This window comes from Adiantum capillus-veneris, chromosome 4, assembly GCF_014529385.1.
Source record: "Adiantum capillus-veneris isolate H3 chromosome 4, ASM1452938v2, whole genome shotgun sequence".
In the NCBI taxonomy this organism is placed as follows: domain Eukaryota; kingdom Viridiplantae; phylum Streptophyta; class Polypodiopsida; order Polypodiales; family Pteridaceae; genus Adiantum; species Adiantum capillus-veneris.
The window spans coordinates 5,443,097-5,515,185 of record NC_140934.1 but is presented as its reverse complement, the minus strand read 5'-3'; the positions used below and the strand labels follow the sequence as shown (position 1 = coordinate 5,515,185).

Genomic DNA, 72,089 nt, shown 5'->3' with positions numbered 1-72,089 from the left:
CAAAATCTAGTTTTATTCTCTCCCTAGCTTTCGTGATCCTCTCTCACCACTATATTTATTTCCAAAACACCACTTTGAAGCAGTTTAAGGGCACTGCAATGGGCTCTAACTTTGCAGTAGTCTACTCCTACCTCTTTGTTTGCCATCTAGAGAAGATTTCCCCTCTTACCGCCAACCCTCTATTATACTACAAAAGATACATCGATGATGCATTCGGGGTTTGGAATGGTTCACAAGCTTCACTATACATAGTTCTTAAATCCTATGGAGAGCCAGTACAGGAACACATCACAATTGTACCATCCATCTTTAGCACATCCATTGCCATACTAGACATCGAATTCTTCAAGGGGTCCGGATTTAAAAATCATAATTTTTTGGACTCCAAACCTTGTAATGCATATAGCTACTTGTAGTGGATATCTTGGCACGCCACCACTCAAAAAGCAACCTTTATTAGAGCGGAACTTAGGAGATACATACTTAGGGAAAGCTCATTAGAGGGATACCTTGAAAAAATGGAAGCATCTTTTTTAGTAGGCTTAGAGAAAAGGGTTATCCTAGGATTTCCTCCTCAACATCTTCCACTCTATCTCTTTTCTAAAGAAGAAATCTCTCTTAGCCTCTAGCACCCCCATCACAAAGGTGTTTCCTGTTGTCATCGAAATCCCGTTCTCCCCTAAAAATAGAAAACTTAATTCCTCCACCCTTATAAGAAAATCTATTGCACATGCTTGCCAAAAAAATGTCCACCTTGCCACACTCCCTATACCTACCATTTGTTGGACCAATGGCCATAAATTGCATAGCTTGCTTACACGGCAGCACCTACCCTAATGATTCTTTAGTTTTGCTAATCCTTTCTTTGATTGTTTATAAATAATGTGGATGATGTTCCTTTCTCTCTTCACCTTCTCTCTAGATACCTTGAAGCATTTACGACAGCCCCTAATTTAACCTTTCCTAAACCCCATCATTAAACTACATGCTCCCCCCCCCCCCCCCCCCAACAACCTCCTCTCTCTCTTCCCCCTCTCTCTTTTAGTTAAATACCTTCCTTCTCCTCTTTTTGCCTCCCTCTCCTCTTTTAAAACTCTACCTACCCTCCTTTCATTAAAAATATATATACTGTTATGGTGCCTCCTCATAACCAACTTCCTATTTAAACCCCCCTTCCATTCCCTTTTTCTCAAACTCCCTCTTTGTTACTCCCACTGATGAGCTCCTCTTAGGAGAGAAATGCATTTGGGTTTAACCCTTTACCCTTTACCTCCCTATTGAACATCTCTCTCCTCTCCCAAAGCAATTGAGCATTTTTGTATTGCTTCTTTGAATTTAATTAATACACTTTTGTAACCTAATTTTTGGCCCCCGTCCTTCGTTTTACAGTGTTTCACACACCTTATTTATCATTGCTTATAAACACATAATAATTGAATAAGACGTATCTTGTTACTGTCATCCACACATAGTGATGAATTGTAAAGTTTTTTTGAAAACCAAAATTCAAATCGTAAAACATAAACGTAAACCTAAACATAAATTCTAAATTTTGAATTTATAATGCAAAACTTAAATCTTGCAAACGCAAACTAACCATAAACTATAATCAAAAAATAAGTTAAACTAATCATAAATCATATATCCCAAATTCACTTATACTTCTGGAGAGATGTTACCTGCATACAACCGTACATGAAAAACTCTCTATCTACATACTTTGTAGCACTATCTTAACCCCTTATCTACAAATGCTAAAATAGTCACCCCCTTTCTAAGTTGTTCTTATAGTTAATTTAATCCTCTATGTGTGTGTGGGTGTGTGTGTGTGTGTTTTGGGGGGGGGGGGGGGGGGGCCAGGGCGGAGGGGTGGGGGGGGGGGAGTAAAATCTCTTTATGAAAACTATAGATAGTGTCATTTGCCAGAGTTTCCTTTGTATATTGACAATAATTTCAAGAACTTTTCAAGTAAGTATGCCTACTACCTAGAGGGATTCCCCTTGGGGATTCAAACTTTTAAAAGCAAAAAACCTTTCTCCACAACCTGCCCATACATACAATAGATGTTAAAAAATAAGAGGAGGTTATTCATATCGTACACACATGTAAGCTCTATCCAAAATCCACCTTTTTCACACTCACATGATATCGTATGGACCTACATAGTGAATCCCCCAAAACATATTTTTTTTTAAATTAAAATTAATCTAACTATAAATTATAAATACAAACTAACCATAAACTATATACTGACCTAAATTATTCATAAACTATATAGTACTCATAAAGCAACATAAGCTTACCATAAACAAACTAACTTAAAACGGAGGATCATAACTAATCATAAATTAAAACTAATCCAACTATAAACAAATACAAATAAACCATAACCTATATACTAATCTAAATTATTCATAAACCATATAGTACTCATAAACTAACTTAAACTAATCATAAACTAACTTGAAATCATAAACTAATCATAAACCATAACTAAAACTAATCATAAAATAATTAAAATTTAATTTGAAACAATTAGCATTATAAACTTAGAAAACTTTGAGCATAATTGTACATATAAAAACCTTTATTAAGCACTTAAATCTACTATTCGCAACTTCAACTTAAAACTAGAAAAAAAAAATGTTTGTGTATGTGTATGTGTGTGTGTGTGTGTGTGTGTGTGTGTGGTGTACACGAGAGAAAAAGACAAAGAGAGACAGGGGGAAGCATTACCTACAAACAGATTTGGGACAGATGGGAAAGACTTTCTTGCCCTCAAAACCTCAAAATAAGCTCGTGACTTCTCTTTTAAAAAATTTACCCAAGAAGAGTGTCACCATAAGCGTCAATATCACAATCCCAATTTTTTGTGTATCTATTAATGCTAATAGAGACACTAATACCAATGCCATTCAAAGACCTTAAAAACATTGTGTAACATAAGCATTGAAAACCTTTAGAAAGCCTAGTAGTGCTTCCTCCTAGTTAATTAAGAGATGGGTCACCCTTGTCTAAGTTGGTGGCCCCATTTTCCAAGAATAGTTTAGCAATGCACAATTCAAGAAAGAGCACTAAACTGATAAGTAACATGTCCATATGAATATCTTTGCAAATCAAAAATATCGCCTTCAAGAAGCTACAAAAAAAAAAGCACAACTTAATTTTTTTATACTTTAAAATTTTTTCAAAATAGTAAGAGGATCATAGTGCATAGATTTACTAGCATACAGAAATATGGTAGAGAGTTGGCATATTTTCTTTTCAAAAATTATAAATAATGGAAGGGGTGCCAAACCCTACTACATAAGTCATGCAAATAAAGAATGAACAAACCTAAAATTGGTACAAGGTTTCATTTCAAACAAGTATTGATCAGTCTTCCATATCGTACGATAAATATTGTACCAATAATCATCACTTTACATATATTGATTGTTAGTTAAGAGAACCTAGAGTTGTATACATATGATGTGTGTGTGTGTGTGTGTGTGTGTGTGTGTGTGTGTGTGTGTGTGTGTGTGTGTGTGTGTGTGTGTGTGTGTGTGTGTGTAGAGCATATAATTCATTTACAAGTATGCATAGATAGACACGTACATCTATTTTTATTCAATACCTAACAAATTTTATGTACTGGTACAACATGATAGAATTTAGGCAGAAGTCCTCTCCAAGTAAGCATATGAAGGTGTGAGACCTTTATGATCTACTTTTTCTTTTGATATCATACAGAAAAGTGTCACATCCAACCATAGAAGACAAGGTGTTCTTAGTGAAAGCTTGCATTGCGTAGGAGGAAGAGGGTTAATGAGGCAATATTTCACATAAACCTTCTAAGTCACACTTCACGAGTTGACATTAACCGGCACCCTACATCGGTGGTACACACTCTTGTGATATGTGGAGAGCATCGTCTAGTATGCAACAATGTTGTAACATTGTGTCTTCTTGCCTCTCACATCAATGACACTATCTGCATGATTCCTCAGTAATGACTTTCAAAGAGTGAAGAAAGGGAGGATGTTCAAATGGAACGAGTAGTTCAACTTTGGAATGCACATTTCTCAAATATGTAGGCATCGGGACATTGGTACAAACTGGTTAGACAATGTTCAAGGATACTTTAGGTTGGTTTAAGGTATCGATGTGAAGGTCCATGACTTGTATATACCATAGAGAAAGAAATGCTCTATGGCATCTGCATGGATATTTTTACTTGTATTGTGTAGGAAGCAACTAGGTCAGTTAGACATGATAGCAACAGAGTATCAAACTCACAGCAAGATGGAGCAAGTCCTATAATATGTTGTAGTTGGTCATGTTCACGGGAATCACCCCTTGCAATGCATTGTACTAGCTGATGTCATGTCTAGAGTCGCAATACGTGATGTACTAGCAATCCATTGTCCCTAACAAATTGTTGCGGCCGAGATCCAAGAATTATAGAGACCTAAAATTCAATAGTTGTGGGTGTAGTTGAGCTTGAGAATCGAGAAAGGGAGGCTAGGATGAGATATGAAGAATCAAAGCAGTCGAATAGGGTGAAAAGAAGTTCTAAGAGAGGTCACAAGACGTGAGAAGAGAAGTTGAGAGGGTATCAAAAACAAGAGCCAGGATAGTATACACTCTAAAGAGAAGATGGCCTTCCCAACAGATGTGGTTATCAAAGAATGGAGACACATGGGTGCCGAGTCCCATGGCTATAGCAAAGGCCCAAGCTGACGCTACAGCTCAGCTGTTGGAGAACCCTAAGTTAACAGTCCACACACACACACACACACACACACACACACACACACACACACAGATCTCACCTTCCTCGTCGACTTGCTGGCAAAATAGAGGTGGTGACTTGCGATAAGAAATCAGTTTCGAGATTCTTTTAATATAGGACAATAGGTTTTTATAACAACACAACTTTTCAATTGTGTGTGAAAATTCACATCTCTAAGCATTTGGACTATAAAAGAAACAAAATGCATAAGACTTACCAAACCCAAAAAGTACGTCTTGATGCAGAGGGAGTGCATGTGGGATTTTCTATAAGGTGTGTGTATTCTATGTGTGTGCTTGCAGGTGGCGTGTGAGTGTGTGCCTCCCTAATCTGCGTGTGTTTCATTATTCTCTTGTTTGGTGGGTGCCTTGGATGCGAAGGGGTGGTGGGCCAGGGGGATTCACCATGGAAAACTTATCGCACCACGTAAGTGCAGGGGAGGGGGGTTTTTTTACATGTTACATAAGCGTATAAGTTAGGGGTAGTCCCCCAATAATTATCTCCCAAGCTTAAAAATAAGGGAAGGGGTATCATATTTATGGGTGGGGAACCTGATCTGGGTTAATTACTTGTAGCGATTGGTCACCGGTGTACATTAGAACTCGGATGAATTAGGAAAAGTTTTTTTTCAGGCCACACATCAAATTTTGCATCAAGCCGGTCATAGATAAGGACTGATTTGGAGCAAGTCAAGGTTTGATTTACACCAGCTTTGGATGGGTCATAATTCGACGAGTAGCCAGAGTGCATGCTGATCAGGCGCATAGTTTGAAAGTCCATTAGGAGAAATATGAACCTTGCATGGGCCTTGTAAGGAATCCTAATTTTTAGGGATTAAGGCTAATGGTGTGTAGGGTTAAGGGGACAAGGGCATTCAAGAAGCTTGTTTTGAGTAGGCTTTTCTAGCCTTTTTTTTAGACACATGTAGGATGTGGACCTAGGAGGTCACCTTCTCTCTCTAGCTTTTTGAAAGTGAAGAGAGTAAAGAGGTGTGGCCACATCATCAAAAACGTGGATCACTAAGAGCCAAAATTTGATATTTTTTACTTATTTTTGACTTAAAACTCCCCCCCAACATATATCCATATCAAAAAAGTATTTTTTGACATTTTTTTAAACTTACAAGCACTAAAAGTCCAATTTTAAAAAAAAAAAACTCCCCCCCAAAAAAAAACGTTTTTTCTCTCTTCCTCCTCCCTCCTTTCTCCCTCCCTGTCCTTTCTCTCCTCCTCCTCCCCTCTCTCCCTCTCCCCCACTGTCCCCTTCTCTCCTCCCATGTTCCTCCCTCTCCCTCCCTGCCCCCTTCTCCACTCTCTCTCTCTCTCCCCCACTACCCCCTTGTCTTCTCCCATGTTCCTCTCTCTCCCTCCCCCCTCTCTCTTTCCATCATTTGCTTCCTCATGCAACAGCTACCATGGTGCTCAAGGACATCACAAATCGTATGCATACATATTTGCTTGTTCGCACTTTTGCACCGAAGGCCGCACGTGAGGGTGAGCAGAGGTCATCCCAGGAACATCGTACCATCAGTGAGATGAATGTTGACGATTCTTCAATATCTTGCCAATACCATCACATATTTGAATAAAACACCCCTTTATACAAGGTAACAATATACTTCTTACTTTTGATTGTGTTCTTCTTATCATAAACTTTGAAGTCTAAGGTGTTGCCTCTACTTGTTTTGTAGTGCTTGGCACAAAGGTTGCTTTTATGCACAAATAGTGAAAGGCTGCAGGTTAGAGAGGCCAAGTGTCACCACTTTTCCTCTAAAACAATCTTCTTTGTTACATCTTGCAGGTAGGTGCTTCAAATCCATGCTTATTAGGGGTGGTAGTCTCATCATAATGTATATTTTTTATTGTTTATTCCCAGCTAGATAGAAATACTTGCAAATTTGTACAACATATACTTAACAAGTATCTTCATTATATAGCTTGAAAATGTTGAATTCATACATGTTTTTGTTACAAGGTGACCTCTTGCTATGCTAGTTGAGTGGCGTTGTTTGCAAGAATGGCTCAAGGAATTGGCATAACATGAAGCTTTTACGGTGGCACAAAGCTCTCCTCAGCGGCAATGTGGCTCCCACTACACTAAAAATCATTATGCTGACATGAAGAGATCCCTAGTAGGACAATGCAAAAACTTTTCATCAGTAGCAACACACTCTTTCCTAACATGAGGGCACTCCTACCAAAGATATTTTTATGTGATAGGTCACCCCAGGAGCATACCATGTCATGGAATGGATGTAAGAACTATGATCGCACTACTCCTTGGAAAGTGTTCACAGATGTATGTTTATCAAAGTTAATGAGAAGAAATTTGGACTTTTTTGTTTGTTGATGTGTAAGAGCACTCTAGGTCTACCATATTTTAGATTGTTTGATAAGTTAAATAAAATTTGTAGTCATTTAAAGTGTAAGTTTGTTTTTGTTTGGTAAGATTGTACATGAGAAGACATAATAAAGTATAAGAGATCTTGACGGAATAAGCCTCGATTAGATTCCTACCATGCACTTGTGACACCAAACCTCTCCTTGAACCTTTTGATTTCTATCATTGTGGAAAGTCCAAGGGTGGTCTATTTTTAAATTTTTAGCAATAACTTTTTTTTAAAGGAAATTTTGGGTATTTTAAAGTTTGTACACAATCTAGGAGTTCATTCTGATTGTTTTCCTTCAGTTTCAATTTTTGATCGAGGGCACTTCTTGGAATCCACTTTTGAAGGTGTTAGGGTGAGATTTTGAGAAAGTTTTGTATGTAGGAAATGCACTTTTAAGCTTTTTTTAATGCATGGCCATGAGATAGAACTGGGCAGTTTAATGTGTTCATAGCAACCCCTCCCCCCCAAATGGCAGATACCTAAACCTTGTATCATGCTTATCAACCATGTTTTACTTCCTTGTGTCCATCCCCTGTTCTTGGAAATATCTTGGTCCCTATTTGTGCCTGGATGCGCATTCTACGCGCCGTTGTGGTCCCTCTTGTTGAGGGTCCCTGAGGCTTCAACATGACAAATAGGGGCTTTGTTTTAATGTATGGCCATAAGATAGAGTTGTAGTGTTTGATGTCCGGAGTATTCACTATGTCAAATTTTCCTATATCATGTGCGTTCACCACAATGGATTGAAAGTAGCCCTTATAGGCCTTACCTACACATGTTTCTGTAACTTGACAAGAATATAAATTCCCTTCTGTTGAACACATGTGCTATGTTACATATACTTTAGTGAACTCCCAAGGTCAAAGGCCTCACAAATTTTGTGCACTCTGAACATTTAGCACTAAAAATCAACCAAACAAGGAGCCAATTTTTACTTCCTTGTGTTCACCTCGTGTTCTTGGGAATGTTTTGGTTAAGCCATTTCTTTGGTATTTAAAACCACATGTGACCCCTATTGTTATAGTATCCGACCAAAGGTTTCTTGATTAGCAGTTATATAGGTTCGAGTGATACATATCTTCTATGTTAACAATGCATGTATCTATAATTTATGTTTACACTTTCTCTATCCAAATGAGCTACATAGTAAAAATCAAATCCGCCGTTCAACAATTAATTTCACAAGGTAATAGGTATTGGTATGATCTTTAGCAATACTAAATAAATAGCTACCAATAGCGAATGAATAGGGATATTTAAGAAGGTTTGATACCAAAAACTTGTCAACACTACTCAAAAAGGTGGAAACTCAAAGGCTTTATAATATATATGATGAAACAAGAATCAATAATAAGTCACCCCTATATATCTACACCTCCATCTCAAGTTGTCATTTCTCTAAGTCAAGCTTGGCATAGGCATAGTATGGAAACAATAACATTTTGGAAAGCAAGAATTTAGCTTTCTCAACTTTTGAAATGTTGCTATTGATATATATTCAACATCCCCAAATGAGAACATCTTGACAAAGGTTATGATCCACTTAATAAGAATAACCATTAGTGATTAAACTGAAATCAAAATATTGCATGAATTTCTTCATGGTGGAATGATTAAGACTTGAAACTTCAAACATCTTACAGGCAAATCAGAATATCCAAAAAAATCAACAATATTTCTCAAATCTGTATGAAACTCCAGTAATCTAAATAAAATACTCTCACTCAGTGTGACACCATTTAACAAAAAGAAATATTTATATTGCATTTATAGAGAAATCCAGCCTCATAAAAATAATTACAAATGGAGACAATGTTGTTGCTGTTAGGCTTCTCTTACAAGTATTTGTCTTTCTCATCTAGAGATTCATATACACGAGTATTTGTGTGTCTATGACACTAGGGAAGATAGTAGTACTATAGGGATGGCTTTTCTAAGAGCTCCTAGAGAGTACCTATTGGTTCAAGATTCTACAAAAATCCTACTATTCTTATCAAAATCTTTTAATACGGTAGTGAAAGGTTCCTCACGGAACAAAAATAGGGTGATTTCCATCTCTGCACATGGTTGTTTGCTCATGTTCTCTCAAAACAAGTTAACTCTGTAAGTAAACAACAGATTATGTGAGTACAAAGTTATAAAGTACAAAATGATATCATTCTAATAATCTAATGACAACTATACAAAGAATAAATTATAAGAAAAATCTTTGATGATTCTCCATAGATAACACAACTTACTTACATTGTGAGACTCGATCACATGCTACAAAACTATAGATGGCGCACCAAAGCCATCAACAAAATAGCACCACCCAATGTTATGAGGTGTGAAGCCTAAACATTGAAAGCCATAAAGAGGTTAATTCCCTCCAGCATGATAAACTTAAAGATGGAGATGATCTTAAGCTCTGAATGTAAGCTACAAGGGTAGTTTTCTCACCATTCTATCTTTATGTTGGAGATGAATCCTTACAATGCTCATGCACTATTCACACCTCCTGTTCTTGTGGTATGCAAGTCATGTGAGTTGATGCTTTTTCCACCTTCAGGAGTAGAGGTTTCCATGTAGTGCGAGTGAATGAAAGTAGAAGGAGGATAATCTTGTTTCATGCTGTAATGGAGGTGAGAGAAGGGAGAGGAGCTAGCTTGGTGTGGAACTATGTGGTGGGCAAGGAGAAGAGATGGGGGAGAAGCTTTCTTGGTGCTACAATGGAGATGGGAGAAAGCTAGTAGAGAGATAATGTTGGACTATAGGGGGTGCATGTGGTTGTTGCAGCCATGGAGAGCTTGGAAAAGGGATTGTAGAGAGAGAAAATCACTTTTAGCTATAGAACAGGTTTGGAAAGACTGTGGAGGGTGAAAAATGATGTTTTGAATTTTTTTGAAAAAAATTAATTTTTTGGAATTTTTTAGTGCACGTTTTTTACTTTTGGAGGTCAAAAATACTTTTTTGACCATGAAATAGATTAGGGGACCTTTAAGGAGGGAAAACTTGAAATTTGAAATTTTTAGTGTATTTTTAAATCCATGCCAAAAAGTGGGGGAAAAAAGGTCAAAGTGGTCCCCCCCCTCCCCCTCCCTTTCCCCTAGCCACCTCCCTTACCTTCTCACTAGATAAGAGGCCATTAAGAGGTGTAAGGCTACCTTGTCCCCCTACTTTTTTGAGAGTATAGAGTGTGTCCACCGCCCTCTTCCTATTGGCTGGTCTCTAATTAACCTTCATCCCAAAGGGTCCCTAGAGGGTTCATATTTTTCCTAATGCAAACTAAAGACATATTGAGGGTACATCTAGTTATCAACAGAAATGGTTCCTTTTAGTACGTTGCCAATCACTATGCTACACACTCTTTGACTAGTTTTACTCAGTTAGATCATGTGATACCTAAATTTTATAGATAAGATAGGGGTATAATATTTTTCTTCATTGAACATTGTATAAGCGTAGAAAAGGGGGTCACATTCCCTAATATGAGTCGTATATAGGGGTTTTTTCAAAGTTGTCCGCTCGTAGGTGGCATCCCATTTTGTATATAGAGTGAATCCCCCGGGGTGGTGGGTCAATTTCGGACCTCGTCTTCGGATTTGTCCTATTTTATACAGGTTGTAGAGTGTCATATCCCTATTGATTGCTTCCAAGGATGCCTTGAGCCTCTCCTCCCCAAAGTTTTGATGCAAACAAGCTATGCAATGTGATGCCTCTTTTTGCTCATTTGAACGATAGAAATCCAAGCCGACTCTTTGGATGAGTTTTCACAAGTTAGGGTGGCCTATGTCTACTACAGCTCTCTTTTACAATCCTCCCATCATGTTCATCCATCTTTTGTAACTCGTCTTATTGATGCTTTTTCCCCTATGGTTTGTTATGTCCCATGCGTTATTATTGGAACTTTTCCCCCTATGGTTTGTTATGTCCCATGCGTTTTCTCACTGCCAATTCTGCTCTTTACTATGATGCCCTCAAGCCTTGTATTTTGCTTATGCAATACTGTCATAATAACTAATATCTAATTCTTCTAAATGATTTTCTCATGTTAAACTGATCATTTAATATGAGGAAGTCAACAAGGGACAAAAAGGAAGAATATTGGTAAGGCTGGCAAACCACTCTCAGTAGGGATCCAAAGGAGGGAAAATAGGGAAAAGAGCAATGTGCATGCATGGTGCTTCAAAGACCTTAAGGTTTAGCCCATTAAGACTTCCAAAAATCTTAAGTTCCAAAAATTAAATGAAATGCTCAATGGTCAAGCCTTAGGGAAATTTGGATGCTTGTGGGAAGACTCAAAAAGTCTTCCCACATCCCTATCAAGAAGGGGGCGAGCCATTTTTGTAGGAGATGAGAAAGAAAGACACACACATACTCAAGGCTTCCCTTTACACAAAGGGCATAGTGGATACATGTCACGTTCCTACCCTAGTTGCCCCCAAGGTGCATTCAAATCCTATTGGATGGCCATAGAGGTGGAACAATGAGAATTAGGCTAGAGTAAATTTAGTTTCATTCATTTATAAACACTTGATAAAAGAACCAATAGAAATTAAGCTCTCTAGAAGACTATTGGACAGTCTACCAAGGGATCCAATGAGCATTCAGCAGCCCAATGGCTTGTCTGATTCCTATTGGCCAGAAGACTAAGAGATCCAATGAGAGTTTAATTGAATTATTTAAATATCTAAAGCTCTCATAAAAGGGGAAAGGGGGACACATGTCACAAGGCTAACAATTATGCTTCTAAATTCCTATTGGCTAATCTTGGCATGAGCCAGTGAGGGGGCCACCAAGAGGAAATAGCAAGAGAGGTCGACCAAGAGAGAGAGGGGGTTGATTTCTGCAAGCCATTATCACACACACACTCACACAAACTCATGTGTGAAGTAAAGAAGACTATCTCCTTCTCAAGCTTTAATGGAAAGCTCATCATCTACTCCAAGCTTGTGACAAGGGAGGCCTACACCAACAAGTTGTGATGCAAATCCAACTAAGATCCAAGCTCCAATGCATGCTCATCTCCTCTACCATGCTAATTACTAAGCTATGTTAAGCTATTAAAAGTGATTATGTAAGGAGCAATACTTCTTTCTCGTAAGAATACTTCTTCTTCCTCTCAATCTACTGTCATACCCCGCTAGCTCTCACCATCTTGAAAGGTGTGTGAGGTCTTGGGTTTGAGACCGTGAGGAAATTAATGTTGTGTTTTCAAGTGTAAGCTCGGTACTTGAAGCTTACATCTTCATTGCATCAGCAAGTTATTGAAGGAACACAAAGTATTGCATTGTAAAATTTCTCACTTGATGGGGGAAACCTATAATACAAAGCCTTTTGGAGGGGGGACCGACTCCATGTAAATCCGGTCCTCAACTGTTGTCAATAGCTTAATTTCTCTCTCTTTTTGAAGTATTGTTCATGCCTATCTAACTAGGTGTTATGCTTTTGTTGCTCTCTCCATCCAAGCACTCTCGCTATGCTCATTAGGAATCTATTCTTAATAAAATGCTCACTATGTCTATGTTATTTTTCACTACACACAAGTTACTAGACCATTAAATGTTACATTGGTATCAAAGAAAAAGGTTTCTATTTTCTTGCTCAAGAAGAGAGGTCCTCAAGCTGGTTGGTATTATTAATTGCAATTGAGTAAGTAGAATAGGGATTTTTCAGCCTTGTAGTGCGCCTACTTTATGTAGATAACGGGGCATCACCGTCAAGAGCTATCATCTTAATAGTGGAGTCCTACGGGGCTTGCCTACCGTTTAACCACTATTGAGCTATTAGAAGCTTGACAGGAATCGGTGTTGTTTTGGTGGTGAAAGACCCTCTCTTCTATTCCTTGCAATTAATGATATTCGAGCCACAGGTATAGGAGCTTGAGTGCTTTTCTAAAGGGTTAAGAGAAGTAGCAACTAGGGCTTGAAGTACCAAAGTACACTTAAAAATTTTACACCTAAAATTTATTAGAATGGCTGACAATAATAAAGAGAGTGAAATTAATGTTGATAGTTTTGATTTTGCTAATGAACACGCTACTAATGATATCCCTATGCTTGTTAATTACCTTGTTACTAGGCTTCAACAAGCCATGGGCAATCCATCCCTCCGAAGTGAAGTGCAACGGCAGCTACATACTCATGGGATTCTCCAAACTCCCCACCAAGAAGAGAGAGTACCTAGGAATCCTCCTTGTGAGACTTTCAAAAGAGGCCTCTCTTCGATAAGTGAAGAAGAAGAGGATCCGTACGAAGGGCTCAAAAATCTACTACTTAACGACGCATCTCCTTCCCAAAGGAGAACTAAAGTTTCAACGGTAGAGCCCCCACAAAAAGAACGAGAAATAAGTGAGACTTTTGCCACCTCGACGGAAATGGCTCCACTAAGACGGCGGAAAAAATGCTCTCCAACACCCCCTATACGGAGAAGACTATCTTATACTTCTCTACACCATAATTCAAAGAGGGACGAGAGAAAACAAAAGAAGAAAAAGGCGAGAAAGTGGTCACCCTCTTCTCCATCTTCTTCATCCTCTTCCTCTTCTAAAGAAACTAATGGTGCAGACAAAGAGGAACAAGGGAAGAAAAAGGCAAGAAAGAAGTCACCCTCTTCTCCATCCTCCTCATACTCTTCCTCTTCTGAAGAAAATGATGGTGTATCTTTTGAACCACCTAAAAGAAGAGGCCATAGGAAATCCTATGCTGCGTGGAAGAGATCGTCCAAGCTCAAAAAGTTCAAAGAGAGGAAAGAACATCTCTTTCCTTACCTACAATGGCACCTTTGGTGCTACAGACAAAGTCTTGGCCTTCATCCAACAATTCAATGCGGCGTTTGGAGATGAGGGCTTCATAGAGTCCTCTAAGCTACGCCATGTAGCTATGCATTTTCAAAAGTCAGTCAGGCAATGGTGGTCTAGCTTACGAGCAAATGGTAAAGCTCCACGAACATGGAAAGCTTTAAGAGCTTTCATCATAAAGCAGTTTTTGGCTACCGATGCCAAAGACAAAGTACTCACCGAATGGCAAAGCTTGAAGCTCTCTCCCTACGAATCTATTCACAAATATGTAGACAAGTTTTGGGACTTAATCTCAAAGCCACTGTCTTCAAAAAGATGGATTTTAGAGAGCAAAAACAAAAAAATTGCGTGGGTTTAACTGAGGATATGGCGGAGTATGTTAACTCCCAAAGGCCATGCACCATATCTGCAGTCATACACCATACCATGGTGGCTTCACGAATTAATTTCCAACAAGGGGCTAAGAGAAATTCTAAGCCCACGAAAAACAAGGACCGTAACGAGCCTAAGGGGAAGGACAATATCCAAAAGTCTCCTAAAGGCAACGCCAACAACAACAAAGCTAAGGAGAAGGGAGTTTATAAAGGCAAAAATAAACTCTCTCCTGAAGAGCTAGAGCGTTATCGTAAAGATAACCGATGTTTCAAGTGTGGAGAGCAAGGGCATGCTTATCGTGCTTGTCCCCACAAGAATATATGAAATGAGTCTCCTAGAGCTACCTTGGTCGAAATCCAAGAAGAGGATGCTCACCACAAAGGATCTCCTCTATTCCATGCTTGGGGAAAGGTAAGAGAACATGATGCTTTCATTCTCTTTGCCCCTAGTTCTACTCACAATTACATATCCACAGAGTTGGCCACCAAGCTAGGCATCCAAGCCTTTGAGATGGGAGATGTCCTACCTGCTGATGGTGCTTTCAAGTGGCAAGAAGCCTCAATTGCTCCCTTAATTGGAAAATTGAGGCTCCATGTACAAAGCTATGTGGACAAGGAGGACTTTTTTATCTCTCTTCTCAAGCACGAGGATGTAATCCTAGGGGCACCATGGTTTGATCGCATGGTTACCAATGTTAAATTCCTTGAAAGGCAATCTACTTTAGGTTCAGGGAAAAAGATATGTACATGAATGCTAAAGAGTTGGGTAACACCATACCCATTGTACATAAGCAACCTTTCAATAAGTCAATAGAAATCTCCATTTCCGTGTACATGCTTTTTGTTAAAGATTCTCAAAATGAACCTAATGCTTTAACAAAAGAAAATATAAACAATCACAAGGAATTAGAGTTATCCAATTTTCTCAAGGGATTTCAAGATGTTTTTATTGACGACATCCCTTGTGAACTACCTCCTAAACGAGGCAATGATAACCATGCAATTGAACTTCTTCCAGGAAGTTCACCACCTAATAAACCTCCTTATAGAGTTTCTCAAGCTCAACAAGAGGAGATTATGCGGCAAGTGCATGAGTTAGTTGAGAAGGGTATGATTACGCCTACCTCATCTCCATTTGTTCACCAATGTTATTAGTGCAAAATAAAGACGGCATATACCGTATGTGTGTCGACTATAGAGCACTAAATAGCATCACTCTCAAAAATAGGTTTCCCGTTCCACGGGTAGAAGACCTATTTGATAAGCTACAAGGGTCGACATACTTCAGTAGGATTGGCCTAAAAAGTGGCTACCATCAAATAAGAATAGTTGATCAAGACATTGTAAAGACCGCATTTCGCACTACATTTGATCTTTACGAGTACATTGTCATGCCTTTTGGCTTGACCAATGCACCAGCAACATTTAACTGCTTGATGGAGAAGCTATTCAAGCCTCATCGAACCTTTACTGGAGTGTTCTTTGATGATATAATCATCTACTCTAACTCACTATACATACACAAGCAACACCTCCAGGTAATATTTCAAGTTTTACGAGAAAATAAACTTTATATTAATCGAAAGAAAAGTGAGGTTTCCTTACGAGAGATTCAATATTTAGGTCACATTATCTTAAGATGGCATCCAAATGGATCCATCAAAGCTAGAGGTAATAAAAGGATGGCCTAATCCAAGAAATCTACATGAACTAAGAAGCTTTATAGGTATGTGTGCATACTATAGACGCTTCATAGAAACGTTCTCACAAATCGCGGGACCATTACATGACCTAGCAAAGAAAAACATTAGATACACATGGTCCACCAAGTAGAACAATGCTTTCAAAAAGCTTAAAGAAAAGCTTATCTCTCAATATGTGCTTACACTACCGAATCTCTCAAAGCCATTTGAGGTCCAATGCGACGCCTGTGATGATTGCCTTGGAGCTGTTTTGCTCCAAGAAGGGTACGCCATAGCCTACGAAAGTCGAAGGCTGGACCTTGTTGAGCAAGCTCTAGGCATATAGGAGAAGTAACTCTTAGCAGTTCTACATGCTCTAGACTCGTGGAATCACTATTTATTGGAGACTCTTTTCATCCTGTCGGACGGATCACCAAAGCCTTAAGTACTTCATGATGCAGAACAAGCTCTCCGACAAATAAATGAGGTGGGCAAATTTTCTTTCGCAATTTCATTTTCATATTGCTCACATTGCTGACAAGCATACTCAAGTAGCCGATGCACTCTCAAGACGACCGAGAGTGAATGCGGTTTTCATAGCAACTCACAATGATCTATCTTCTATGATAGATTAGTACGCTATTGATCCCGATTTTAAAGATGTGATTTCAACCCTTGCACTAGGGAAGAAAGAAGAACCGTTCACCCTACAAAATGGTTATCATCTCTATGGCAATAGACTATGCGTTTCTAATTCATTATGTAAGAAAGTAATGTATGAATCTCATGCTCCTCCTTATGCGGGGCATAGAGGGATTCAGTCTACCCTAAAAGGGATAGAAACATATTTCTATTGGCTTGCCATTAAAGCAAACATACAAGAGTATGTTTCAAAATGTGTGGTATGCCAAAAGACGAAGTTTGCTAGTGGGAAGCAACCTCAATTACTTCAACCTTTGTCAATCCCTAATTCACCATTGGAGAGCGTATCCATGGATTTTATCTTTGAGTTGCCCAAGTCTATCCATGGTAATACAGGAATATGGACGATAGTAGACAGATTTAGCAAACAAGCACATTTCATACCTGTCAAAAAGACTATCAAAGCCCATCAAATGGCAACCCTCTTTATATCACAAATCTTCAAGTAGTATAGCTTGCCAATGTCCATAGTGTCAAATAAAGATCCTAGAATGACCAGTAATTTCTAGAAGGGTCTCTTTGAGAATTTAGGGACAAAGCTAAACTTCTCTTCGGCCTCTCACCCGCAAACGGATGGCCAAAGTGAAATAGCTAACCTAACAATTCTTGATCTACTAAAAGCCTATGTAACGGAAGTAGATCAAAGGTCCCAATGAGAGAAGTACTTACCGTTAGTGGAGTATGCTTACAATAACACTATACATACCTCCACTAGAAAAGCACCTTTTGAGGTAATTGAGGGAAGATCCAAAAGTCCCCTACTACTTAAGGTACACGGGAAGATCTTCGCTACAGATGAGTATAGCCGAGATCTACAAGAATCTTTCCAAAAGATTAAGAATGCTATCTCTATCTCACAGTAAAGGCAAAAGACTACTGCTAATAAGCACAAAAGAGATCAAGCCTTTAAACAAAATGATTGGGTCTTGCTTAAATTTCCCAAGACTCGATTAAGGCACACAACGGGCAAGAATCCTACGGGACACCAAAAGTACTATGCTAAGTTAGAAAAAAGGTACTATGATCCCTTCCAGATTCTTAAACCAATCAATGAGATTGCCTATCCACTCAAGTTACCCAGTCATTGACTCATACACAATGCTTTCCATGTGAGCCTACTAAAGCCTTAAAAAGGAGAGCCACCTCAAGAACCAACTATTGAAGACCCACCGGAGATTGAGGACCAAGAAGAGGGGCTGCAGCCCGAGTCCATTTTGCGACATGAAGACAAGGTATTGAGAGACGGTAAGATTATCCGACAGTAACTTATTAAGTTTAAGAACTATCATTTTGAACATGCTAGATGGATGCAAGGCATACAATTAAAGAATAACCTACACCTTGTCAATGCTTACAATGCTTCCTTAGAGTAAGCAAATGAAAATATGTTTGAATGAACAAAGTTTTTGTCTTATAAGACTCTTTTTCTTTATAGTGCGCACATTTTAAGAAGTATGCATGCTTAGGATCATGTTTGCGGAGACGACATCTCCCGAACACCAAGTAGAACTTGTCGCTCTACTATGGAAGATTGATAGGACTGACGCACAGACATGCTTGCAGAAGCTTAGGCTCTCAAGCGCCAAATGGATTAGTTCTCCATTCTGGAACAATGTCGTAGGGTAAAATAGGGATCTTCTACCCGCTAGAAAAAGGACTAATGACTAGGCTTTATCGTCTCTACTTCATAGTCGAGAACAACTATAATTTCAAGTGAGAGCTAATGTCATAATAACTTATATCTAATTCTCCTATATGATTTTCTTATGTTAAACTGATCATTTAATATGGGAAAGTACCAAGGGAGAAAAGGCTAGAATATTGATAAGGCCGACAGGCCGGTCTGAATAGAGATGCAAAGGAGGGAAAACAGGGATTTAAAGAGGGACCATCTGCAAAAGAGCAATGTGCATGAATGGTGCTTCAAAGACCTTAGGATTTAGCCCATTAAGACTTCCAAAAAGCTTAGGTTCCAAAATTAAATGAAATGCTCAATGGTCAAGCCTTAGGGAAATTTGGATGCTTGTAGAAAGACTCAAAAGTCTTCTCACATCCCTATCAAGAAGGGGGCGAACCATTTTTATAGGGAATGAGAGAAACACACACACGTACACACACTGAAGGCTTCTCTTTACACAAAGGGCCTAGTGGACACAAGTCATGTTCCTAACCCAGTTACCCCCAATGTGCATTCAATCTTATTGGATGACCATAGAGGTGGACCAATGAGAATTAGTAGGCTAAAGTAAATTTAGTTTAATTCATTTAAAAACACTTGATAAAAGAACGAATAGAAATTAAGCTCTCTACAAGACTATTGGACAGTCTACCAAAGGATCCAATGAAAATTCAACAGCCCAATGGCTTGGCTCATTCCTATTAGTCACAAGACTAAGAGGTCCAATGAGAGTTTAACTGAATTATTTAAATACCTAAAGCTCTCACAAAAGTCGAAAGAGGGACACATGTCACAAGGCTAGTAATTATGCTTCTAATTTCCTACTGGCTAAGCTTGGCATGAGCCAATGAGGGACCCAGCAAGAGGAAATAGCAAGAGGGGTCGACCAAGAGAGAGAGGGGGCTGATTTTTGCAAGGCATTGTCACACACAAACTCATGTGCGAAGTAAAGAAGACTATCTCCTTCTCAAACTTTAATGGAAAGCTCATCATCTACTCCAAGCTTGTGAGAAGGGAGTCATACACCAACAACTCTTGGCTTTGTGATGCAAATCCAACCAAGAGCCAAGTTCCAATGCATGCTCATCTCCTCTACCATGCTAATTACTAAGCTATGCTAAGCTATTAAGAGTGATTATGTGAGGAGAAATACTTATCATAAGAATACTTCTTCCTCTCGATCTAATGTCATACCCCGCTAGCACTAACCATTTTCGAAGGTGTGAAGGGTCTTGGGTCTGAGACCGTGAGCGAATTGATGTTGTGCTTTCAATTGCTGGGTGCTTGAAGCTTCCATCTTCATTGCACCAACAAGTTATTGAAGGAACACAAAGTGTTGTATTACAAAGTGTTGTATTGTAAAGTGTCTTTCTTGATGGGGAAAACCTATAATACAAAGCCTTTTGGAGGGGGACTTGCTCCATGTAAATCCGATCCTCAACTGTTGTCAATAGCTTGTATTGTTCATGCCTATCCAACTAGGTGTTAAGCTTTTGTTGCTCTCTCCATCCAAGCACTCTTGCTATGCTCATTAAGAATCTATTCTTAATGAAAAGCTCACTATGTCTTATGTTATTTTCCGCTACACACAAGTTACTAAATCATTAAATGTTACAAATACAAAAAAGCTTTTTTGCAAAACAAACACCCCCCCTTCCAAAGTTGTATTCTAGTATTCATCTTATTCAATAGCACGCTCCACAGACATCGAACTATGGAAACAATTTTTTCCTCAATATGGGAGTTAGAAAGAAAAAGTGCTTTTCAAGACTTTTTGACTAAATGTTTGTCAAAATCTCGTCTGAATAGCGTGCGATGCCATGTAAAAACAACAAATTGCAGCAAATCTATTTTCTTGAACATGCGTATATTTTTGAGAGCTATAAAAACCATACAATAGGGTCATATATGACAGGTATTCAGACAAAATTCACATCTATTCTTGCCATAGGTTATCCTTTGAAAGCAGTGTTAATACTTGTACATGTTTACAATCAAGTCAAAGTGAAAGCAAAACTGGCGAATGGGAAGAGGCACCATTACTACTAGTCGCAGCTCCATTCCTCAGACCGGGGTGGTGACTTATTAAGGTCTTCAGTCATTCTTGAGCGCTTGGCCACAGGCAGACCTTCAGCTGTCTGATTGTTCTGAGCAACTGAGTCCCTGCACAAACAACATTAAGGAAATTAATATTGTCATCCTTTCACACAATGAACATACTGTAGACATGTCCTAATGTATGCGCATATACAAAACGGATATCATTTTGAGTGTGTCAAATGTCTAGAGAAGACCGCAAATAATAATTGATCACAACATAACAGAAAAACACTAAGAATGTGCATCACTAAAGCATGTGTTGCATAGCAATGCGACAAACTGATGGTTCTAATTAAAACATGTTCTGATCTACAACAAGGATCACTATGAAAGAGCATATGAAGGCAACATACCGCTCTGCAAACAGAGATGCATCCATTAGAGGGGCTCCATTGCATGCATGTTTATCGTGCCCCCCAGCACCAGCATTTCCAGAGCCAGTTAGCTCCGAAGACGCAAATTCCACTATCTTTTCCAGCACATTTGAATTTCCAGTAACTGCCCTCCGTGTCGTTGCTATCTATTGCACATGCATATTCAAAGATGTCACCAGTAAATAAAGCACAAACTAAAAGATATGCGACAGACTGAGTTGGAAACAGCTTTGTTCATACATAAACATCTCAACAAAATACCCATCTGCAGCAAGCAAAGAAAAAAAAACTTTTCGGTCTCCAACCCCAGGAGAAGATATCCATCACCCTCGCAAGGCTCACCTAGGACTGCAGCCATCTAACCAAAAATAGCCCACATTTAAATTTGAGATTTTCCTCAAGTAGCTAGTAATTTCTAGAGCAAACCTTTTATTTGAGCAGTAAGCTGCAATGTACCTCATGGATACATAGCGGAACAATCCCTCACTTCTCCTACAAAGCACGAAGGCCTGCAACAAACGAATTTCTGACCGGAAAAATGTGCTTATGATATATACAATGTCTCCTGACTTGCATAATCAGTATTCAGAGATATAATACGTGCAGGTTTCCTCCACAACTTTTCACGTTTCAACGTAACTCACAGAATGTAGCTTCCACGCCTTGTCACATCATTAGGACTTGACTTTGGCCTTTGTGTGATGTTTCATAAAAAATGACTATGGAAGAGGATTGTGTGATGTCCCATAATAAAAAAAAGTCTTGACAGTCATCTATACAACTCATCGACACCCTCATGGACGGGCCAGCCATTGGATGTAATCCAGTGGCTCGCCACACACCACCTTCAGTGCCCTATGCTTACAGCATGGACAGACTGGAAAGCATGAAAACCTGCGAAGCAGCCTTATCAACAGTAAGTTAGCTTCTAATGGCTTGAAAAGGTTGGAATAGCAGTCCACAAGCCATTCCTATCAGAAGAAAACAGATTACCATTTCCATTCTTTGTGCCACGGATGACAAGTGGATAGCCCTTTTGCCTCGTTTAGGTAAGAATCATCCATGTGTTCCACACAGACCGAGAAAGTAGCAAATTATCAGCTTCACAGACAATGTCATACCACCTCTATCGGAAAGTGCAGTACCTTAAACAGCTCGCTCCTTACTCCTTACAGTACCTCCACATCGGCTGTCCTTCCTCACGAAGAAGGGGGCTCCTACCTCTGCCACTTACCATCCTTCCTGCTCAAAAGAGAGGACCTTTGGATACTCTGTAGCAATGTTTAATCTCTGGAACACAAAGCCTTTAACACCAAGGTAGATAGATACGTTAAATACGATACGGAAAGTACGAAAAGAAATGTTGTACGGTACAGAACAACAAGACTTATGTTTAACATGTATGTTTGTGACGATGTATGTGTGTAATGCACGTTTGCTGTCACACTTCCATAGCATGCAAACTTTGAATTTAGAAGTCACAAGTTTCTTGCAACACTTAAAAGTCAAATAATTGAAGTAAAAACAACAAGTTCGGTAATATTGGATGACCAGTGCAGTTAAATTCAGTCTTGATCGATAAATTCAAGGAATTTATGCAACCTTGAATCAACACAGAGACCCTCACTCTTTCAAGCATATTCCATAAACTAAAGTGACAAAACCTGTGCGCTGCGAGAACAAACACATAGCACCAAAATAAGATTTGAGATGTCTTGACACTTTTTGATTTGAAGTATTCCTGCTTCGGAAAAGTACTACCATTGGTGGCATACCCTGGTATGTGCGGCTCAAAAGATTCCCTCCTAAACTTAAATGCAGGCAACTTGTTGCTATCCATGGTCACCTAGAGTCCCAAAATACCTCTTAAAATGGCTGTAACATAAAGAACAAAACTTGAACAGCACAGATACCTTCTCTTTAATCTCCTGAAGTTGCTCAAGAAATAGCTCCTCCTGCCATAGAAAAACAAAGAAAAATCTAGTGCGCATCACGTCGATAAACTGTGCATGACATGGGGCAAATAGATAAAAAGTAGTGCTCGTCGACTAGGACAGCCTGCTTGCCTTCTTAGCACGGACTCGTCCTAAGCTGTCATGGATTTGCTGCTCCAAACGGATAAGGTCTCGCGACGACAGCTGTTCCAAATCATCACCAATCAAGATACTGAAAGTGCAAATCTTTGTCAAAACATGCCATTGATAAGCTTTGCCAATGGCTATGATTACTTGAAGCTTATCAATCTTAGATCTACCTCTGTAAACTTTTGAGCTTCTCCGTGAATTGGGTCACCCTGTCCGCATCGCCATCGCCGTGCTAGATGGGCATGCACATTGATAATTATCACCGAAGTGAACATTATGAACAAGCAGAAAGAAAAATTAAGAGGGCTGATTGTCAAGTACTGACGGTAGAGCAGCCGGCGCTGTTGTTTTCGGGAGATTCGGAGTGGCCACAGCTCTTCATGTAGCGCTCCATAACGCTTTGCATGCTGCCACACGCACACAAACAAAACCCTCCAACAAAATTGCATTGCAGGACTCATTTCTCTCGCCTTGTAGCTGCCGACCAGCTGAGTGAAATGTATAGGATACAACTTCAAACGTTTTAACCTCTCTCTCTCTCTCTCTCTCTCTCTCTCTCTCTCTCTCGCGCGCGCGCGCGCGCAAACCCTACTGATGGATGTGCCCGCCAATGAGCCATCGCAGCCACAAGCTTTCGTGCGCTCACCGTAGCCTCCGTTACGGAGCCACAGGGCACCCGCCACTGCCGGACGGTTTCTCTAGGGAAAAATCAAGGGAAAATTACCAAACCAGCCCTCTAATTCCCAAAATACCCCAAAAATTCCCTTATATATATTTTGGTTGAATTGTTCAGGCTTTTTTAATCTTTATTTCTTTCCCACAATTGAGATCCGTTTCTGAGTGCTTAGCACACAATTATGTCTCAAAATAATGAAGTAATTCAACTCCAAAGCCTACATAGCCAACTCAAAGTCTGATTCTAGCATCTTGTATTGCTCGACAAGATGCTACAATTTTCTTTTATCTTTGGAGAATTTTAATCTCACAACCACGGGTATTTTTGGGACTTTTTTAAATTTGAGAGGTATTTTGGGAATTTCCACAAATTAGAGGTGTATTTTGGTAATTTTTCAAAAATCAATTACGCTCCGCGGCTCCGCGAGATGGGTGGGGTGGACATGTGCGATTTCACTAATTTGGTTCAAGATGCATCCGGAAGTTTGGCCATTGGGATCAAGAAAACCCACACTGGACAGAGCACATGCCTCATAAAGAGGTGGGCCGCCTTTAAGTGCCCTCCTTTCTTCTTGCCCCTAATATGGATCAAGATCTATCCAACGAGCCTCTCGTCTTACAACCCACTACACATGGGCATTTATAACCATGTGGGATTTACAAGCTCGAGGGAGGGGGGGCTCGTCACTAAAAGAGCACTATACTAAATGAAGCCCAAGCCGTTAGTCACACGCAGTGGTAATTTACATGCATATATGTCTTACATTATTGTGTGTAGCTTTAGTTTATGGGCTTATGTTTTGCCCTAGAGGTTAGGTAGTTCAATGCGGGCACAGAGTTTGAGTACAACCATCTCCAAGCCAAGGTTGGACGGTCCAACTTTGGGGACGCACTCAAGCACCTAAATTTTTCGACGGTAGTTATCATACGCTGCAAATGTCTGGAAACCAGTGGTGGGCTAGTCTTAAGAGGCCATGCATCTCCTAAGAACTAAGAGGAATTGGTCCATTCTCCTCTTCTTATTGACATTGTCAAGCTCAAATTGTTAAAATCTCACTAAGTTCTACTTCTAGTAATTGACAACCTAGGGCCTTGAGTCTCTTGTTGATGGAAGGCTCTCTATCCACTAAATTGTGAGTTTGTCTTGTGTGGCCATAAGTGGGTAGTAAATCTTTGACAAACTCTAGTGATCTATAATTGCTGCCCTCCCCCTTGTGTAGTCTCTCTTAGGAAGCAATTCTCTTAAAGGCGCTAAATATCTAGTGGGATTTGGGAATAGTCTCAATCTACACACACTAGAGCTAACCTAAAGAGAGCATTGCTTCTCAAATAGAAAGAGGTCTCTCTCTTTGATAGCGGTGAGGCCGGCTTTTCAAATAGTTCATAGCTAGTCAGGGGTTCGTGAAGGAGAAGTGCTTCGCAATGCTTTGGTTGAGGTGTATGCCGATATGGTAAAGCACAAAAGAATTTTAGTCCATGTCGTCATCTTTTGGAACACTTTGATTACAGGAAGCAACGTGGTTGGAAGCTACTAGAAAACTTTTAGAAGTTCCTGGTAAGAAACTACTGAAGAGTTTTTTCTTCTTTTTTTTTTTTTTTTTGGGGGGGGGGGGGGGGGGGGGGTTGGTGTTTTGCGCACGAACAATTGCTTGAAGGATTTTCACGGAAAACTTCTCACAAGAACAGGGCATCTCGCCATGGGACAAATGGTCAAGCAGCTACATTATTGTCAAGCACTAGCGGAGCCGAGAGCATCTTCTTTTCCCAAGTCTTCTTTCCTATGGGGCTCCATCCTTATTAAAATACTCTCATGTATATATTTTTTTATTAGGGTGGCCATTATATCATAGAAGTCGCCAAGGAGGAGGAGGGACCTCTTCACCGCCACCTCCCTAAGCTCTCTCTCAGCATAGCGTTTTCTATCTCTCAGTTCAACTCGTTGGCTCTATCTCTCTCTCCTCGGCCAGCAAGAGAATCTCTCTCTCTCTCTCTCTCTCTCTCTCTCTCTCTCTCTCTCTCTCTCTCTCTCTCTCTCTCTCTCTCTCGTTTTTCCCTCTACCTCGGATCAACCCGGAGATTGAGAAAACCAATTTTTCAACCTCTCTCTCATATACTCACACACACCTACACACATGCACGCATAATGATGCAAACGCACACACTTTTACACATGTGTACACAAAGGCGAAGAACGACGGAAACTACAGCGATCAAGGGCAACGATATCAACCATGGGCTCACGACAATGATCCCGCATGGCATGACGGCGTCGAAAATGCCAATCGCAGAGGTTTCTACCTTCCCGTAGTAGCATCCGACGCCCTAATCTACCTAGCAGTCCGTCAAACACTATTAAAATTGTTATTATCTCGTCCTACTCATCTCATTCTCCCTTTTGGCAATTTAAGAAAAGAAGAAATGTATATTTTCCTTCTCTCTCTAGCTGCGGTGGCCACCCATCATCCATGCACTAGAGGGACCTCCTCTCAAAAATAAGCCAAGACAATGGTCTTCTAATGGGCACCGAAGCCATGTGCTTGGTCCCCACATGTCTAGGATAAGATTAGCATTGAAATAAGATCTCTAGTCACCTCTCCTCCACTATATGAAGAGGGTTAGAGGTCACTCTCAGAGAGAACCACCATCATTAGCACAAGAACACGAGAAGAGAGTCACATTCGGTAGAGCGCAAGCTACATGAGGCATACACCAAGAGTGCTATGCTATAGCACTGCGACATCACACTCCACAAGCTATGAGTACCATCATGCTACACCATGCCACATTGGAACCATCCACAAGATAAAGCACTTGTACTTGCAATGAATGTAAAGCACGGCCACAGGCTGTCAGCACCAAAATTTATCACTGTCAACAATAAGACGCGGCTCTCATCTTCTTCTCCTTCTTCTCTCTCTCTCTCTCTCTCTCTCTCTCTCTCTCTCTCTCTCTCTCTCTCTCTCTCTCTCTCTCTGCTCCCCCCCGCCCCCCTTCTGTCTAGTTAGCACCAGGCACGTTTGTAGCTTGATCTTCATGTTTGTCGATGAGACGGTCTCACCATCATGCATTAGCACTACCCATCTTGGCCATGCACCAAGTGGCAAGAGATGTTGAGGGGTTCTTCTCTCTTTGCACATCTCTCATTTTCAAGCTCCTTTTAATTGTTTGTTGGTTTCTTTCTTGGTGCACGATGTCACATACATATTATGGTTACTTTTATCATTAAAAGACACATTGTTGATTACCATTGGAATGTCTCATCTCACCCACGATCCAAGGTACGACGCGCTATATTCCAAAGCATTTGCACTCCTAGCACAGTGAATAGCATTAGTTCCACACGGTTGCCATAGTCATCTGCACACATAAAGGTTACACTGTTTAGGTATAACTCGTCATTGATCCACTCAGTTGCGTTGGTGGTGGATAGCTTCTTCAGTATGAACTTTAAAGGGAGAGCCACGAGACCCTCAATGCGCTTATCGAAACACTGCCTGCAGTGGCCAAACCACCTCTCTCTTTCACACGGCGAAGACCTTGCCGACTTTGTCTCACAATTGATGAAGTGGACCAATTGCACTCGCATCGGGGCCGTAAGGTGGTACACGACCTTCTGCTTCTTTGCTTCAGCAGATGACATCCACAATAGTCTAGGCGGTATCCTAAAAGCATCGGGGCTGCCAAGAATTTGGTAATCACTCCCTACACACCAAGCGAAGAATTCGGCCAGGTAGACATCATAAGTGGTAGAGACCTATTGTGGATATACCGCCTCATCAACGCTAAAGTATGCAACTCTAGTAGGCGAACCTTTAACTTGTACCTATTATGGATAATAACAATGGGCCTGAATTCTTTCCCTTTCGTTTCTTACAACATATATATGTAATATAGATAGAAAAATATTCTACCAACAGAAGATTGCTTTTATGTTTGGAGCAGAAATGATAGAAGAAATCCTTCAATTTCGACATCATATTATCTTACCTATCCTCAATTACTATCACTCTTATAATGTATCCATCTTTATTCTGTTCTAGTTTTTTGTGCCTTTCTAGTCCTAACTCTATCCATTCAACCTTTTACAAAACCCTTATGAATCACGAAATCATTCTATTTAAAAAGGAAAAAGTTTTTGTAGTTGTTGAGTCCTTAGTTAAAAGGTTTGTGATTTTCTTCTCATTAATTTGCTCACATGGAAAGTATCTCCTTCTTTACATTCAGTGGCGAGAAGGAAGAAAACACCGCCACCGATTCTCGTAAGGCGAGGTTCGCATGCAACGCAAATCGCGAAGCATACAATACACAAGGACTTCAATTTCACAAGGTACAAGTTGACATTCTTTTTTTCTCTCTTTACATTAGTGTGTGTTTACCATGGCCAGTGAAGATATCCCACCTACACACTTTTGATTTTGTGCACGTAGATCAAAATCAGGGCACCACGGGTGTTGCTGACACTAATATGCATGACGATGATGATTTAAGAGATCATGGCCTTGTAGATATGGCTCCTTTCAAGAATTTGGAACATCGCCAAAGCGTACTTGAACGCAACCTCTCTGCACTCAATGCAAATGTTACCAATCTTACGGAGTTACTTGTGAAATTTATGAATTCACAGACGGCTCAAGGAGCCACAAGTGGCACGGTTCAAGGGAACCAAGCTTGCACGAGTCAAGGAGTCCAAGAGACAAGTGCTTCAGAAGATGCAGAAGGTAGCAATGCATTACTCAAAAATATCACCATTCCTGAGTTTCACGGGAAAGAGTGTAATCGCAACAAGGATGCGATCAATACGTTCTTACACAAATGGAGTAATATTCATAGATTGAGACACATCCCAAATATAAAGACGGCTGTGCAAACAAGTCTCTCTCTTAAAGGCAAGGCCTATAAGTGGTGGATGATATTTCCAATAGATGCTCTTGGGCTACATTTCAAGCCTCTTTCTCCAAAGAGTTTTTAGACTCCAATGAAGAAGATAAGAACTGGTTAGCATGGGATGCATGCCGCATGTCTGGTCTCTCTCTCACACAGTACCTTTCGAAGTATCGGGAAATCATATTAAAACTAGAAGGTCTAAATGAATTCCAAAAGATACGGGGTTTTAATACAGATCTTTACAAAGACTATCGTCTTCATGACAAGACCCACATCCAAAAACTTGGGAAGAAGCCATCAGTCATACCCAAAGATATGATGATGACCAAGAGAGAAAAGGAAATGTTCCCTAAGAATAATTTTGCTAAGAGCCAATGGCGAGGTAGATCTCCCACATGTTCCAAGAGGAATAAGAGAGAATCTACTTCTCCACGCCCACAAGAGGCTAAGAAGCCTAAGGAATCACGAGATACTCCACGTAGGTCTCTCAGTACTGCTGATTTTGAGAGTGCAAAGAAACACAATTTGTGTTTTAAATGTCTTTCAGACTAACATAACAAGAAAGATTGTCTTCTTTGACAAGGCAAAGAAAAGTCCATGCACATGGTGCAACGCCTCACATTAGATTCATCTCCTAAATATTGTGTTGTAGAGGTTCTTCATATGGAAGAAAAGCACAAGTGTTGTGTACCTCCTTCAATGTGGCAGCCCACCTTTGGCCCCCATGATTTGATTCGCATGCATGGCACTATTAACGGACAACGTGTTCGTATTTTAGTGGATGATGGTGCAACTCATAACTACTTGAACTATAAGCTAGTCAAGAAATTGAAGCTTACACAAACTCCCTGGTCTCACAAGTATGTGGTCGAACAAATGTCTGGCAATGATAAAGAAGCATGGGACACGATAGTTCAAGGGGTTGAGCTTATTGTTCAAGATCCTATGATGACCCTTGACTTTCAAGTTATGAACATGGACCATGATGATGTAGTTTAAGGACGGGAGTGGCTGCATGGTTTAGGAAACACATTGCACACTAGTTATGACCACAACTCCTTATCCTTTATGGCCAATGGTAAACATGTGCTTTTGCTTGGTGAGAAAAATATACCATCAGCACCTCTTATATGTATAGCCAAGCTTTCTATTTTGCAGAAAGCAGATTTAATAGATGAAGTTTTTTGTGTTACTGCTTGTCTCCAAGTTTTGTGAATACTCGAGAGCAAAGTGCGGTGAATTCTAGTAATGGTATGCAAAGTGCAATGAATTCTAATGATAAGAGAAATTGTTAACAAAACTAACGAGCAAAGTGCTCTCAATTTTAATTCTATAGAGCAACGTGCAACTGTTGTAAAACAAACATTACAAGAATTACAAGATTCTCCATCCCAGCATAACTCTAGTTTACTTTCTCCTTTTGCACGGCAAAATCTCACTCACTTACTCACAGAGTATAGTGATGTATTCTCAAGTGATTTACCACCAGGTTTACCCCCTACACGTGATGTGCAGCATGGCATAGATGTCTTGTCAGGCAGTAAACCGGTGAATAAACCACCTTATCGTATGAGTGCTAAAGAAGCCAAGGAGGTTGAGAGTCAGTTGGTTGACTACCTCGCCCGTGGTTTCATTAGACCTAGCACTTCGCCTTGGGCATCACCAATTCTATTGGTAAAAAAGAAAGATGGTACTATGCATGTGCGTAAATTATCGCGGATTAAATGCCATAACCATCAAGAACAAGTATCCTCTGCCTCGAGTGGATGAGTTGTTTGATCAACTCCATGAGGCAAGATACTATACAAAGATAGATCTTCGTTCAAGATACCACCAGGTGCGTATTCTTTTGCAAGATATCTCTAAAACTGCCTTTAGAACACGGTTCGGGCGTTTTGAATTTTCGGTTATGCCTTTTGGTCTAACCAATGCTCCAGCTACATTTATGACACTCATGGATAGTGTCATACATCCCTATCTTGGAAAATTTGTTGTGGTTTTCCTTGATGACATTCTCATTTACAGTAAGACTGAAGATGAACACATAGAACACTTACGTAGTGTTCGAACAGCTACGAGCTCATGCACTGTATGCTAAGCAAAGCAAGTGCAATTTCTTTAAAACAAAGATACATTACCTCGATCATGTGATCTCTTATTCTGGCATCAAAATGGACACTGACAAGGTCGCTGTCATTCTTCGATGGCCACATCCCAACACCGTTGAGGAGCTTCAAATATTTTTAGCCATGGCTGGATTTTATCGACAGTATATCCGTGATTATGCCAAAATCGATGTTCCTATGACAGATCAACTTAAAGCAAAACGTAAGGGAAGAAGCCCAAAAACGCAGTTTCGAAGAGCTCAAGGTAGCTATAGCCACTGCTCCCATCCTATCAATCGTTGACCCACTTAAGCCGTTTGTGGTAGAGACTGATACTAGTGATAAAGCAATTGGTGCGGTACTTCTCTAGGAGGGAATACCTGTAGCCTTTGAAAGTAAAAAGTTAGATAGAGCTCAACAAAATTATTTTGTCTATGAAAGAGAGCTCTATGCCATAATTCACGCTTTACGAAAGTGGTGACACTACTATTTATATGGTGCCGAGTTTGAAGTAGTTTTTGACTATGAGAGCATCAAATGGTTTACTACTCAAACAGACTTGAAGGGCCGTAAAGCTAGATGGGCCGAAATCCTGCAAGATTATGATTGTAAGCTACAATATCACAAGGGGCGATATAATGTAGTAGCGGATGCACTAAGTCGGATGCCTCAGATTAATTCACTTGCTTTCACGGAAATAAAGAGTGGATTTTTGGAGTCATTACGTGGCAAGTGTGCACAAGCTCAATAATATGCTAAAGTGTGGAGTGCAGTTTTAAAAAGGGATCCCTCACACTCACATGTCTATGTACAGCCATATCAACATGTCTCTGCACGTGCAGATAAAAACTCCAACACACAGAGCTCCACCCCTACTCGGGAAGAGCTTAAGCGATGGAAGAATTTTTCTATTAATGATGGCTACTTACTCCACAAGGGTAGAGTATGTGTGCCAAAGGACTCAGATACTAGGCGCCAAATCTTATTTGAGTGTCACAATAGTCCAAGTGTTGGTCATCTAGGTATTCGTAATACGTATGCCTTAGTTCGACGGCAATTTTATTGGCCAAACTTACATCATGATAATGTCATTGACACATGTGTGTTAGTTGACCTTATCAAACCGCCAAGCATCCCTCATGAGCCCGAAAAGATTTTGGATTCTCATAAGCTTCGCACCAGACATCATGTCAGACAACAGATGTTGGTAAATGGCTAGATAGACCTGAAGAAGGCTCTACATGGGAGAATGTCTCCACACTTAAGAAATGTTTTGCTACATTCGTTTTCGAGGAAGAAAACGATTCTCTAAGGAGGGGGTAATGTAAGGACATGGGTCCTACGGGCAAAGCCACCGGCGCATGGCCGGACATGCAGTGTGTACGCTAGGGAGAGGCTATAAGATAACACTGTTGGGTGGAGACTAGCACAAGCATTACCACTGCCCTTTCAAACACATTTGATACAACTTGAGAGGAAGTCAAGGAATGTAAACACTCTCTTGTGGAATTGAATGCTTTGAAGGAGCGCATGAGCAAAGTACAGCATCACCATGTATTGAAAGAGGAGAAATTTGACACCATGAGCTGGGATGTATACGACATGAAAAATGTATGCACAAACAAGTCTGGGCTAATGTATGTGATAGCAATGTGGTTCCTAATTCCTCCCTTCTGCAAGCTATGGCTCAAACAAAGAATGTTGAGAATGTGGATGTGGAGGAGTTAAAGGAACGGGAGAGATGTTCCAAGAACATTGTTATTCGTCGAATTCCCAAAGAGAAGTTAGAGACGCCTCCTTCTCTTGCCATTGTTATCGAAGATTTCTTCAAAACCCACTTTGGCATGTCCGGAGTTATGGTCTATGAAGCACATAGAGTGGGTAAGCAACAAGTTCCTCGCTTGGGAGAACGACCAACTGTATGCACCATGCCGGATGAGACCAAACAAAATATTATCAATGATCATTGATAATAGTTGGATCTATTTGAGAGATACAAAATGTTTTGTATGTGAAGATCACACTATTAAGCAACAAAATATGCGTTGCAAGGCATATGAGGAAAAGAATAAGAAAAAGAGATCTCTCACAAAGAAAATGCGTCCAAGGAGGAGGCAAGTCCCTCGAGCAAATAGGGATGCGCGACCTATGAGGCCGAGTTACATTTGAAAATATGCTTTTGGAATTGCAATGGATACCCATGGAATGCGGGGGTTGGCATTGATGAACTAACAAGCAAAGCCGATATTGTACTTCTTGTTGAAACTTGGGAGCATGATACACAAAGGATTAACGGCTTAGAAGATTACAATATACATTCATTGATGTAGTCAAAGAATCTCAAGCAACGAAGAGCGCAAGGAGAGGTAGCATATATGGTTAAGAAAAGATTGGAAGATTTTGTATCAATTGTGAAAGATAACAAGTACAAACGTTATGTATGGCTGAAAATTATGAACCAAAAAGAGGACCCATTTTTGTAGCCGGTTTCTACAATCCTCATCATGATTCCCCCTTTTATGCTTCATGGATAGAAATCAACCATTTTTTGATTTCGAAGAGAACATTGCTTATTTCAAAGGCGAAGGGAATAATATTGTATTTGGGGATATGAATGCTCGCACAAAAACATTGCAACATGATACTCAACAATTTAATATCACATACATTTCAAGATGTTGGAATTAGGGTTGCAGAGAAACGCACACAGCTTGGAGAAGATGAAGGAAGCTCAAGGCACACAATAGAGAGTGTGTTACTTAGTGTGCAATGGAAAGATAGATAGCCCTAGAGTGATCGACGTAACACAATGCTTGGGGGAAAAAACCTCCTAAAAAGGGAAAAAATGCCCCAACGGTCCTAGTGTGTTCACACACATCACTACTACATGTATATGGTAACAAATCTCCCCTGGAGTGATGCGGTGAACGAGAGCTGGCACATGAGTAAAGGGAAGTGCCATGCCTTGAGGACATTATCAGTCCACAAAGGGAAGTAAGCCCAAAGCTTTGCGGAAAGCTTCAAACTTCTCACGAGACAATGCCTTTGTGAAAAGATCTGCAAGGTTGTCCTGTGTTGGCACATAAGCCAAGCTGATCTCTCCTGTTAAGAGCCTCTCCCTGACATAGTGGTAATGCACCTCAATGTGCTTTGTGCGAGCATGAAAAATTGGGTTTCTCGCAACTGCCAATGCGCTCTGACTGTCAATGTAGATAGTGTTGGCAGTATCTTGTCCAACACCCAAATCAGCTATAAGGCGTATGAGCCATACACACTCAACCGTAGCTGTGAAGATTGCCCTGTACTCAGCCTCACAACTCGAAGTGGCCATAGTAGGTTGCTTCTTGCTCAACCATGATATACATGAACTGCCAAGCATGAAACAAAAACCACTTGTGGACACTCGCGTGTCAAAACAACCAGCCCAATCTAAGTCCGAAAAAGCATGTAAGTCTAGCGGCAATGATCCCCCCTTGGGATAAAACAAGCCAAGATGTAAAGTGCCACTAAGGTAGCGGAAAATCCTCTTGACAACTTGTCAATGCTTAGACCCTGGGCTATGCATAAATCTGCTGACCTGTGAGACTGCAAATTGAATATCCGGCCTCGTGTTGCATACATAAATGAGGCAGCCAACAGCAGTTTGATAAAGAGTGCCATCAGCAGGATCGCCAGCATCATGTAGACTGAACTTCAAACCTGTTTCCATGGGAGTGGCAATAGGTTTGCAATCCTCAAGTCCAAACTACATAGCAATGTCTCTATGTAACTTTTCTGACACAAGGCAATACAACCATCACACTGCTTAAACTGTATACCCAAGTAATGATGCAACAGCCCCAAATCTTTCATCTTGAAAGTAGCATTCAAATCAGCCTTCAATTCAGCAATGTGTCTCTCATTTGATCCAGTGATCAACAAATCATCGACATAAAGAACCACAATGAAAAGTACATCACCCTCACGCTTTACATACAATGTCCTTTCTGTTGGACTGTAACGAAAGCCTCGTTTGACCAAATGAGTGTCAGCTTTCTCATACCAAGCATGAGGAGATTGCTTCAACCCATACAAAGCCTTCTTACATCTGCACACTTTGTCCTCTTGTTCTTTTATGAAAAAACCACGAGGCTGCGTTACATAAACTTCTTCAAATATGTCACCATTCAAGAAAGCAGTAACAATGTCTGATTGATGTACATCCCAACCAAAATGAGTTGCCAATGCACATAGAAAACGCACAGTAGTCATATGACAAGTGGGAGCAAAAGTCTCTTCATAATCTATGCCTTTTCGCTATGCATAACCCTTTGCAACAAGTCAAGCCTTATGGCGATCGATCTCACCATCTGGCTTGCGTTTCAAACCCACTTCGTACCAATGGCCTTTTTGCCAGGAGGCAAATCACATAAAGTCCATGTGTCATTTTCCATAAGTGCATCATATTCTGATTGCATGGCAGCCATCCAATTTTCTAAATTATGTGCTTCATCAAACGATAGAGGCTCCTCAACATCATGTAAGCTAGACACAGCCAAAGCATAACAATCTGATGCATAAGATGCATGGCGAGAGCCTGAACGAGTACGACTAGACAAAGATGCATCCAATTTACTGTCACGCAAAGTGTGCACCAGCCATTTTGGCATACCTCTAGCATGCTCATTTTTAGCCCTTTCCTCATCAAGTACATCATGTACATCTGCATCAGTAATAGGCTGATCTATAACTTTTTCAGAAATCCCCATAGGCTGTACATTTGCCTCATTGGAACTTACATTCGTATTTCCACCACTGAAAAGAGGCAACAAAGTGTCATAAATGTCATGTGAGCTTACATTACTGTCTCTAGTACATGATAGCAAGGGCTGAACAAAATCTTCCACAAACACTACATCCCGTGAAACCAGAATACGTTTTGTTTGCGGATGATACAACCTGTAACCTTTGCTTTCAGCACTATAACCAACAAAAATACATTTAACAGCCTTATCATCCAATTTTCTGCGCTGTGTTTGTGGCACCAAAGCATATGCCTAACAGCCAAAAACACGCATGTGCTCAATAGAAGGCTTTCTATCATGCTATGCTTCATATGGAGTAATAGACTGCAAGCTTTCGTAGGACACCTGTTTAGTACATAAGTGGTACACATGATGGCCTCAAGCCAAAAAAAATGCGGTAAAGCTTGACTTTTGACCATACATCGTGCCATTTCCGTAAGTGACCTATTTTTCCTCTCAGCAACACCATTTTGCTGAGGTGTATAAGGCACTGTACATTGGTGTTTTATACCACGACTAGCCAGAAATGCATTGAATTCATGAGACATATACTCCCCCCCTCAATCGGAACAGAGGGTGTCCATAGTACATTTCGAGACATTTTCAGCCATAGCCAAAAATTGTTTGAAGCACATAAAAACTTCGGACTTCGCTTTAAGCGAAAATACCTATGCATGCCTGGAGTAATCATTAATGACAGTCACGAAGTACAGGTAATTGCCCAAGGACAGAATTTGCATGGGCCCACAAACATCACTATGCACAAGCTGCAACCTACATATGGCCCTAATTGAACCATCCTTTGGAAACTTAGAACGTTGCATTTTACCCAGAATACAGCCTTCACAAACATGTTTGGCAGGTGCTTCAAGAGGCGGCAAAGAAGCAACCATATCATATTTCTGCAAACGTAGCAAACTCGCAAAATTCAGATGACCAAAACGTGCATGCCAAAGTTTTGCATCTGAAATAGCCCTTGAATCTGCAACAGCATTCACAAAAATTTGTCCATACTTGTCATACAAAGTGAGCTTATACAACCCACGGCTCAAAAGGCCAGATGCAACAATTTCATCACCAAAACTGAGATCATGAACTATACATCTGTCATCCACACTACAACACTAAATGAAGATACCGACGCGTATATATCGACGGCCATGCTTTTCCACGTGTATATCGACGACATTAGCGAGCGTCGCTATACACGTCTCTATACGCGTCGCAGTGTGCGTCGATATACGCGTGGAAAGGCTTTTATTTGCCACGCGTATAGCGACACAAAAAAAATTGGGAGAAAAAAGTGAAACCCGCGCGCAGGGACCATTTTCGCCTACTCGAGTCTTGGCCGAAACCTGCTGCGCAGGTATTATGTCCATCTCCACCCTCCCCAACCCCTCTCTCTCTCTCTCTACCTCTACATCGTGTGTATGTGTGTGTGTATGTAAGAAAGAGAGAGAGAGAGAGAGAGAGAGAGAGAGAGAACGGTGTGTGTGTGTGTGTGTAGGAGAGAGAGAGAGAGAGAGAGAGAGCGGTGTGTGTGTGTGTAGAGGAAAGAGAGAGAGAGAGAGGTGTGTGTATATGTGTGTGTAGGAAATAGAGAGAGAGCGGTGTGTGTGTAGGAAAGAGAGAGAAAGAGAGAGAGAGAGAGAGAGAGAGAGAGAGAGAGAGAGAGTTAATGTATGCTTAGAAAATTAAAATTAAAGAAAAAAAATTAAAGAGAGAAATGAAATGAAATGTTATTAACGTCTTCGAAAGGCCAAAGTGACCTATGAGACATGAGACAAGAAAGTTACAATGTGCTGGATCTGATACAAAGTCAGAGTAAGAAGATGACAAAATAAAATATTATGGAATCCTAAACTACTGGGTGTGGACTAAACGGCTAAACGAGCTAGTTGGGATAGGTAGATCTCCTCCATGGTCAGTACTCTGACCGGACGTCGTGCATGTCGAGCCAAAGTGACCTAGCTAGATCCTCTGATGCAGCCTTTGTCGATGTTGTAGCCTTTGTCGATGTTGTGTAGTCCTCCGCAGTCGTGGGCGTCTAGATCTCCCTAGATCAGTCGCTTGTTCGATCATTAGAGAGATAGGGAAGTAGAGAGCGAGAGAGAGATAGAGAGGTAAGTGGAGAAAGAGAGAACGAGATAGAGAAAGAGAGTTATATATATATATATATATATATATATAGAGAGAGAGAGAGAGAGAGAGAGAGAGAGAGGGAGGTGGAGCTCCAGGAGTTATGACAGAGAAATAGGAAAATAGAGAAATAGAGAGAGATAGGAAAATAGGGAAATAGAGAGAGAAAGAGAGATAGCGAGAGCGAGATCGAGAGAGAGAGAGAGAGAGAGAGAGAGAGAGAGAGAGAGAGAGCAAGAGCGAGAGCGAGCTCGAGAGAGAAAGAACGAGAGATAGGATACGTAGACAGAGAAGAAACTATGGAACTAAAAGAGGCAAAGGGGTTTTGCTTGCTACATACATTGCCATGTACACCTGGGAGTGCACGTATGTGTCTACCCATATAGGATTTGACCAATAAAGACGAGATTTTGACCCGATGGTCCAGATCTCCGTACACCTCTGGACCGAGGTGTACGGAGATTGGGCAAGACTAGAGAATGCAAGGTAGTTTACATTGTGAGGAGTATATATATATATATATATATATATATATATATATATATATATATATATATATATATAGAGAGAGAGAGAGAGAGAGAGAGAGAGAGAGAGGGAGGTGGAGCTCCAGAAGTTATGACAGAGAAATAGGAAAATAGGGAAATAGAGAGAGAAAGAGAGATAGCAAGAGCGAGATCGAGAGAGAGAGAGAGAGAGAGAGAGAGAGAGAGAGAAAGAGAGATAGCAAGAGCGAGAGCGAGCTCGAGAGAGAAAGAACGAGAGATAGGATACGTAGACAGAGAAGAAACTATGGAACTAAAAGAGGCAAAGGGGTTTTGCTTGCTACATACATTGCCATGTACACCTGGGAGTGCACGTATGTGTCTACCCATATAGGATTTGACCAATAAAGACGAGATTTTGACCCGGTGGTCCAGATCTCCGTACACCTCTGGACCGAGGTGTACGGAGATTGGGCAAGACTAGAGAATGCAAGGTAGTGTACATTGTGAGGAGTATATATATATATATATATATATATATATATATATATTAAAACAACATTCATAATCATTGTAGATGGCAACGTCATCAACTAACATGGAGGAAAAGATTGCATGCTCGTGCACGCTCTGCAAGTATCAAATCCTGCGCAAGCGTAGGATATGTAATGAGCATGTGCACAAGTACGGAGAGTTTGCTAGAGAAACCGTACAGAATCTGCGATACGACTCCTACGGAACGGGCATTGATTTCCGCGACATAGCACCTACATCTGAGAGAGAGAAAAAAGATTATGCGTGAAGGTCCGACCAATATAGAGCCACGGATGGAAGCAAAAAAGGGCTTACAGACAGAAGACGACGGTATGGAGGAGATGCTCGATGCCTTCTTCCAGACAAGCGAGGAGAACGCGAACGAAGCAGCACCAGAAGCCGTGCGCCTATCTCCTGAAGACATGTTGAGGAAGTTGGCACGTCAACCAATCTATGAAGGCGGCAAAATATCTGTGCTTCGTACTTGTCTGGCATTTTTGAATCTTCAATCAGTGTACGGGTGGTCAGATGCAAGCGTCACTGCTTTGTTTAGATACGTAATTTACAAAAGAGATTTTTCGATTGCAACGGTGATGTGCTCGGAGAGCTTTTTAATTTAATGTGGCTTAAACAGGTTATTATGGGAGCAACTTCTCCCGGCTGGCAATGAAATGTCCCCCTCTAGGCCAAACGCAAAGCAACTTCTGACCTCAGTTGGCTTGGACTACAACAAGATTCGTGCATGTCCAAATGATTGCATTCTTTTTCGCAATGAATTCGCACATTGTCTGTCGTGTCGTAAGTGCGGAGCAATGCGCTACAAACAAGATGCAGTTGGTGAGACAGTGCCAGCTTAAGTGTTGCGGCATTTCCCTATTATTCCTAGGATAAAAAACATGTTTCGTTGTGGTTCCAGTGCAAAGTTGATGCGGTGGCATTCTACGAATAGATCCACTGACGCAACATTTAGGGTGTCCGCTGATTCGAAGGCTTGGAGGCGCATTGAAGATACCTGGCCACATTTTAAGAGTGAACCACGCAATTTGCATTTGGGCATGGCAATGGATGGAGTCAATCCATTTGGCTTGAGAAGCTCGTCATGGAGTGGAAGTCTGACTGTGGCTGTGTCCATCTTTTAACTCGGCACAGGCCAGGCTACCTGCCCTCTGCCCAAGAAAATTTTTTTATGTTATGGTCATCGCTATGTGCGTGGCAATCTGCGTCGCTATGTGCGTGGCAATCTGTGTCGCTATATGCGTGGCAATCTGCGTCTATACCTGCGTCGCAAATAGCGATTGGTTTCACGACGACGCGAATAGCGACGCGCCGCGTCGATGACACCTTATTTTGTTGTAGTGTTGGCCACAAATTTGACTACAAGTCCAAGTCTAGCAAGTGTGGATACAGACAAGAGATTCTTCTTGATCCCAAGTACATAAAGTGCATCAACAAGTGTGAAGGAACTGCCATTTGCAACAGTAAGCACAATCTTTCCAACTCCCTAACCCGGATAAGAGGCATTGCTGGCACAAGTGACTGAATTCCCATGAGGGACAGACTCGAGAGAGGTGAACAGTTCACGATGTGAGGTAATGTGCTTTGTAGCACCACTATCGAAATACCACACATGTGAATCTGCAGCAACTGACAAGCATGCATCATGGACAACAAGATTGTAAGTGCACTCTGCACTAAAAGCGCATTTTGCATCAACATCAGCATCACAGTCTCCTTTCACAAAAGACTCAACAATGGCTGCATTTGTAGTGGAACTAGCATTTGCAATGGAACCACCCTCTTTCCTCTTAGCCTCTTTGGCTTTCAACTTAGGACACGACTTAATCAAGTGATCATTAGCTTTACAATAATGGCAACGCATTTTCTTTTTGCCCTTATCACCACAATTTCCAGACGAATTGCAGCCAGCAGAAGCATTAGGAACAGAATTTTTTCCACTCGCAGCAGAACCATAAGAAGTGACTGTATTGCTGTTACCACCCTTTCTCTAAGAAGCAATAAAAGCCTGTTCAACTGCACGCTGCCTAGTCCTATTTTTTCTAGAAAGTGACTCTTGCAACAGCAATGTGCATAATGCATCAAACTTGACAACTTCAGGATTTCCTTGGGTCATAAGTCTCCAAATACTAGCAAAAGTCTGGTAAGAATCTAGTAAGGCATCAAGAACAGTCTGCACAAGAAAACTGTCTGAAATGACTTCACCTGCAAAAATAAGTTGCTCATTGATATCCTTGACACTAGCAAGGAAAGTGTCCATATCATCTTCCTTATGTATAATCTTCGACTCCAGCTCTTTACGCAGCAAAGCAATTTTAGCCTCATTGCGACTTGCATAAAGACCAGCCAATATATCCCAAGCCTGTTTTGCAGATTTTGCTGAACGAATGTGAGGAACAATGGTGCGCTTCACAGATAACGCAATCAATGCATGAGCCTACGCATCCTTTACATCCCAACGAGATTGTTCTGCCATAGGCAAAACAACTTTAATAGCAGCAATCCTTGTAGCAAAACCTGCAACATCCTCAACATCACCTGCATCCTCAGAACCAGGACGTACATCAATGCCCTGCCCAATATTCCAGACGCCCTTTGACACAAGAACATGTTGCATCATTTAAGCCCACATAGGTTAATTGTTCCCATCCAATCTGTCCTCCGCAGCAAACATCTTGAACACATCTGTGTTGTTGTCAGCCATTGTAAATGCTGCACCTGATGCGAAAACTGTCCGAAAAGAGGAGAAACGAAGCGGGAACAACACGTGCTATATAGCACAAACCATAGAAGACTGTAAGGCACCTGTTATACAGAAAACGGCATTGACAGAAACTCTGCACAAAATGATGAAATAGCCTGTGCAGCACTACCTATAGTGGAAACGGAGACCGAAATGAGCCCGAATCAAAAATCTGAGTAGACTAAGCTCTACGAGTTTTTCCGAAATATTTATCGACCTGCGAACGCTCGCCAAAGCTGTCACCAGCGTGTGACTACTATCTATCCTTTTTGTTGATTTCTTTCTTATTATCTATTTACTTTCACTTTTTGGAAACACCCCTCGGGAAATCTAACTGCCCTGCATTGCATAGCTAGTGTGGAACTGTCCAGAGGGAGTCCGGGCCTGAGGGCAAGAGAGCACTAAGGTTGGACAAGGACTATGGTTAGCCAAGTGGGGTCATTGACTAGCCAAAGTGGAATCCTTTGCTACAGAGGCTACATTTCAGTTCTGGATGTGGCCGCAGTGTACAAAGAGGGTCGGATGACCTAGAAAGATACAATGGCAGCATCTCCTAAAATTTAGGGAACTGCTATTTTGGGACCTGAAAATGTCTTCGCGTCATTACGTGCAGTTTGACATGGGGATCATTTTGTTACTCTGTGGCCAAGTCAACAGAGGCTGCAGGTGAGATATTTTTAGACCCGAGGGTCTAAAGCGGGAAAATGCACAAATGAGTGACACTTGGCACTTTGAGGCCAGTTTACTACTTATAGAGAAGGCAAAAACGTGATTTATAGTTGGGAGGCTCATTTTGCAAGTCTCTGTCACAGGTTAAGAGCTATGGAGTGCTTGCTTTCCCTCTTATGCACAGTGCGGTGCCAGGAGTGATGCCCTGCACGCTACGCACTGCCCTCTCTCTCCCCTTTGGCAGTATGTTATGCCCCTCTAGTGGGCTCTTCATTTGACCAATGTACAGTTGTGTGGGTTCATGCGCGATTGCCGAGGCAAGAGCCTCTTGCACAGGTACTGGATTAGCTAGCGGCTAATCCCCCCGCAGGTACAGGTGAATTCGGAGAGGTTTCACGCCAGAAATCTCGTCCGATTCAAAGGGCAAGTAGCCCTACAGGTGCGGGAGCTCGAGGACTTGCTAGGGATGCGACCGGCACGCGAAACGGAGCCCGAAACAGTGAATTACAGCCTGCTGTGTATTTTTGCAGGTTTAGGGTTTTGGCCCTAAACGGACCCTAATACCCCCAGGAGGTTCGGGGACGCAAGGGGACCGCTGTACAGGTGATCTGGCGCATTTTCAGGGCTGAAAACAGAGAATTCAGCGTGCTGCAGATTCTCGCCAGGTTTTGTAAAGTGCCCGTATGCGTCGGGAAAGTCGGTCAATGCGTGGGAATACTGACCGTGAAGGGTTCTAGTACAGTTATGCTGCCGAAATCGGGCTGGAACAGTGGAAATTCAGCCGAGTTTGTGCGGGGCAGCTTGTAGGAACCACAACGTTTATTCCCTCTTTTGAATAATAAAGAAATACCGAAAGGGGCGCCTAAGTTAGGGGCCAATCTGGTGTCCGTCTACTCATACAGGTGCAATTTAGCAGCCTGTATCCCTCTCCCCTTTGATGTGTCTTGAAAGTACAGGTAAAATAGACGACTAATAATGGGTGAAAGCTAAATCAAGGTTTAAAGTAAAGTCTACCGCCCTTTTTGGATTGAACAGGCCGGTTTCATGGTTCCATCGACGGGATTAAATCACTTTTTCCCATAGAAGTGAGCCTTGGTCAGTTTTGGGCTTGAAGACACAGGGGATCATAGACCAGACACAGGGAATTGTAATTATGGCTGACAGACCAGATGATGTGACTGAAGAGGTTTCCTCTTCACAGGGTCAACAGACACATGAAGTGGGTGAGTCCTCAAGACCACCACAGACTGATGATGATATATTCAGGACCCAGTTGGTTACTGCTGTGGCTATGTTCACACAAGTAATGCAGAATCCGAGGTTTTTAGCCTTTCTGCAACCTCCTGTTCCGTCTCAGCAAGTTGGGTCACTGGATCATATTCAAAAGCCTGTTAAGGCTCGAGCACAGGTGATTCATACCGCACAGTCAATGGAAACACCTGTACACTTGACGGAGAACATGCAGTCTCCACAACGTATGCCTAAGGTGCAAGAACAGGTGGCTGAGATGCCAGTTTTTCAAGCTGTACCAATTCAGCCCGCCACCTTTCAGCAGCCTATAGCTGGTTCTAATGGGCAGGGAAGCAACTTACAGGCTATGCAACAGGTCTTCCCACCACCTTCAGTACACCCTGGCTATTTTGGAGGTGGATCCGTATTCCAAAGCATGGCTGGTCATGCAGCTGGAAACCAGTTTTATACGCCAGGAACAGTGTTTGCGGGTGCTCAAACGATGATGCCTAACCCCATGTACAGTGTCATGGGTATGCAACCAGGGTTTCAAAGCACTCAGGGACAATTTGGGATGCCACAAGCAAATTTTGGTATGGCTGGAATTACAAATCAGCAGCCAAATATGGCATTTCCAGGTCAAGTTAATAGCGGCCAAGGAACACAGATGAACCCTATTAGTGTTCCCATGTTTCAGTCACTTCCATATGACAATTTAACGCCGCTGGAGAGGCCAACTCCGTACAAAGAAGGTGGCAAAGGAGTGTCATTCACGACCTTTACAGGGTTTGATGACAGGAAGAAGGCTCTTTCATTCCTCCAGCAGTTTGACAAGGCCTATGCAGGGGGAAACTTTACAGAGGCTTCAAAGGTCCGCAAGGCAGCCACTTTCTTGACAGGGAATGCGGGACAATGGTGGACAACTTTATTGCTTCAAGGGCAAGCTCCGTCCACATGGATTTACTTCAAGCAGATTTTTGCAGCAGCATGGTTATCTGATGATTTCGAAGCAGATGTCATGACAGAATGGCACCAGCTAAATGCTGCCACTTGCAGAAATCTGGATGATTACAATCGGAAGTTTTGGAAAGCTCTACTTCCAGTAACTTCCTATAGGTTTGTGCCATTGACAGAACAGATAGAAAAATACTGTTGTGGCCTACCCAAAGGATTGAGAAAATACTGCACAAAGACCAAAGTCACTACTTTGACGCAGCTCATCGAGGTAGCAAACACTGGCAATGGTTTGCTCAAGGGAGAAGATTGTGAATTTAACACTGGCGTCAAGGCAGGATCAGGCAAGAAAAATTCAGCCAAGAAGCACGTTCCCAATGAGGCTCCTAAAGGGACTCAGGAGTCGGCCAACACAGGGAAAGACAAAGCTACGGCTGAATCAGAAAAAGGACCAGCAAAGAAATGGAAAAGACGTTTTCCTCGCAAGTCAGAAGAGCAAAAGAAGGTCCTGAGGACAGAGAACAAATGCTTTATATGTGAGCAGCCTGGCCACATCGCTTACAACTGTCCTACAAAGAAAAGGCCAGCTGATTCTGAAGACAAGGAAGACAAGAAAGGAAACAAGCCCATGGCTGGTCTAGTGCCAGATATGGTGGGCGACAAGCCAAATTCAGATGCAAGTGAGCTTTGCAGAGCATGGGGAAAGGTTAGGGATCAAACAGTGCTTATCTTCTTTGATCCAGGTGCCAAAGCCAACTTCATTTCCCCAGAATTGGCTTCAAAGTTGGGAATCAGACCTGAAGAGATGGGGTATACAGCAGAGGCAGGTTTGGCATGTCCTGGCCATACAGAGGCTGTGACACCCATCATCGGAAAGTTGCGTCTACATATCCAGTCCTATGTAGATGCTGAAGAATTTTACATCATGCCACTGGACGGATGTGATGTGTTGTTAGGTATTCCTTGGTTATTTCGTGTACAGGGAATCATGGATGCCTACAACAAAAAGATCACTGTACAGAGCAGGGGAAAGACTCACATTCTGGATGTAAAGCTTAAAGGGGAGTCTATTCCTACTGTATCAGCTTCTGCTATTACTTCTGTAATGAAAAAGCATCTTTCTGCGTACTTGGTTTTTGCACGTGAAGTGTCAGATTGTGATGAATCAAATTTATCTGTGCTAGATAAAGAAAGGTCAATGTTTTTACAACAGTATAGTGACTGTTTTTCCGATTCATTACCGTCTCAATTACCGCCAGAGAGACCCGAGGACCATGCGATAGATTTGGTGCCAGGCTGTAGCCCACCAAATAAGCCTCCGTACAGGGTTAGTGCGGCTCAGCAGAAAGAGATAATGGGCCAAGTACAGGAGTTGTTAGAAAAGGGGCTGATTCAGCCCAGTTCATCTCCATTCTGTTCTCCAGTGTTGTTGGTGCAGAAAAAGGATGGCTCATGGCGTATGTGCATCGACTACCGTGCACTGAACAAGAATACCATCAAGAATAGGTTTCCTATACCTAGAATTGATGATATTATGGACAAATTAGAAGGAGCAGCTATGTTTAGCAGGATAGATCTAAAGAGTGGGTATCATCAGATCCGCATTAGATCAGAGGATGTGCACAAGACTGCTTTTAGAACAACGTTTGGCCTTTACGAATTTTTAGTGATGCCCTTTGGTCTCACAAATGCTCCTGCTACGTTTAATAGGATGATGGACAGAATTTTCCGTCCACACCAGCAGTTTGTTGGTACGTTCTTTGATGACATGATAGTCTATTCAAAGAATGAAGAGGAGCATAGGCATCACTTGGCCATTGTGTTCAAAGAGCTACGCAGTCATAGGTTGCTCATCAATGCAAAGAAAAGTGAGTTTTTTCTGGAAGAGATTCACTTTCTGGGACACATTGTCTCAAAGGATGGTGTCAGAATGGATCCTGCAAAAGTCGAAGCGATCAAGTCATGGCCAAATTTGAAGACGGTGCATGATGTCCGAAGCTTCTTGGGACTATGCTCCTATTACAGAAGGTTTATCCGAAATTTCGCTGAGATTGCTTCACCTTTACATGCTCTTCAAAAGAAGGCAGTCACCTTCAGATGGACACAGAAAGAGATTTCAGCTTTTAATCTCTTAAAGGAAAAGATGACTTCAGATCCAGTCATTGTGTTGCCAGATCTTAGGAAGTCATTTGTGGTCCAGTGTGATGCCTGCGGTAGTAGCATTGGTGCTGTGCTAATGCAAGATGGCAGGGTAGTAGCCTATGAGAGCAGAATTTTGCAAGGGCCAGAGATGACCATGCAGGTCTATGAGAAAGAGTTACTGGCTGTGATTCATGCGCTCTTAAGTTGGAAACACTACCTGCTAGGTGCAGATTTCGTTGTCCAAACGGACCATCAGACCTTGCGATACTTCTTGACACAAACAAAGTTATCTGAGAAGCATATGCGATGGGCAAATATCTTGTCCATGTTCCATTTTCAGATTGTGCATGTGGAAGGCAAGAAGAACGTTGTGGCCGATGCCTTGTCAAGGAAGCCACAAATTTCAGCTGTGTCGATTCCTTATCATCATGAACTTGATGATATGAGAGAACAGTATGCAAATGATGAAGATTTTGCAAGGGTCTTCGAGCAACTAATGGATGGACAACGTCATGAACACTATCTTCTTAAAGACGGGTTCATGATGATGCATGGCAGATTGTGTGTCACAAAGCCATTGCGACGCAAAGTTATGGAACAGAGTCATGTCCCACCGTATGCAGGGCATCGTGGTATTGATGCTACAGTTAAAGCGGTTGAGACATTCTTCTATTGGCCTACATTGAGAAGGGATGTGGATGCCTTTGTGCGAGAATGCCTAATATGCCAAAAGGTCAAGTTTGACAGGCAAAAGGCACCAGGGTTATTGCAACCACTACCTATTCCAGATAAACCATGGGAAAGTATTGCTATGGATTTTATCTTTGATCTTCCAAGAACGCAGACAGGAAATGATGGTATTTGGACCATTATTTGCAGATTCAGCAAACAGGCTCATTTTATTCCTGTCAGGAAGAAGATAAAGCCAGATCAGATGGCACGCTTGTTTATGAGCAATATTTTCAAGTATCATGGCATGCCACAGTCGATTGTTAGCGACCGTGATCCACGCATGACAAGTTTGTTCTGGAGAGGTTTGTTTGAGAATATGGGCACCACGCTCAAATTCTCTTCGTCATTTCATCCTCAAACAGATGGGCAGTCGGAAGAGGCAAATTCTACTGTCCTAGATCTGCTCAAGTGCTATGTGTCAGAGCATAAAGGAAAGTGGGAGCAGTATTTGCCATTGGTGGAGTATGCATACAATAATACAGTGCATTCATCAACTGGCAAGGCACCCTTTGAGATAGTTGAAGGTGGCAAGAAAGTTCCTCCCATACTGCATACAAAGGACAAGATATTTGAAGCAGATAAGTATGTTCAGGACATGGATGAAATGTACAAGAAGGTCAAAGTGGCCTTAGAAAGGACTCAGGCAAAGCAAAAGAAAGCAGCTGATCGTCACCGTCGTGAAGTGGTATATTCACTTGGTGATTGGGTGCTTTTACGCTTTGAAAAGGCAAGGTTAAAGAAGATGAAGGGCAAGGAAAGAGTGTTTCCAAAGCTCAGCATGCGTTACTATGGGCCTTTTCAAGTGTGCGACATAATCAGTGATGTTGCATATAGGCTGAAATTGCCTGACAGTTGGAAGATTCACAATGCGTTTCATGTGAGTCTTCTCAGACCCTATGTGGGTGATGTGCCAGAAGCTATTCCAGCTGAAGATCAGCCGGAAGTCGAGGAACTTGACGAGATCTTGGTCCCTGAACAGATTTTGGCACACAAAGAAAGGAAAGTGAAAGGCAAGGTTGCTAGGCGTTACTTGGTAAAGTTCAGAAACTATCCACCAATGGATGCTAAGTGGATGGAAGAAGGTGAACTTGCAGAGTCACCAACTGTGTTATCACTTTACCTGGAAGCCTTCGATTTGCAACCTACCTTGACCCCTTGAGTTTCAAAGCTAAATGGATTGTCAGTGTGACAATGGCTTTTGAAACAAATGATGTACATGGTATTTAAAGTGAGCTCAAATCAAATACCTGTTACATAAATGTTAGAGCTGTACAGATTGTCAGTTTGGCAATTGCTCTTATGGAATGTCCAAAAGTTTGGTTAGTGCTATAGAAGTGAGTATTTCTTGTCAGTTTGTCAAGGATACAGTGATTGCTTCTATTGAAGAGTACATGTGTAACTGCATTCTTAAACTGTCGGTTTGGATATGCTCGAAAGTGTTACGGGATCCAACGTGTACTATAAGACAGTGGCAAAATGTGCAGCTACCATTTTGTCATTGGAAAGTTAGTGACTCAAAGCAATGGCAGAGTGCGAAGCTACCACTATGTCATTGGGACAGGGTTCACACGCAGGCAATACATGAGTCGACGAGGTGTTGAATACACCAGGGTTGACAATGAGCATGTATGTGTCGTATATGTGTCGACAGGTGTTGAATACATCAGTGTTGACAGTAAGCATGGACGACATAGATGCAAACGAGGACGTTTGAGATTTCAAGAGGGGGGTATGTCACCAGCGTGTGACTACTATCTATCCTTTTTGTTGATTTCTTTCTTATTATCTATTTACTTTCACTTTTTGGAAACACCCCTCGGGAAATCTAACTGCCCTGCATTGCATAGCTAGTGTGGAACTGTCCAGAGGGAGTCCGGGCCTGAGGGCAAGAGAGCACTAAGGTTGGACAAGGACTATGGTTAGCCAAGTGGGGTCATTGACTAGCCAAAGTGGAATCCTTTGCTACAGAGGCTACATTTCAGTTCTGGATGTGGCCGCAGTGTACAAAGAGGGTCGGATGACCTAGAAAGATACAATGGCAGCATCTCCTAAAATTTAGGGAACTGCTATTTTGGGACCTGAAAATGTCTTCGCGTCATTACGTGCAGTTTGACATGGGGATCATTTTGTTACTCTGTGGCCAAGTCAACAGAGGCTGCAGGTGAGATATTTTTAGACCCGAGGGTCTAAAGCGGGAAAATGCACAAATGAGTGACACTTGGCACTTTGAGGCCAGTTTACTACTTATAGAGAAGGCAAAAACGTGATTTATAGTTGGGAGGCTCATTTTGCAAGTCTCTGTCACAGGTTAAGAGCTATGGAGTGCTTGCTTTCCCTCTTATGCACAGTGCGGTGCCAGGAGTGATGCCCTGCACGCTACGCACTGCCCTCTCTCTCCCCTTTGGCAGTATGTTATGCCCCTCTAGTGGGCTCTTCATTTGACCAATGTACAGTTGTGTGGGTTCATGCGCGATTGCCGAGGCAAGAGCCTCTTGCACAGGTACTGGATTAGCTAGCGGCTAATCCCCCCGCAGGTACAGGTGAATTCGGAGAGGTTTCACGCCAGAAATCTCGTCCGATTCAAAGGGCAAGTAGCCCTACAGGTGCGGGAGCTCGAGGACTTGCTAGGGATGCGACCGGCACGCGAAACGGAGCCCGAAACAGTGAATTACAGCCTGCTGTGTATTTTTGCAGGTTTAGGGTTTTGGCCCTAAACGGACCCTAATACCCCCAGGAGGTTCGGGGACGCAAGGGGACCGCTGTACAGGTGATCTGGCGCATTTTCAGGGCTGAAAACAGAGAATTCAGCGTGCTGCAGATTCTCGCCAGGTTTTGTAAAGTGCCCGTATGCGTCGGGAAAGTCGGTCAATGCGTGGGAATACTGACCGTGAAGGGTTCTAGTACAGTTATGCTGCCGAAATCGGGCTGGAACAGTGGAAATTCAGCCGAGTTTGTGCGGGGCAGCTTGTAGGAACCACAACGTTTATTCCCTCTTTTGAATAATAAAGAAATACCGAAAGGGGCGCCTAAGTTAGGGGCCAATCTGGTGTCCGTCTACTCATACAGGTGCAATTTAGCAGCCTGTATCCCTCTCCCCTTTGATGTGTCTTGAAAGTACAGGTAAAATAGACGACTAATAATGGGTGAAAGCTAAATCAAGGTTTAAAGTAAAGTCTACCGCCCTTTTTGGATTGAACAGGCCGGTTTCACGCCAAAGCTCTCAGAAATTAAAAAAAATGAGCAAGTGTGTGCTGAAGCTGCTGGCGACTAAGCCCGGGAGAACGCAACCTGCTCTGATACCAATTGTTGGAATTAGGGTTGCAAAGAAACGCACACAACTTGGAGAAGATGAAGGAAGCTCAAGGCACACAATTGAGTGTGTGTTACTTAGTGTGCAATGGAAAGATAGATAGCCCTAGAGTGATGGACGTATATACAATGCTCGGGGGAAAAAACCTCCTAAAGAGGGAAAAAATGCCCCGGCGGTCCTAATGTGTTCACACACATCACTACCACATGTATATGGTAACACAAGAGAGTTGGAGAAAGTTCACTTGTATGATCGTACTTCAATGGATGAGAAAGAGCCGGATCACTATGGAAAGTTACTTTTACACATGTGTAATAGCACGGGTATGCTCATTGCCAATGGTGTATCTTTGTGGAGTGGAACCAATGGATTTACATGTATAAAACATAATGGGGATAGTGTGATTGACTATATGCTACTCTTCAAAGCCATCATGTATCACATAAAGAGTTTTATGTTTGACCAATGGACCCCGTAATTAGATCACCGAACCTTATCTATTGACCTTACATGTGAAGAAGCAACTAAATATGATAATCTCAGCCAAAGGGAAGAGACGTTATCACTATGTACGGATTTCAAAAGGGCACCAATTTACATCGAAATGGTTGAGCAAAAGTTATATATGACAAAGCTTCAATATGACGCAGCATTGGAAACTAAATGGGAAGCTTTCAAGAAAGTTATTTGTTCTTGTACTGAAGAATGCTTTGCCATAAAGCATCTACATGGTATCAACAAAGATAGATCATGCAAAAGGTAGTTTGATAAATAATGTCAAGATGCTCGAAAGTCATTGATCAAGCTTGATGCGGCTACGGACAAAGACAAAGTAATTTGCATACATACAAGGCATTGATTTAAAAGAAGAGAAGAAGATGGGAAGTAAAGAAACAACTTTTTCAAGTCCAAGAAAAGGCACGAGCATGTGGAAGATTTTGGTGAAACTTGAGGGACAAGCGGGTTGAGAATTTTGGTAACTTGAATCTTATGAATATGTACACACATTGTAGGCAAATATATGAGCAACCACATTCCGAGAAAATATCATTTTATGGTTCACTTCCATATATGCCTTCTTTTTTTACTATTAAGGATGTATGCGGACGGCTTGAAAAGTTGACCACTCGCAAAGCGGAAGATCTTTAAGGTATCAAGCCGAAGATGATCAAATGGACGGGAGATTTTACCGATGAGTGGATATGTGATATGTGTAACCTTGCATTTCAACATGGTATGCCTTATGATTGGAGTACTGATTGGGTCAAGTCTTTGCATAAAGGAGAGGATGTAAAGAATGTAAACAACCATCGGACTATAATGATTGGGTCTCTTATGGAAAAGTTGTTTGGGTGCATAATGGAGATGAAATTGAGTGATTGGACTGAAGAGAATGAAAAGCGTGCAAAAGGACAAGCGGGTTTTCGTCGATGCCATAGCAACATTGATCATCTTGTCACTCTTCAAGTTCTCATGGAGGAAAGTCGATTGAAAGGCAAACGATTGTATTGTTGTTTTGTGGACTTTAAGAAAGCTTTTGATATGATTCCACGTAACAATTTGTGGATAAGAATGAAAGAACTCCAAGTGCCAAGTGACTTTATGCTTGCGGTTTCTCGAATCTATGAGAATGTGGTGTCAATTACGTATGGGAAGAGGAATTTCAAAAAAATTTGTAAACATTATTAGGGTCAAACAAGAATGTCTATTGTCACCAACTCTCTTTGGTCTATGCATTAATCAATTGGAACAAATGGTACTTGACTTTATGCAAGAAAAAGGCATTGAAGAGATCACTATTTGCAAAGCAGTTATCATGCTTTTGTTGTGTGCGGATGATGTAGTGCTTCTAGCACAAACTTTAGAAGATACACAAAAGCTTATGGTTATCCTTGAGAACTTTTTCTTGCATAGTAAGCTGATTGTGAATGAATCCAAAACCAAGGTTATGCTTGTAAAAACCAACCATAACGAGAAGCCATGCACTGTGTACAACAATGACACACTTGGACTTGTTGAGAGCTTTAAGTACCTTGGCCTTGAGGTTCCGTCCAATCAAAAGTAGCATGAATGTGCTATGTGTCGTTTGGAAGCGGGAAAGAGAGCATATTATGCATTTGAGAACATGTGTAATGCGGAAAACATCAAGTGTTGGGTTCTCAAGAAGCATCTTTTGATACGTTGGTGGCACCGATTCTTCTTTATGGAGTTGAAGTGTGGGACGGGAGCATCTCAAAGTCTACTTCGAAAGAGTTTGAGAATGTCCAAAAGCGTTTTCTTACAAACTTTCTCCAAGTTAAGACGCAAACACCATATATGCTCCTACTTCTTGAGTCGGGATCTCTTCCAATTGAGGTTATGGGCATGGAGAGGGTTGTGGAGTACATAATAAAGATGCGTCAAAGCCTCTCACATCGACTTCTGACAATTACATGGGAAGTAAGCAAAAAAAATCAAAAGACGCATAAAAGAAAGATCTTGAGCACTGGATAGATGCAAGACATAAAGAAGTGCTTTGGGAGATGGGATGCATTACACTTGCTACATGATGATTCAATTAACTCCCAAGTGAATGAAGCTTTTCTACAAGGCCAATGTATTACGGTTTCGGAGAAATCCGGTGGGTCACGCTTCATACAAAATACCACCCATATTGCCCCCAACAACAAAACCATGTTCTTCGCTGAAAGAGGAAACCGTACTCACATTTACATGCTTGAGCCTATCCGTTTGTCGACGATATGCACTATCGCAGCCATTCGGATTAGCTCCCATTCTCTTCCATGCAAGATAGGGCGTTGGGGCAATGGAGAAGAGTCAAATCAATTGTACACATTATGCTCACTGCAAGTTCAAGAGTCTGAGTACCACACACTACTAGAGTGCTCAGCTTTTGGTCACATCCGAGCTTGCTTGTCTCACATTTTCAGCCATGACTTAGACCTACACTTTCCTCTCCCAGCCACAGTGTCGACTCTTTATTGCGACTCTCATCACCACAATTTTGGAGCATCGAGAGTCCCTCATCAGCCATACACATACATCACATGTAACTTTAGTCCCATAGGTCATATTTGACCTCTGAGGACAATAATCAAATCTATCCATCTCTCTCTCTCTCTCTCTCTCTCTCTCTCTCTCTCTCTCTCTCTCTCTCTCTCTCTCTCTCTCTCTCTCTCTCTCTCTCTCTCGTTTTCCCCTTTGCCTCAGATCAGTCCGAAGATTGAAAAAACCAGTTTTTCAACCTCTCATTCATATACTCGCAGATACCTACACACATGCACATATAACTATGTAAATACACACTTACACGCATGCGCACACAATGCAAAGAGCGACAGAAAGTACAACAAAGAAGGGCAATGCTATCAACCATGGACTCGCGACAATTATCTCGGATGGCATGACGACACCAAAGGTGTGTCCAAGCTAGCACCAAACCAAGAAAATGCCAATTGCAGAGGTTTCTACCATTCCACACTAGCATCAGGCGCCTCCACCCTTCATCGTCGCACGCTGCACCTGCATCTAGCTTCTTCTTCTTCCCAAAACCCAAGCTCAATTACATCCAAAAGCTTATAAAAAGTTTAATTTTTTTCATGTTTTTAAAGTACTTACTCTTTCAAGTCTCGACACTTCTATATGTAAAAACCGCAAAACTATGTATCTTGCACAATTGACACGGACATGTAGAGACAGCTAGCACACACCGCCTTTGTACACTTTGTACTCGAGAGGTCACTGTATAAATTGTGTATCACATACGTGTAAGTACTATTTCTAGAACACCTTATCTGTGAATTTTTCACAATTAAAATAGACCCTTTTTTTAATCAATTTGTAATTTTTTCCCCCAATTCCCTTTTATGATATTCTTTTGTATGTGAAAATGTGATAAAAAATTGAACTTAATAACCCCCTTCTGTTGCACTCACGTGATAGTCACAGAATAATTAAGTGATCCCATAGAGACTTTGTACAACCATGCTTTATTCACATCCATGAGGTCCAAAAGCATTAAACCAATCTCTCATCTTTGGGGTGACCCACATTGATCCCACATCATTCCGTAAAGATGCGTCATAGCGTCATCTTGATTCCTTGGCAGATGCAATGTGCTTTGAACTCCCAATACATTGATTCAAATACTGATGAGTTGAACTCTTAACACATTTTCTAATTAAGTATTAAGAGAACCGCTTGTCCCTCTGCCACTCACATACCTCTCTGGTCAAAGCATATTGGAACACCACACCAACACACTCGCTTCGGTCCTTAATAGAATCATGGTCACTACTATCTTCATCAAGCTTGCCTTTGCATTTGTCCTTTTGAGAGCTTGTCTTTGCCATTCGATGTACAATCTGGATACAAATGACAATGCTTTCCAAAGTTGTGACACTCCGTACCTTCTTTTTATATAGTTTCCCATGTAACATGCATCGATTCATTAATCAAAATCTATCTTTTACTTCGTTATTTGTAAGCGTAATGCCTTTGTAACCATCTCATACTCCTCAAGCAACTTCCCAAGTACCAAAATAGCTAACTGAGTACTAGTCGATGCCTTGTCCACAGCTCAAAGGTGATCATGGATAACCTTTGTCTTCATATAAAATGATTGGATTAAAGTCCAAGCTTTAAACTTGATGGCAAACAACTATCCAAACAGGGTGACCGCTCTCATAGTAGAGTCTCAATCAAACATAACCCTGAGCTTTGACCATATTTCACATGCAGATTTGAATGTCTGTATAGCGAGAGAGATCTCCTTAGCGAGTGCATATACAAAAGTGAATATAGTCTTCAAATAGAATACACAATAGAGAGAAACAGAGATACAAATTTCTCAAACCAACTAATTTGGCAACGAATTAGATGCTTATGAAGCTGAAGATCAACCTCCATGCCGCGTGCTATCAAAGTAGATGTAAAAACATTGATAACTTTAATTAAAAATGACAAATTAACCATAGAACTCCTCGAGCTATGCAATACACAACCATTGAAGCAGGTGCATGAGGCACTAAGAACTTTTGGGCCATTGATCCTATATATGTACACATCTTACACCCGTGTGAGCAAGTCTCATACCAAAGAGTGAGCCCTACATTCAAGCTTTAAGCCTCAAAGTAATATTTTATTTGCAAAAAGTTTGCAACGCTCGTATTCTATACTTCTCTTAGAAAATACCATGCAATCCTTACTAGGCTTTATACGAGAGAACTTTGCACATGGAGCTAGTAGGTCTTATCAGTTTCTACAATAATTGTCAATGCATTTTGCTTGATCTTTTCATAGACTTAGTGGCTTCTTTCAACAAGCATAATCACCGATGCACTAATATTTGAGAATATTACTTGACATAAAGGAGATTTTTTTTTTAAGAGACTTATGTAGAAAGATTCACCATTATGACTTGTGGCTGATGGGCTAGGAAGAATCCATCAATGCCTCTATATGTTTGTAGTACATGTAAGCTCTAAAAGAATTGACATAAGCAGCCTACGCAAAATAAGATATTTATTATCAAAACTTAGCAAGCAAAGCCAACAAGTAAGTAAAATCTTAAGTCCAAGTGTATCTATGATTGAGCATAAAACTTTAAGATGAAAATTTGAAAAAAACCGTGTGATTTTAGCGAAACAATGATATTGTAAAAGCCACAATTTCGAGATAGACCTACTATGTAATTACCCTTCACTCTAAAAACTAAATCCTTTTCGTAGACTGGTACCATAGTTTTTCCATATGGCTATCATGCGGCAATGGCAGGAGACCATGAAAGTATGGTTTAGATATGTTATAGAGATTTTAATCCAAGCATGCATGATCTTGATTTCCAACTATGAAAATGAGCTTCTACAAAAATAAAATAACTTAAAAAGAGATACACGGTATCACAATAAGCTTAAAGAATGTGACAAATATAATCAAGAGAAGTGTCATACCATGAGAGTTTTCCAGACCTGTATGTGACTACTTTCTAAACAATGAATAGGATTAAGAAGTCTTGGTTTAGTGTAACTTCATCCAAACATGCTTGTATATGAGTATGAAAAGTTCCGTTGTCAAAACATTCGATTATCCGAACAATAGTGACTAGTAGAATATAAAAGTTATCATGCTTAATTTTCAAGTTCTTTTCTTCCGCTCATAGTACCTAGTCAATGAATACGGTTAGTTCTTATCCATATGTCAAAAGCTTTGCAAAAAAAAAAAAAAAAGATTTTGCCATTTGATGCCTTTCAAACCTCAATAAAAGTGGGCTAGCCGTAAGATATCTAGAGACCTTGGCTTGATTCCTATCTCATGTTAGTGATGTGAAGAACTAACTTGATGTTGGACCAAGGCCCTAATATTCATAAGCTTAGATCTAAATTGTACTCCAATGATCCTACGCACCCCCTCCCGCCCGGCCTTGTTCTAGAGCTTTCCAAAATCGGAAGGGCCTTCCGATTTCAAAAGAAAATGTGTAGAGAGCGGTACCTTCCAAGAGCATTAATTGATCTACGAACTGGGCATAGGCTAGGCCCATCTCTCGTGGTCGACCCATCCTGCAATTTGAGGGCGTTTTTAAGTTTCCGAAACATTTCCCTCAGGCGGTGAGAAGAGGAGAAGGGCCTTGTTCACATTTAAGCACAGTACGTAGTTTAATGGAGGCGGTGAGAAGAGGCGAAGGGCCTTCTTCAATTATGCTCATACAGACTCCAGCTTCTTCACATTAAGCACAGGAGAGGAACTTGGAAAGCAAAGGATAGCGAGAAGGCCGACCTGGGGTGGGCGAACTGGAAGAGCTTGCCCTTGCTGGAGAAGACGATGACGCCCACCTCCGCATCGCACAGCACCGACAGATCGTGTGCCTTCTTCAGCAGCCCGCCCCTCCGCTTCGAGAACGTCACCTGCCGCGTCGTTGCATTCTCGATCCGCTTGATCTTGATCTTCCGCCTCGCCATCGGTACCTGCACAGCACCAGCACCACTGATGCACCCGTTAGTCATGATGAGCAGCACCAAGCCACCTCCCTCAAGCTTCCACAACGCAAAGCTCACAATGCTCAGAAGATGAAGGGGTAAACCCTGCTGCAAACCTACGCCGACCAGAAATGTGCAGCTCCCTCGCTCCGCCCCTGTATAGGCTCCAGCTCTTGCGCGAACCACAAGAATTTTTGGCTTATTTGATTGTTAAAGTCGGATCGTACGCCAAAGTGATGACACGTTTTCCGCGCAGCGCCCCCACCACTAGTCACTGAAAGGAAGGATGCCCACCAACCAGTACCCATTTAAAAGACAAGTGACAAGGGCCACTGATCTCAACTCGGCCACCAAGGCTCAAGCTTATAGCTCGGCTGCCATGGCACCAGTGTTAGAAAAAAACCGGGGTACAGTGTATTTTAACCGGCTAAAATCATAAAAATCTCGGTTAGATTTTGAGCTTTCCTTGAAGAAAACCGACAAATTTACACAACATTTAGTGTAAATACCGGCAAAAGCTTCAAATTTTGATCCAAAAACCGGTTGAATTTCAACTTTGCCCTTATTTCCTTCGGGTAGGAAAAATGTATTTTTCTAGCCCTGCTTGGCACCTCTACATGTGTATGTATGTCCAGTGTCCACTCTCACGTGGAAATCCCCGATTCCCATTCCCAATGCTTGAAAGGGAACGCTACAAGAGACCTTCTTAGCCTTCAAAAGAGTGTCCAGAAACAAGGTGAAAGTTCACCATGGCCTCCATAAGGCCATTGAAAGGGCTTTGATAATTATTAGAGAGTTCTTTGTGAGAGAGAAAATGAGAAAGTGACGCTAGCATCTTAAAACATTGGTTGTCATAATAAAGTATTAGATTATTGAAAAGAAATGTAACAATGAACTATTTAGATTATAATATGTTTCAAACGAGTTTAGCATTTTAAAAAATTAAGAAAAAAACAAAGTGAAATTGGATGGGAAAGCTTATGTGTGACCCAATACCCAATGTCATAATAATCAATATCTAATTCTCCTAAATGATTTTCTCATATTAAACTGATCATTTAATGTGGGAAAGTGCCAGGGGAGAAAAAGCTAGAATATTGGTTAAGCTAGCAGACCGGCCACAGTAGGGATCCAAAGGAGGGAAAATAGGGATCCAAAGGGGGGGGCATCTGCAAAAGAGCCATGTGCAACAATGGGCTAAAAAGACCCTAAGGTTCAGCCCATTAAGACTTCCAAAATGCTAAGGTTCTAAAATTCAAAGGTAGTGTCCAAAGGTCAACCCTAGGGAAAATTGGATGCTTTGTGTGTGCCCTAAAAGTCTTTGCACATCCCTACATAGGAGGGGGCGAGACCTTCTTCTAGGGGATGAGAGAGAAAGCCACACACACACACACACACACACAAGCCCCTTTACACAAAGGAAATTAGGGACACATGTCAGCTCCCTAGCCCAGATGCCCACAAGGTGTGCCCAATTCCTATTGGATGACCCTTGAAGTGGACCAATGAGAATTAAGCTAGAGTAAATTTAGTTTAATTAATTTAAAAACATTTAATAAAAGAAACCAATAAGAATTAAGTCTCCTAGAAGACTATTGGGCAGTCTCCCAAAGGGTCCAATGAGCATTCAGGAGCCCCATGGCTTGCCTGATTCCTATTGACCAGGAGGCAAAGGGGTCCAATGAGAGTTTAGTTTAATTATTTAATTACCTCAAGCTCTCACAAAAGGGGAAAGGGGGACACATGTCAGAAGGCTATCACTTATGCTGCTTAATTGTAATTGGCTTGACTTGGGGAGGGCCAATGAGGCTGCAGGAAGAGCAAATAGCAAGGGGGCTCGCCCAAGAGAGAGAGAGGGGGCTGATTTTTTCTTGGCATTATCACACACACACACTCACACACAGGCTATGTGTGAAGCAAAAAAGACTATCTCTTCCCAAGCTTTAATGGAGAGCTCATCACCTACTCCAAGCTTGTGAGATAGAAGCCTACATCAAACACTCTCTTGGCATATGGATGCAAATCCAACCAAGAGCCAAGCTTCAATGCATGCTCATCTCCTCTACCAAGCTAATTACTAAGCTAAGCTATGCTAATATGAGTGATTATGTGAGGAGATGTACATCTTTCTCGTAAGATACTCCTTCTTCCTCTCAATCTACTCTCATACCCTGCTAGCTCTCACCATCTTCCAAGGTGTGTGAGGTCTTGGGTCTGAGAACGGGGATAATTCAAGTTGTGTTTGTTAAGTGTTTTGCTTAGTGCATGAAGCTTCCATCTTCATTGCACTAGCTAGTCTTGAAGGAACACAAAGAATTGTATTGTACAATGTCTCTCTTGATGGGAGAAACCATAATACAAAGCCTTTTGGAGGGGGGACCGGCTCCATGCAAATCCGGTCCTCAATTGTTGTCAATAGCTTAATTTCTCTCTCTTTTGAAAGTGTTGTTGATGCTATCTAACTAGGTGTTATGCTTTTTGTTGCTCTCTCCACCCAAGCACTCTTGTAATTCTCATTAGGAATCTATTCTAATGAAATGCCCACTATGTTCATGCTAATTTCCGCTACACATAAGTTACTAGGCCATTAAATGTTACATTGGTATCAGAGCACAAGGTTTCTCTTTTCTTGCTCAAGAAGGGAGGTCCTCAAGCTAGCTACAAATGGTTGGTATTATTAATTGCCTGTGAGTAAGTAGAATAGGGATTTTTCAGCCTTGCAGTGCGCCTACCTTCGTGCAGTTAACGGGGCATCACCGTCGAGAGGTATGGTCTTAATAGTGGAGTCCTACAGGGCTTGCCTACGGCTTAACCACTATTGAGCTATTAGAATCTTGACAGGAGCCGGTGCTGTTTTGGTGTTGAAGGACCCTCTATTCTATTCCTTGCAATTAATGGTATTCGAGCCGCGGGTACCGAGCCGCGGGTACAGTAGCTTGAGTGCTTTTTCTAAAGGGGTAAAGAGGAGTAGCAACTAGGGCTTGAAGTGCCAAAGTACACCTAAAAAGTTTACACCTAAAAGTTGTTAGAATGGCTGACAATAGTAAAGAGAGTGAAATTAATGTTGATAACTTTGATTTTGCTCATGAGCAAGCTACTAATGATGCTTCAATGCTTGTTAACTATCTTGTTTCTAGGCTTCAACAAGCCATGGGCAATCCATCTCTCCAAAGTGAAGTGCAACGGCAGCTCCGTGCTCACGGGATTCTCCAAGCTCATCACCATGACGAGAGAACACTTAGGAAGCCTCCTTGTGAGACTACCAAAAGAGGTCTCTCTCCGATTCTGGAAGAAGAAGAGAATCCATATGAAGGGCTCAAGAATTTACTTCTTGATGATGCATCTCCTTCCCAAAGGAGAACTCAAGAGCCTCCACCGAAGGAACGAGAAAGAAGCGAGTCTCCCGCCACCTCGACGGAGATGGCTCCACGAAGACGACGGGCTAAACGCTCTCCATCACCACCAAAGCGGAGAAGACCATCGTATTCTTCTCCTCACCACAATTCAAAGAGGGATGATAAAAATCAAGAGAAGAAAAAGGCGAGAAAGAGGACACCCTCTTCTCCATCTTCTTCATCCTCTTCCTCTTATGAAAGCTATGGTGAAGATGACAAAGATCAAGACAAGAAAAAGGCGAGAAAGAGGTCACCCTCTTCTCCACCTTCTTTAAATTCTTCACCTTCTGAAGAAAGTGATGGTGCAACCTTTGAACCATAAAAAAGAAGAGTCCATAGGAAATCCTATGCCGCATGGAAGAGGTCGTCCAAGCTGAAGAACTTTAAAGAGGGAGGGAAGAGCATCTCTTTCCTTACCTATGATGGTACCTTTGGTGCTACAGACAAAGTCTTGGCCTTTATCCAACAATTCGATGTGGCGTTTGGAGATGAGGGCTTCACGGAGTCCTCTAAGCTACGCCATGTAGCTATGCACTTTCAAAAGTCCGCCAGACAATGGTGGTCTAGCCTACGAGCCAACGGTGAAGCTCCACGAACATGGAAGTCTTTAAGAGCTTCCATTATGAAGCAGTTTTTGGCCACCGATGCCAAAGACAAAGTACTCACCGAATGGCGAAGCTTAAAGCTCTCTCCCAATGAATCCATCCACAAATATGTAGACAAGTTTTGGGACTTACAACTCAAAGCCACTGTCTTCAAAAAGTTGGATTTTGGAGAGCAAAAGCAACAGTTTTGTGCGGGCTTAACCGAAGAAATGGCGGAGTATGTCAACTCCCAAAGGCCACGTACCATATCGGCGGTAATACACCACACTATGGTGGCCTCTCGAATCAATTTCCAAACAAGGGCTAAAAGAAATAATAAGCCCCCGGAAAACAAGGGTTCCAATGAGCCTAAGGGGAAGGACAATGTCCAAAAGTCTCCTAAGGGCAACTCCAACAAAGCTAAAGAGAAGGGAGTTTACAAAGGTAAGAATAAACTCTATCCTAAAGAGCTTGAGCGTTATCGTAAGGATAACCGGTGTTTCAAGTGCGGCGAACAAGGGCATGCGTACCGCGCTTGTCCCCAAAAGAACAACCGCCAAGATCCTCCTAGAGCTTCCTTGGTTGAAATCCAAGAGGAGGAGACTCACCAAACTCACCACAAAGGATCTCCTCTATGCCATGCTTGGGGAAAGGTAAGAGAACATGATGCTTTTATTCTCTTTGACCCTGGTTCTACTCACAATTTTATATCTATAGAGTTGGCCACCAAGCTAGGAATACAATCCTACGAGATGGGAGATGTCCTACCCGCAGATAGTGCCTTCAAGGGGCAAGAAGCTTCAGTCACTCCCTTAATCGGGAAATTGAGGCTTCATGTCCAAGGCTATGTGGACAAAGAGGACTTCTTTATCTCTCCTCTCAAGCATGAGGATGTAATCCTAGGGGCACCATGGTTTGACCGCCTGGCTGCCGATGTTAAATTTCCTGAAAGGAGAATCTCCTTTAAGTTCAGGGAAAAAGACATGTATATAGATGCTAAGGAAATGGATAACACCATCCCCATTGTACATACACCAGCTTTCAACAAGTCAATAAAGAGCTCTATTTCCGTGTACATGATTTTTGTTAAAGACTCTCAAAATGAACCTAATGCTTTAGCAAAAGAAAATAAAAGCAACCAAAAGGAATTCAAGTTATCCAATTTCCTCAAGGGGTTTCAAGATGTTTTTATTGACGACATCCCTTGTGAGCTACCTCCTAAACGAGGTAATGATGACCATGCAATTGAACTTCTTCCAGGAAGTTCACCGCCTAACAAACCTCCTTATAGAGTTTCTCAAGCTCAACAAGAGGAGATTATGCGGCAAGTGCATGAGTTAGTTGAGAAGGGTATGGTTAGGCCAAGCTCATCTCCATTTTGCTCACCTGTGCTACTAGTGCAAAAGAAAGACTGCACATATCGTATGTGTGTCGACTATAGAGCACTAAATAGGATCACTATCAAAAATAGGTTTCCCGTTCCACGGATAGAAGACCTATTTGATAAGCTACAAGGATCGACCTACTTCAGTAGGATTGACCTAAAAAGTGGCTATCATCAAATAAGGATGGTTGATCAAGACATTGTAAAGACCGCATTTCGCACCACATTTGGTCTTTACGAATGCATTGTCATGCCTTTTGGCTTGACCAATGCACCAGCCACATTCAATCGCTTGATGGAGAAGCTGTTCAGGCCTCATCGAACCTTCACTAGAGTGTTCGTTATGATATTATCATCTACTCTAATTCATTGGAGGAACACAAGCAACACCTCCAGGTAATATTTCAAGTTTTGAGAGAGAATAAACTTTATGTTAATCGAAAGAAAAGTGAATTTTTCTTGCAAGAGATTCAGTATTTAGGTCATATTATCTCTCAAGATCGCATCCAAATGGATCCATCAAAGTTAGAGGTAATAAAAGGATGGCCTAAACCAAGGAATCTTCATGAACTAAGAAGATTTATAGGTATGTGTGCATACTATAGACGCTTCATAGAAAAGTTCTCACAAATTGCGGGACCATTACATGACCTAACAAAGAAAAGAGTTAGGTATACATGGTCTGCTAAGGAGAACAATGCTTTCGAAAAGCTTAAAGAAAATCTTATCTCTCAACCTGTGCTTACACTACCGGATCTCTCAAAACCATTTGAGGTCCAATGTGATGCTTGTGGTGATTGCCTTGGAGCTGTTTTGTTTCAAGAAGGGCACGCCATAGGCTATGAGAGTCGAAGGCTCGATCCTGTTGAGCAAGCTCTAGGCATATACGAAAAGGAACTCCTTGCAGTTCTACATGCCTTAGACTCATGGAAGCACTATTTATTGGGGACTCCTTTCATTCTTCGAACGGATCACCAAAGTCTTAAGTACTTCATGACGCAGACCAAGCTCTCCGACAAACAAATGAGGTGGGCAAATTTCCTTTCGCAATTTCATTTTCATATTGCTCACATTGCTGGCAAGCATAATCAAGTAGATGATGCACTCTCAAGACGGCCGGGAGTGAATGCGGTTTCCATAGCAACTCACAATGATCTATCTTCAATGATAGATGAGTATGCTATTGATCCCGATTTTAAAGATGTGATTTTAGCCCTTGCATTAGGGAAGAAAGAAGAACCATTTACTTTACAAGATGGTTATCTTCTCTATGGCAATAGACTATGCGTTACTAACTCACTACGTGAGAAAGTAATGTATGAATCTCATGCTCCACCTTATGCGGGGCATAGAGGGATTCAGTCTACCTTAAAGGGAATTGAAACATATTTCTATTGGCCTACCATGAAAGTGAACATACAAGAGTATGTTTCTAAATGTGTGGTATGCCAAAAGACAAAATTTGATAGAGGGAAGCAACTTGGATTGCTTCAACCCTTGCCAATCCCTAATTCACCATGGGAGAGCATATCCATGGACTTTATCCTTGGATTGCCTAAGTCTATCCATGGGAATACGGGAATATGGACGATAGTAGACAGGTTCAGTAAACAAGCTCATTTTATACATTTCAAAAAGACTATCAAAGCCCATCAAATGGCAACCCTCTTCATTTCACAAATCTTCAAGTACCATGGCTTGCCAATGTCCATAGTGTCGGATAGAGATCCTAGAATGACCAGTAATTTCTGGAAGGGTCTCTTTGAGAATTTAGGGACAAGGCTAAACTTCTCTTCGGCCTATCATCCACAAACGGATGGCCAAAGTGAAATAGCTAACCTAACCATTCTCGATCTACTAAAAGCCTATGTAACGGAAGTAGATGAAAGATCCCAATGGGAGAAGTACTTACCCTTAGTGGAGTATGCTTACAATAACACTGTACATACTTCCACGGGAAAAGCACCTTTCAAGGTAATTGAGGGAAGATCAAAAAGTCCCTTGCTACTTAAGGTACATGGGAAGATCTTCGCTACAGATGAGTATAGCCAAGACCTACAAGAATCTTTTCAAAAGATTAAGGATGCTATCTCTATCTCACAGCAAAGGCAAAAGGCTGCTGCTGACAAGCACAAAAGAGCCCAAGCCTTTAAGAAAATGATTGGGTCTTGTTAAAGTTTCCAAAGTCTCGATTAAGGCACACGATGGGCAAGAATCCTACGGGTCACCAAAAGTACTATGCTAAACTAGCAAAAAGGTACTATGGTCCCTTTCAGATTCTTAGGCCAATCAATGAGATGGCCTATCAACTCAAGTTGCCCAATCATTGGCTCATACACAATGCTTTCCATGTGAGCCTATTAAAGACTTACAAAGGAGAGCCACCTCAAGAACCAACTATTCAAGACCCACCGGAGATCGAGGACCAAGAGGAGGTACTGCAGCCCGAGTCCATTCTCCGACATGAAGACAAGGTACTAAGAGGCGGTAAGACTATCCGACGATATCTTATTAAGTTTAAGAATTATCCTTTTGAAGATGCTAGATGGATGCAAGGCATACAATTAAAGGATAACCTAAACCTTGTCAATGCTTACAATGCTTCCCAAGAGTAAGCAAATGTACAAAATGTTAAAAAATGAACAAAGTTTTTGTCTTATAAGACTCTCTTTTTCTTTATTTGTGCACAAAAATGAAGTAGTATGCATGCTTAGATCAAGTTTGCGGAGACGACGTCTCCCAAACACCAAGTAGAGCTTGTCACTTTACTATGGAAGACTGATAGGACTAATGTGCAGACATGCTTGCGGCAGCCTCAGGCTCTCAAGCGCCAAATGGACTAGTCATCCATTATGGAATGATGTTGTAGGGTAACATAGGGATCCTCTACCCGCTAAGAAAAGGACTCATGAATATGCTTTATCTTCTCTACACCATAGTCGAGGACCACTATGATTTCAAGAGAGAGGTAATGTCATAATAATCAATATCTAATTCTCCTAAATGATTTTCTCATATTAAACTGATCATTTAATGTGGGAAAGTGCCAGGGGAGAAAAAGCTAAAATATCGGTTAAGCTAGCAGACCGGCCACAGTAGGGATCCAAAGGGGGGAAAATAGGGATCCAAAGGGGGGGCCATCTGCAAAAGAGCCATGTGCAACAATGGGCTAAAAAGACCCTAAGGTTCAGCCCATTAAGACTTCCAAAATGCTAAGGTTCCAAAATTCAAAGGTAGTGTCCAAAGGTCAACCCTAGGGAAAATTGGATGCTTTGTGTGTGCCCTAAAAGTCTTTGCACATCCCTACATGGGAGGGGGCGAGACCTTCTTCTAGGGGATGAGAGAGAAAGCCACACACACACACACACACACACACACACACACACACACACACACACACAAGCCCCATTACACAAAGGGAATTAGGGACATATGTCAGCTCCCTAGCCCAGATGCCCACAAGGTGTGCCCAATTCCTATTGGATGACCCTTGAAGTGGACCAATGAGAATTAAGCTAGAGTAAATCTAGTTTAATTAATTTAAAAACATTTAATAAAAGAAACCAATAAGAATTAAGTCTCCTAGAAGACTATTGGGCAGTCTCCCAAAGGGTCCAATGAGCATTCAGGAGCCCCATGGCTTGCCTGATTCCTATTGGCCAGGAGGCAAAGGGGTCCAATGAGAATTTAGTTTAATTATTTAATTACCTCAAGCTCTCACAAAAGGGGAAAGGGGGACACATGTCAGAAGGCTATCACTTATGCTGCTTAATTGTAATTGGCTTGACTTGGGGAGGGCCAATGAGGCTGCAGGAAGAGCAAATAGCAAGGGGGCTCGCCCAAGAGAGAGAGGGGGCTGATTTTTTCTTGGCATTATCACACACACACACTCACACACAGGCTATGTGTGAAGCAAAGAAGACTATCTCTTCCCAAGCTTTAATGGAGAGCTCATCACCTACTTCAAGCTTGTGAGATAGAAGCCTACATCAAACACTCTCTTGGCATGTGGATGCAAATCCAACCAAGAGCCAAGCTTCAATGCATGCTCATCTCCTCTACCAAGCTAATTACTAAGCTAAGCTATGCTAATATGAGTGATTATGTGAGGAGATGTACATCTTTCTCGTAAGATACTCCTTCTTTCTCTCAATCTACTCTCATACCCTGCTAGCTCTCACCATCTTCCAAGGTGTGTGAGGTCTTGGGTCTGAGAACGGGGATAATTCAAGTTGTGTTTGTTAAGTGTTTTGCTTAGTGCATGAAGCTTCCATCTTCATTGCACTAGCTAGTCTTGAAGGAACACAAAGAATTGTATTGTACAATGTCTCTCTTGATGGGAGAAACCATAATACAAAGCCTTTTGGAGGGGGGACCGGCTCCATGCAAATCCGGTCCTCAACTGTTGTCAATAGATTAATTTCTCTCTCTTTTGAAAGTGTTGTTGATGCTATCTAACTAGGTGTTATGCTTTTTGTTTCTCTCTCCACCCAAGCACTCTTGTAATTCTCATTAGGAATCTATTCTAATGAAATGCCCACTATGTTCATGCTAATTTCCTCTACACATAAGTTATTAGACCATTAAATGTTACACCCAATGCCTCTTTTTAAAGAGGGAGGTAAACAAATGTCAACACCCTCTCACAAGGATCTACACAAAAATAATAAAAAAGTAAGCTTTCTATCATTAGCTTGCCATGTGGCACTAATCCACAAGCTTTATCCAATGGTTTAGAGATGTACTCAAAATTCAACCCTTTACTAAGGACTACTTATGTAGTCCAACAAGTGAAAGGGTCATGGTGGCTTTCTAAACCAATAAGAAAGTGAGAAAATCATTAAGTTGAGTTTAACTGGAATTTCCAGTTAAACCAGTGTTCGGGAAAGGATTGCCTCAGCTTAGCCTTGAGCTGGCAAAAAAATCTGTGAAATATGACAGAAAACAGTTCAAAAATCTTGCCAATTTCAAAAAATTTGCTAATATTTTTAGTTTGCTTCTTGGCAAGGGAGGAAACTTGGCTAGTGGCCTCTTTCAAAAAAAGAGACTTTCCTGAACACTAACTGGAATTAAGCTGTAGAATGCAAGAAAAGTCAAGCCATGTGAGGCTATGAAATGAAAGGTGAAAGAAAAAGAACTCATTAATGTGTGTGTGTGTGTGTGTGTGTGTGTAGTATTTACTAGAAATATGCAAGGTGAAGCTTTTTTTTAGCATTCTAAAACAATAAAATGCAAGAAAAGTCAAGACATGTCACAATGTGAAATGAAAGGTGAAATAAAAGATTTATTAAACATTTTAAAACCGAAATAACACTACAAGAGGCTATTCATATTAGCGACGCTCACACAGCGACGCTCAAAAAAAAATTTCCCGGCATCGTTATGAGCGTCGCAACTTTCTTTGTAAATTTGCGACGCTCATAGCGACGCCGGCTGGGCTAAAAAAATAACCGAGCGCGCCCAAAAACTCAGATCTCAGATCTGAGTTTTTCGGCGTCCTCAAGCAAGGAGCAGGTAACGCTCTCCCTCTCTCTCTCTCTCTCTCTCTCTCTCTCTCTCCCTCTCTCTCTCTTTTTCTTCTCCACACACACACACGAGGAGAGGAAGGAGAGCCAGGTATGCTCCTTCCCTCTCCTCATTCTCATGTTCCCTTCCCCTCTTTCTCTCTCCCTCTCTCTCTCTCTCTCACACACACATACACACACACACACATAGTGTTTTTGAGAGAGAGAGAGAGAGAGAGAGAGAGAGAGAGAGAGAGTACAAACTAAAACAAAAACGCACACACACATACATAAACAAAGAATGCACACACACATTGAGAGAGGAAAAGAGAGAGAGAGCATGCATGAACAAAAAACGCACGCATTGAGAGAGGAAAAGAGAGAGAGAACATGCATAAACAAAAAACGCACACATTGAGAGAGGAAAAGAGAGAGAAAACATGCATACGATCCAAAAAAACGCACACACATTGAGAGAGAAAGAGAGAGAAACTAATTTAACGTCGTAGGAAACTAATTAAAATTAAAAGACCTAAAGATCTAGTCGACGAGGAGTTGAACTCAAGACCTATTATTCAAGAGGGAAATGGCATAATCAATCTATCATACTTGGCATGGGTGATAGAAAGGTTATACCATTTATCTCTTTTTATTGGCACACACATCCACACACGCGCACACAAATAAGAAGAAGAGAGTTACAGATTAGGTTATATGTAGACTTACATTAAATTAGATTTAGGTTTATTTTTAACTAGATTTACGTTTATTTACGCTAGATTTAGATTTACATTATATTAAATTGGATTTAGGTCTCCATAGACTACGATGCCTGCATGAAGCGGGTGAAGAAATCCCTCAATGGAATATAGGGTATTGCTGCCTTCACTCATGGTGGGCTCCGTCGATCCAAAAGTACTGGTGAAATGTCTTCAAAAGATAGGGAAGAAGGTGGATCTTCAGGGCGGCAAGAGTCACTACATCCCCGACACAATGACCATCTAGACAACCTCTAGTCATTCAACAGCAACTTCAAAGTTAGTAACAAGAGCAAGAACGGTCTAAAGGGCCAATTGCTGTCGTCAGATGTGGATGGAGATGAGGCAGCGTCACCGCCGGAAGTTAACTCTCACATCTTTAGTGATGAGAATGCCAACTCTTGCCGAGTTTAGGGAAAAATTATGTGTTAAATCAGTTTTAAGGTTCTTATAATCCCTGTTAGTTTAGTTCTTTGTTTTTAATATAACATAATTTACGTTAGATTTAGATTTATGTTATATTAGATTAGACTTAGGTTTATTTAGGTTTACCCACACACACACACACACACACACACACACAAGAAGAAGAGAGTTTTAACGTCGTAGGAAACTATCCCAAAAGACGTTAAAGATTAGGTTAGATGTAGACTTACGTTAAATTAGATTTAGGTTTATTTTTAGTTAGATTTACGTTTATTTAGATTTACGCTTATTTACGTTAGATCGAGTCCACGCAAGAATTAGTTACGGTTTAGGGTTTAGAGTTAGACGAACAGTGAAAAGATCTACTGTGAAAAGATGTTAAGATGCTGTGAAGTGCTACAGCTAGAGAAGAGGCAAAGGGGTTTTGTCCACTACATGCAGTATCATGTAGACGTGGGTGTGTAGATTTCTTGTACCCACAAATATAGGTATTGACCAATAAAGACGAGATTATAACCCGGTGGTTCTGATCTCCGTGCACCTCTAGACCGAGGTGTGCGGGGATTGGACATGACTAGAGAATGTGAGGTAAAGAGAGTGAGAGAGAGAGAGAGAGAGAGAGAGAGAGAGAGAGAGAGAGAGAGAGAGAGAGAGAGAGAGAGAGAGATAAGACGAAGAATGCCAATAGAATATTAAATTTGTTGTCCAGGTTATAAGTTTTTTATCCTCATTATGAGTAGTGACGAGGATGTGGGACCGTCCAACCGAAACACCTATCTCTCAACGAGGGTCTTATGTCCTTGTAATCAATGCAAGCATGCTGTGCGACGGACAAGACGTGTTTCTTTGCAGCACGTTCGCGAATTTGGCGAGTTCGATCCATTTATTATAGATCGAGTTGTTGCCAATTATAACTCGTCGGACTCTGACGCTGGCCAACAAGCAGCAATCTTGCAACCCAATAGACGTGTTCGCAGGCGCTTTGGTCAAGCAGCATATGTGAGGCCACAAGATGTAGCCTCTGACAGCTCGGGGGATGATCATGCAGAGCACATTCCCAACGAGGCAATGTTTGAGCCCGAGATTGATGAAATGATCGAGACAATCATGGATTCAGAAAGGCTTATCTATGATGATATGAAAAGTGAAGCCGATACGCCATTGTATAATGGAGCACGTATGTCTAGATTGAAAGCACTCCTGGTTCTTCTCAACATGCAGGCAAAGTTTGGATGGAGTGACACTAGCGTCACAGCGCTTTTCAGGTGATCTATTACAATTAGTTTACTTTAATAAAACTCTAAATGTATAATGATCTGATAGATTTTTACACGACTGTATCATATTTTTATGTTGTGTAGATTGCTGAAAGAGCACATACTACCAGCTGACAATGTGATGCCAGATTCCCGAGATGAAGCAAGAAAGATTTTGCGAAACTTGGGGATGGATTACAATTCTATCCACGCTTGTCCTAATGATTGCATTCTTTTCAGAGGGGAATACATAGACATGGAGAAGTGTCCGAAATGTGATTCCGAAAGATATCGAGTAGATCTCCACGGGACAAAAATTCCACAAAAGGTTTTGCGACATTTCCCTCTGCTTCCTCGCATCAAGCATTTCTTCAAATGTAAGTCCATGGCCGCCCTAGCATCATGGCATGAGGAGAATAAATCTTCGGATGGTGTGCTACAAATTCCTGCAGATTGCGTAGCCTGGAAACATATAGATGGAACATGGTCGGATTTTGCCAGGGAAGCTTGAAATTTGCGCTTAGACCTGGCTATGGATGGCGTAAATCCATTTGGTCAAAGATCAACATCTTACAGTGTATGGCCCGTTGTCATCGTCAACTACAACATTCCCCCGTGGTTGACTACGAAGAAGGGGCACCTATGGCTAAGCTTGATTGTGCCAGGGCGATATAAAGTGGGGAATATGGATGTGTATCTTCGTCCACTATTGGAAGAGCTACAACAATTGTGGAGCTAACAGAATGCTATCCCGGGCTACAGCATGACTATCCCGGGCTAACAGAATGCTCAGGTGATCTATTGACACTCCTCACTCAGACACTGTATATCTTGTTTTTTCCCATAGTTGATCTATTATCATGTGTATACATGCAGGGCTTCAAACAAGCGGATACAGAGCATGTGTCACATGTGGACCTAGACTTAATGCACGTAGGGCACCCTCACTGAAGAAGCAAATCTACGAAGGTCATCAAGCGTATCTTCCAGAGAATCATGTGTTACGCGACGGCTTTTTGGGAAGAGAGCCACCAAGGATGTCTGCACAAGCATGGTTAGAGCAGAAGGAGATGTGCGATGACGGATTGCCTCCAGGGATGAAGAGACTATCTCTATGGTACGAGTTACCATACTGGCCCCGACTCATGATCAATCACTTGCTCGATCCAATGCACATATTCAAGAATGTGGGTAATCTACTATGGGACCATCTGAACGGCAAGAAAGATACTTTGGGAGCCAGAGTTGACCTTAGAAATGTGGATCGTATGGAGCAATATTGGCCGCAAACAGCGTCTGATGGATCGATAAAACTCCCTAAAGCACCATGGATTTTCACAGGAGCCCAAGAACGCAAAGTAAAAGAGACCATTCGATCTTTGCGGACCCCCACTGGCGTAATGCACTCGCTCCGAACGTGTTTTACTAAAGAAGGAAAGCTTACCGGTTTGAAGTCACACGATTGGCAT

The 72,089-nt window shown here is 41.5% G+C and overlaps 1 protein-coding gene across 6 annotated transcripts; it reads right to left on the bottom strand.

Moving 5' to 3' along the window:
* Positions 1-20,205: 20,205 nt before the first annotated feature.
* Positions 20,206-57,549, bottom strand: LOC147458649 (MADS-box transcription factor 23-like). Of its 6 annotated transcripts, XM_086510112.1 has the most exons (8): positions 57,392-57,549; positions 57,114-57,301; positions 23,264-23,345; positions 23,109-23,170; positions 22,921-23,020; positions 22,768-22,809; positions 20,834-21,000; positions 20,206-20,543 (listed from the first exon to the last, which is right to left on the bottom strand). In XM_086510112.1, exons 2-8 carry the CDS (start codon positions 57,293-57,295, stop codon positions 20,426-20,428), a joined length of 753 nt encoding a protein of 250 aa, XP_086366238.1. In that variant the 5' UTR covers positions 57,296-57,301; positions 57,392-57,549; the 3' UTR covers positions 20,206-20,425. The 6 variants fall into 6 exon arrangements, with proteins under 6 accessions (XP_086366238.1, XP_086366241.1, XP_086366240.1 ...); XM_086510115.1 differs by lacking the exon at positions 23,109-23,170 and having other exon boundaries at positions 22,921-22,992; XM_086510111.1 differs by lacking the exons at positions 20,206-20,543; positions 20,834-21,000 and adding an exon at positions 22,167-22,700 and having other exon boundaries at positions 57,114-57,320; positions 57,392-57,545.
* Between the last annotated feature and the right edge of the window lie 14,540 nt (positions 57,550-72,089).

Bases quoted from the DNA above. Each gene is read 5' to 3' on its own strand.
- LOC147458649 (XM_086510110.1), bottom strand. From the start codon at position 57,295: ATGGCGAGGCGGAAGATCAAGATCAAGCGGATCGAGAATGCAACGACG. The intron at 23,346-57,113 runs GTCGGCCTTCTC...TGCGTGTGGCAG, and splicing joins TTCCAGTTCGCCCACCCCAG to CATGCAAAGCGTTATGGAGC. The intron at 23,021-23,108 runs GTAGATCTAAGA...TTGCACTTTCAG, and splicing joins AAGCTCAAAAGTTTACAGAG to TATCTTGATTGGTGATGATT.